Source organism: Dreissena polymorpha, chromosome 1, assembly GCF_020536995.1.
Source record: "Dreissena polymorpha isolate Duluth1 chromosome 1, UMN_Dpol_1.0, whole genome shotgun sequence".
Lineage (NCBI taxonomy): Eukaryota > Metazoa > Mollusca > Bivalvia > Myida > Dreissenidae > Dreissena > Dreissena polymorpha.
Genome location: NC_068355.1, coordinates 137865886 through 137931039, shown reverse-complemented (window position 1 = coordinate 137931039; position 65154 = coordinate 137865886). Strand labels below are relative to the sequence as shown.

Genomic DNA, 65154 nt, shown 5'->3' with positions numbered 1-65154 from the left:
TAGATATATATAGTATATATATATATATATATATATATATATATATATATATATATATATATATATATATATATATATATTAGTGGAGATATCTTGCGTGTTTAACGTGTTATACTTTATTAAAAATGCTTAGAAATCTAAATGTATATGAAACTCAGTTTTTCCTCTGTGTAACACAAAATGGCAACATATAACATGTGTTGCTGTTTAACTACGGATTGTTAGCATTATTCCGTTAGGATTGCGTGTCAGAACCAAAGGGCTGCTCTTGTATTATATAAAATTGTATTTATTAAATAACGATCAATTACCAGAGTCGGGTTTAATGCAAAGATGTGGTTCCAAACATCATGAAATGAGTCGTTTCCAGAGACGACACTTTCCGCTGTTATGATATTTTTAGTTTCAAGGTAGCCCCTCCTTACCGAAAATCAAGTTTAGTCGGAAAGTGTCGTCCCTGATTAGCCTGTGCGGACTGCACAGGCTTATATGGGACGACAATTTACGCACATGCATTAAGCCCAGCTTTCTCAGGACACGACTCATTTCATGATGTTTGAAACCACATCATTTCATAAAGCATGCGTTTTAGTGTTTCGAGAATTGTTTCAGAAGTGTATAAATCATATTTAAGCGTGCTGTTTTGCGGTAAATTTTCACTTAAAAACTTGTTTATAATTGTTTTGTTTATTTTTACTAAGACCAAATTTTGCAATCATTATTTTATCCGAATTTTTATTATAAAATAATGTTTTATTGCTCAACGTTTAAGTATGACATTCATGAAAATGTCATCTACCCGTGTTTATCCTCTGGTCTGCAACAGCAGCAACACATCATAAAGACGAGTATCTTGAAATTCTTTAAAATTAACCCCTTACTAATCAAAATAACAACTTCTTTAAACGAATGTTTATATTAAAGATAGTGTTGATATTTATCTTAGTGTTTATAAAATTGATAGAATGTTATAAATGCGGACAAAGTATACTTAGACACTTGGTTTCGTTCAAAGCGCGCGATTATATATACATACATTACATTCGTGACAAGGGAACATAATTATTTAAATGTAGTGTTTTGCAGACGTTAGTTGGTTGTTGGTTGGTAGTTTTACTTCTTGCGAACTGATATCCTTATAGAATGCATTGACGTAGTTTTGTTAGACAATCACTTTCAGACTATTGTTCCCTAGATTCTCGACAAACGGTTACTTTACATCAATGAAAAGCATAGTATTTTGGATGCGCTTATCGAATTTAACCCATTTATGCCTAATGGACTCTCCCCTCCTTCAAAATTGGATCAATTTATTTCCAAAATTATGGATGTCTAGTATATTTATTTCTTTTCTTACAGAAATTCCTTTAAGCAAACAGGGCAGACCCTGATGAGACGCCGCATCATGGCCTACGCTGTTTGCCAAGGCCTTTTTCTAGACGCTAGGTATAAATGGGTTAATATCAGAATTGAAATAAAGTTTATAACAACATTATCATATTATTGTTTTTTTTTTTTTAAAGTTTGCTTCTCATATCATGTGCTAAAGAATTCAAACTCGCAAAATCGATATTTCTCTTGTTGTAATTATATCATTGGTTATAAAATAAAATACAAAAATACAATACAATATAACGACACAAAGTGTTTCCCTAGCGATGGAGAGCTGTGTATGCATCTTTATGTTATTTCGAATGTGAGAACGAAACATCAACTTACAACTTTATTTGATAAGTAAAAACATGTTTCATATATGAACCAGGATTGTGGTGGGTTAAATATGGGAACGAATTCTTTGATTTAGCAGTGCTTGTTTTAATTAAATATGATTTGAGATTTTACGTGGATAAGTAGTGTGTACCCGTTTCGCTTCAGATTTAATGTTAGTCATTCAGATATCGAATTGTCAGCGTCGGAGGAATCGATATAGCGTGCCTTCATGGCGCATTAATTTTTAACTTCAAAGGCACTATATTCATTGACCCTCTTCTGAAGCAAACATGCATTAATCGAACCTCTAAATGTACCAAAATGGCGTGTCAACCCTCCCACATCGCTGTTACGTCTGCGACTCTGTACCGGTAGCTTTCCATTGACAGATACAGGATCCTTTATGTATGGCAGCGGCTTGTACAAACATCTATAGAGTCTAGCTCCATTAAGCTAACTGTTGACTGAGCTAGCTGTTATTTAAATGAAACCTCAGATTCTATTTAAGGAGAGATACGTATGTTTGCTTAACTCTTGAAATGTCTCATCAGGAATTGGAGGCCGTCGCGTTCAGAACCGTACTGCCATTGGAAGGTTATGGAACTCCTAGTTCGCGCTTACTGTTATATACGGTTTCAGTTTAAATTAACTAAGAGTCACCTGTTTTAACAGGTTGTTCGTGTAAAGACAATTTACTTACTTTATGTTGGTGGGTTTAACGTAGTTAAAATTAGATGGGAAATTGCGCAGGTAATAATTAGAAGTGGATGCATATTCGGAGAACGACATAAAGGTAACATTGCTACCAAAACTTTTTTATTATCAAGTTTTGTGTAATCTAATACATGTTCGGAAATGGCTTTTTTCCTAGCTTTGAGCACAGAGTTACTTTTAATTTTATTTGTAGTATAACTATTTTAAATTATTATTATTATTTTATTGATATATTTTTATTTGAAGTTTATTTATGTAAAATATCTAATTTTAAATAATTATTATAGTAATAATAATAATACATTTATTATTGCTTAAATAATTACTATTGTAACATTTTAAGAACATACGTATATATATATATATAAAATAAAACGCTTTTATTAAATTTGCCGTAGCTTTCGACCTCTCGGTCTTCTTTAGCGGCGTTTATTTGTGAATAAGTATATAATCTTCAGCGGAAGTGATGTTATATTATCGCATATTATATATATATATATATATATATATATATATATATATATATATATATATATATATATATATATATATATATATATATATATATTTATATGAACGCGAACGACAAGCAATGAGACTTTTGACAAAAGTTCAATAACAATTTAGTTACTTAAAGACTTAAAGTAATTCTAAACTTCATATTTGTGAACATGGTTGCGGTGTTGTTGTTGGTAATGATTATGATTATGATGATAATACTGATAGTGATAATTATGATGATGATGAGGAAGTGGAGGACGATATTAATGATGATGATGATGATGATGATGATGATGATGATGATGATGATGATGATGATGGTGGTGGTGGTGGAGATGATGATGATGATGCGGATGCTGCTGCTGCTGCTGATGATGATAATGATGATGATGATGATGATGATGATGATGATGATGATGATGATGATGATGATGATGGTGGTGTTGGTGGAAATGATGATGATGCGGATGCTGCTGCTGCTGCTGCTGATGATGATAATGATGATGATGATGATGATGATGATGATGATGATGATGATGATGATGATGATGATGATAGCGAAAGTGTTAAATGGTTATTTTTATTTTCTAACAAAGGACGATACGCAAAAATACATGCAAAACTGCGTATCATAAGTAATAATGCATTCAAATGTGAATGTTGTACGTGGAAATACGATATGTAGGAGAACATTTCCTGAAAATTTGCGGCGCAAGAACAGATTGACAGACACCCATGGCTATTTCAGTGTACAATATACAATATATTTATATATATATATATATATATATATATATATATATATATAGATATATATATATATATATATATATATATATATATATATATATATATATATATACAATGTTGTTAAAAGCAGTCTGCGCCAACGCAAATCCGGCCTTTAACTGGTTGGCAAGATTACATGTACCACCACCACCACCACCAACCACCACCACCACCACCACCACCACCACCACCACCACCACCACCACCACCACCACCACCACCACCACCACCACCACCAACACCACCACCACCACCCCACCACCACCACCACCACCCCCCCCCACACCACCACACCACTACCACTACGACTACTACTACTGCTACTACCACTACCACTACTACTTCTACTACTACTACTACTACTACTACTACTACTACTACTACTACTACTACTACTACTACTACTACTACTACTACTACTACTACGACTACTACTACTACTACTACTACTTCTTCTTCTTCTACTACTACTACTACTTCTACTACTACTACTACTACTACTACTACTACTACTACTACTACTACTACTACTACTACTGCTTCTACTACTACGTTTCCTATATCGTTACTCCGCCTCATCACCATGGCTTGCTATTAACGATGTATATGCGTATGGGGCGCAAGAATATCGATGTCTATATGTAGCGGTAAAATTAGAAATATTAATAATTGAGATCAGTCGCTCGTAGTTCTACACTCCCCTACAGGGTGTCAAGAGACCATCTGGAATCACTCGAACATTTGACAGTCTCAAAGGGACCAATTCGGAAGACATATTGGTCCTTATCAAACCCATATGTTGCGAGGAGTTTAGTTTGTTCCGTCCTTTGCCAATTATAGATGCTCTAGAATAGCCAATCAAGAACACTACATAGAAAGTGTTACCTAAGCAATGAGGCTTGTGTTGGTCTCTCAAAAATGTAGAGGATGACTGAAGAAATAGTGATTGTTTGAACGCTTTACATTGTACTTGGTTCTTGTGAATACCTCCAATTATTAAGAGGTATCGACTACCGCCTATCGGAACTATCTTCCAAGCGTGAGTAGTAAGGGATTCTTTTTTTGGATTGATTACAACTTACAGTGTTTAGTAATTGGTAATTACACACTTATCCTCATTAATAGCAATATGGTATGTAAAGACATATAGTTTATAATAAAACTGACATATATATATAGCTATTCTAGACAATAACCGTACAAAGTGATATCTTTATTGAACATAATGTTTGCATTAAGTGTAGGGTAGATTGTCACGAATGAAATGGTTGTCGTTTTAGTATCGTTGTAATTAGTTCCTTTAATTCGTCTCAAAGATCATGCCACAATGGTTATATTTATAGCCTGTTAAATGTGCGTCGAATCCCGTCATTTGAGTCGTGTTCTGAGAAAACTGGTCATAATGCATGTGCGTAAAGTGTCATCCCAGAGTAGCCTGTGCAGCCCTCACTGGCTTATCAGGGACGAAACTTTCCGCCTAAACTTGATTTTCGGTAAGGAGGAACTTCCTTGAAACTAAAACCATAAAAGCGCAAAGTGTCGTCCCTGATTAGCCTATGCGGAAAGTTATGTGTGTGGAGCAGAACAGATGCCATTAAGTGTTGGTAAACTACAAAAAAGCTACATTGCTTTGTAGAAATGATTTTTCTTGTCATCCAAATACAAAGTTAGCCTCTCTTGAGCATAGCTGATATCTTTGTTGCTGGAAAACTATTTAGGGGATCCGAAAATGGTTGTACGGGGATATAACAAAAAAACAACGCAGTCTGTCGAAAATAATTGTTATTGTCGTGGCTTCAACATTTTGTTATTATATATATATTAAAGTTATGGCTTTAACAGACATTAATAACGATGACAAAAGTTACAAAACAATCATTTAGTATCAAATATCTATAAATAAGTATCGATTTTATACGGATTAGAGTGCCAGGTTAATAATAATGCATTATACAGAAAACAAATATCCATTTATAATAAAGATTCCATTTTCATTTTGCGGGGACCGGCTTCTCAAATTTTGCTGTCAAAACTTTTGTTGATTTCAACAATTCTACGGTTAAAAATTGTAAATAAACATCACGCGCTATCTTGGAAAATTATCTTCGAGAAATTAATTACATGGTGACCTGTCCGTTGCATATTGAATACAACATTATTTTAACGCTTAAATACGAAGACTCACTGGGTTCCTGGAAAACATAAATAACCGTTTTTGCGTCAAATAAAGTTGGTTGCAACAGTACAATTCTTTACTCGGCAAAAAAGATTTTGTGCGAACGCACCCAACGCACCCCCTGGCTACGGGTATGCATTGTATCTTTGTGTCGTATGAACACATCGGCACAGAATAATGGAATTTCCCGTTTTGTAATTGAATAAGTTTTTAAGGGGCCTTTTCACGTCTTGGTATATTGACAAAATTAAAAAAGTTGTTTCAGATTCGCAAATTTTCGATTTAGTTATGATATTTGTGAGGAAATAGCAATACTGAAAAGTTGCCATGCTCTAACATATCCATTATATTCATCTTTTGACAATTTGAAAACCTGAAAATTATAGAGCGTTGCAACGCGAAACGATTGAATAATTTAGCAAATTCTGTTGTTGTCGTTATATTTTGTGAAACTACGAGAATTGCTTATATAAAGTAAAAAATACATTTCGTCACTGCATAAGTACGGATGGCCGAGTGGTCTAAGCGGAAGACTGTTTACTCCAGGACTCCATGAGTCAGTGGTTCGAGCACAGTTGAGAGTTACTTTTTTTTAATTGTATTCTAGTTTTTTTTACTGGAGATTTTTAGGTCCAATGTTTAAATTTATCAATTTAAAGCATTTAATAACAAACTTCAATACATGCCAAAAACTGTGAAAATGCCCCTTTAATGCACCATCGAAAATGACTTGTTTCACTGTATTAATCTGTAATTTTGTTATTGATACCATATTTGGTTATTCTAGTATTTCATTCATTACATGCTTATCTGTTTTGAATTATTTTAGTATGATCCTAAATACTTGCTTCAATCATTTCGTTTCAAAAATGTACTAACATATGCATGTAATTTACGCATGTTCAATAAGTCTACGTTTCAAAACCGAGCTCTTTTTATGTTTCATATTTAATTCAGCACCCGGACATCGATGATCGATTGTCGATGAGTACACGATAAGACAACGCTGCTTACTCATAGCATGAAATACACTTGGATTTGTCTATTACTTTCAGAGTTTGGCGTATAACGTCAACGTAGGAAGCTTTATGGTGCGACTTCATACGGTGATAAATACCGGTTAGAAAAGCACTCCAATATGTGAAGGAATCGAAGTGTCTTAAGGTAAAAACAAATTGAACGGTTAAATATCCGTTTAATAGACAAAATACATTTTGAGATAAACAGAACATTTAGTGCAATCAAATCCTACATGGCATATTAAATAGTGACATAAATTATGTCCACAGTGAATTAAAAAACAGAGCGAAGGAAAACGGCTATTCAGCAAATGTAACAACTCAGGCAAGGCGTTGACATTGACGATCGACTGCATGCGTCAGGAAATCCCAAGAGGACGAGAAAATTCACACCAAGCACGGCAAACCGTATGTGTTGCTTTTAGAAGATGATGCGTTGTCTGTTTTAGATACCAGAAATAACGGGTTACTCTTCGAGTCTATGCATTTATTTGACGTTAGTTAACAAGTGGTTACGTGAATAGATAACGCTTTGTCACTTCAGTGAAATACGTTTGTCTAGTAGTATTTATAGAATTCAGCATATGACCATAAACTGGACTTATTGAGTAAATTTGCAGTAAACTACAGCGAACTACTTACTTTTGTAAGGTGACGTTACAAAAGTGAAGACAGGATTTACACTTCAGTTCAATCGTGGGAAGTTTTCGGTTGTCGAAGTAAGACAAAAAATTCAAAATGAGGGACTTACAACGAAAGCTGGTCGAGTTAAAAGACGCCAAAGACGAAAAGATGCTGAAGCTGAAGGAATTGAAGATAAAGTAAGTGCCATATAACTTAATACAATCTTAAACGCCAGTATATGCATATTAATTTAATAGGATCATGATTTGTAGGCGATCGTCAATGGGAAAATGTTTATTTATACTAATACAAATCATACAAAAATTAACAATGAAATAGATAGATAGCAAGCATTTCAGGAACATATTTTTCCTTTAAACAACTTATTATTATTATAGGCAAAGTTTTCTCTATATTTTATTTATAGATTCATCTTAATCAGTACAATTTATGCTCAACAACGGACAGAATATTCCACACAATGTTCTTTTTTATTCACTTATTATTAAAATACTAAAAGTTTGCCCACATGTTAGTTTTAAGAGGCTTACTTCTGTTGCTGTTGTTGTTTGTTACTCTTGTTGTATTTGGGGTCCATCTTTGAATTCTAGAATGCAGTTAAAAATGATACAATAAATATTTGATATTCGGTAAGTAAATATATTAGATAAATTCACTTTAGATAAAAACACAAAATACTACATATATACATACTAAGATGAATATAGAAGGCAGTAGCTCTGACATAGTGCGTTTTTGTTAAATTATTTATTATGAAAACCCATCTGTATATAAATTCCACAACTTATTACTTTCATGTGACAAATCAGTAATTTACAATGTATGTAAATATATAAAAGAACCGCTTGTTATAAGAAATACGATTCTGAATAATACTGTTCCATAAGTTTCATTACCGCTTTGATAGTTGATTTGTATTTGTATTCCTAAATGTATATTTATGTTATGTAATGTTTATTTGTTATACCTAGTTACGTGACAGAAAATAATATGTAAACTTAAGTATGAAGACGATGTACTTGTGTATAAGTCTGAATAAACTGTCTGTTAAAAAACACGAGAATATGCATTTAAAATTTATTCATACGTTGCACATTTATATGTGTACTTGTACCAGCGTTACTTCATGGTATTATAATGAAGTAAATCTAATAATAAATGACAGCAATTTTGAATAATTTATAATCGTTTTAAGGGACTGTGGTTTATAGTTTTGTTGAAATGTATATGTGTTTTGTAAATGTTTGCCAAATTTATAAAATGCAATCAGTCATACTATATATTTTTTCACAAATTACCAGTTTGAAGCCCCCCCCCCCCCCTCACCCCTCTCCTCCACCCACAAAAAAGTAATAAAATAAATAATAAACTGCATGCTTTTACATGCGGCTATTTATTTGCTTTAGATGTTATCACAGTGAGTTATGTTTCTCAGTTAAGAGATAATATATATATGAGTCGCGTTCTGAGAAAACTGGACTGAATGAATGTGCGTAAAGTGTCATCCCAGATTAGCCTGTGTAGTCCGCACCGGCTAATCAGGGACGACACTTTCCTTTTTTATGGTATTTTTTGTTTTAAGGAAGTCCCTCCTTACCGAAAATCAAGTTAAGCCGGAAAGTGTCGTCCCTGATTAGCCTGTGCGGACTGCACAAGATAATCTGGGATGACTCTTTACGCACATGCATTAAGCCCAGTTTTCTCAGAACGCGGCTGATATATAAATATATATATATTACGAGTTCCTGCGTGAGTGAAAGTCTGCAAAATAACTCACTTTACTAAAAAAATAAAAGGAAACAAAGTGTTATTTTTGTTCATTCATTTTATTATAAATGTCATATAAGGTAATTTAATGATGTTTTACTCGTACTATTTTCTGAATGATGCGCAGTAATTGGGCTTATATATAAAAAGCGCCATGTTTGAAATTATGAGAGCGCCGTGGATTTCAAACAGTATTAGCAGTGGCTGCTACTGGCCCTATCTATAGTCAAAACTAGAGCCGACATACATTGAGTCGTCTTGATCCGAGCAGAAACAATGTCTAAATTAGCATGTATTCTGCAGTATATGCTTGAAAAAAGGTTTGCAAGGAACAGGCCCGGTCACATTACTTTCGCGCATCCAAAAAGTATAGTTTGAAAATTGCATCTTAATATGTTAAATTTTATATTAACATAACTGAATTGGAAATGTGGCCTTGTAACACAATAAGCAAACATTTGGATAGAAAATACACTCGATTAAAAAAACGCTTCCATCAAGAAAGGTTCCATCAGTACATCCAGACATATTCTGATCTTTGCTCGATAATCTTTGCTCAATAGACCTGAGGATACCATACGAGTGGATGCAAGAGGTAGATCATTTTAAAAGTAATTATATGAAACCTGCCCAATCAATTATTATAGGCAATCCTTTTTACCTACGCTAGTGAGAAATGATATTACGAGTTAGTTCTCTGATAATGATTACATGAGATCAATAATTCATCACTTCGCAGTCAATTAAGTGTTATATTGTTAAATCAGAAATAAAGAGTTCCGTGGGGTTTGAAAATCGGTTTGTTTGTCAATTTTGCTTACCACATCAACATATTGATATATTGTAGTTGTGGTCCATGTTTGATTGTTCGTTATTTAATCAAATTTGTGCGAATATTTGTGTATAGAACAGTATCCAACATGTTAAAAGGTAGAATTTAAGAACATATTTCGGTACATGTAAAAATAATCATTTATCCATATGAATGTTAAATCCTATGTCGTATTTGACGTATGCATTATTTGTAGACAAATTTGAATTATCAAATACCTTAATATGTAAGTGATGCGTTAGATTTTTAAAGTTCAGCACAATAGCCAAACTACGGGGTGATTTTTTGTAATACCATGCTTGTTGATCATGACATTAGGATTCATGACTAAGCTCAAAGCAAGTTTGTGTAAGCATCATACTAATTCAGTTCTCGACCAATTAAACACTATTCGATATATTTCTTTCAGAAATCATAACGCGTTAATATAATTAAGAGATGATTATTTATGTTTCCACACTTCGATTAAGAATAGTGTATGACATCGAAGGCTATGGACCGAATCGATTCGTATCAGAACGATCGATCAGAACGTAAAAAACGGAGTTTGTTTCGATTCTTATGTTTTATTTTTATTTTTTACGCATTCCTTTGTATTATAGACGACATATTCATTTACTTATTCGCAAAATTATGGATTCCCGTGCCTGAATGTTTTATCGCAATTGCTTTGCATTCGTTATTTAGACATATTTGCATTCAAAATAAGAACACTTCTATGAAAATAATACTTTTCAATCAAACGCATGATATTTACATGTTCGCACAGTGTGAAAGTAGTTCGCCGATCGCAGCGTTTTAATACCATTTAATAACGTCTAAGAAGCTTATGTCATTCTTATAGTGTCAGATATTTCTATATGTCAGATGTTCTTCGAGATCGGCGTCAAAATAAATGCATGATATTGCAGCATCCAAGGTTACTGACTTATACCGAGCGGCAATTTTTTTTTTTACTTTAAATAAGTATAATGACTTTAAAAACGATTCTCATACAAACCATCGTTTGTAATCCAAGTCTCACAACAGTTTATCAGAGACCAAACGGTACTATTTCAACCATCGGTAAGCATTTGGTTAGAACTAGCCTATTGCTTTATGACGCATAAATATGCTGAGCAATTGGTTATAAATAATGTGTGATTAGTGCCGTTAAGAAGAGGGAAGTTGCACACTCAACCAAATATTAATGTATCCCAGGACACATATTAATAGTGTACCTTACATAAATTGACCTTCTTTATCCTTATTACTGATTCATAAGCCACCATGTTCTTATATTGACCGCGCGTATGGGACTGTACGTGCCAAAATTTGACGAATACGTCATCGTGCGGGCTCCACTGTGACGTCGGGCGGTATACGCTGTTGATACTGGCGACTGTAACAAGCGGGGAAAAATAGTCAATAATATTTTAAATTGCAAATCTCACATTTTTAATGAAACAGATGTCAAATTGTGATGTCATCAATGAAAACTTAGTTTGAGAATTAAACGTCTTTTTCAAGTACTTTTCTGTAAGTATTGTTTTTTTTAAATTTAAGTTACACGAGTTGATACACAGGATGAAAGTGTTCGGTACAATGTTAGAAATAGAAAACCCCGCTTCGGGCCCAATGGTATAATACTGACCAGACGGTCATTCCTAAACCTTATATGATGCGTATTAATTATATATATGGGGCATGCTGTGCGAAAAGAAGGTTTACTGAATGTGCGTGAAGTGTCGTCCCAGATAAGCCTGTGCAGTCCGCCCAAGCTAATTAGGGACGACACTTTCCACCTTAAAAGTGAATTTTTGCTAAGAAGAGAATATATGTACACGAAAACTACAATATAAGCGGAAAGTGTCAGATTAGCATGTGCGGACTGCACGGGCTAATCTGGGACGACACTTAACGCACATGCATTAAACCTCTTTTTCGCAGAGCAAGGCTCAAGTATTCAACAATAGAGCGGCCTGGCTGATAATTATTATGCCGCTTGGCCCTCAAAGGGGTTTTCTATTTGTTTAATCTAAACTAAGTTTCGACTGACTTACTCTATCCCGGCTGTTTAGAGTTTGTGTCATAATAACTATGGTTAACCATTTTATCTTATAAGGTCTTTGTTGTTGTAGCCCGGATGTCGTGCGAGCGTATGTACCTTTACGCGCTTTATTATGTTGTTTCTATTTATAAAATACCCCTGCTCTCATTTTATCTATTGATCTATTATTATCTGCTAAAACTAAAATGCACGCGCTTCTCATGATGCTTCTTCTCTGATCTGCATGATAAAAATATAAAAATAATAAATCGAGTTATCAAAATAAACGTATGATAATTCGATGTATTATATGTAAATTGTGGAACGCGCTTTTTAAAATTATTAAATCTTAATCAGCAATAAAATGTATCTGCTTCATGAGATATCACTTTTTTTGTACAAATATAGATGCGATGAATGCATATCTGTCTGTTTACGTATCGAACCCATAACTGCATGCAATGCATCTATAATTGAGTCGCGTTTTTAGAAAACTGGTCATAATACATGTGCGTAAAGTGTCGTCCCAGATTAGCATGTGCAGTCCGCACAGGCTATCAGGGACGACACTTTCCGCTTTCAATGACATCTTTCGTTGAAATGAAGTCTCTTCTTAGCAAAAATCCAATTTAGGCGGAAAGTATCGTCCCTTATTAGCCTGTGCGGACTGCACAGGCTAATCTGGGACGACACTTTACGCACATGCATTATGCCCAGTTTTCTCAGAATACGACTCAATTGTCTTTTAGTAACGGCGTACAAATCGCATGCGAGTTATTAAATGCTGTTTATCGCTCACACTATTGAATTATTAGACTGGTGTTCCAATTCTTGTAAGTGCATGTATGTACCTGCAGCATTGCACTGGATAGATTTATCATGGTCTTAATAAACATACCCCTTCAAGCGTTTTATAAAAATAATTGTTAAATAATTTTAATAAGATGCACGTAATATATGGTATTGTTTGATCAGTTTATACGCACAACTAGTATCTGCATGCAATTTACAAAACTTTTTTCCACAATGTCTGAATTGAAATATGTCTGAAAATAATAATTTAATGTAAACGACATTACTTCACTCATCTACGCAATATTTCTTTGAAAAAAAATGACAGTGTATCAGTATACGATTAATTAAAACACTATAAACTGGACAAACTTTTGTTGTTCCCGAAAGAATACAATTCATAAAGTTTATATACCGGTAATCCCTGAAAGCTCTCTATTGCCGTAAAATATCGTGTTTAAACATTGCGCTAAATCCATAGAGGGAATAAACAAATATTAGTGCCCGACAGATAGACAGAGAACGTTGCGGATGCCTTTGGGAAAACACAAGAACCTTTTATAGGATTTGTTACAGGTCAGGATTCACTCTTGTCAATGATAAGAGTGGATTGTAGCCGAACAATCTGACTTATTGTATCGCTCCGCATTCTATTAAAATCTCTTCCATTCCAATCAATCATCGGATGAGCACTCGACATGACAAAATAGTTGTGGAAAAGCCTCTTCGGTGGAATTGATTTCGGATAATGTCTTGTAAGAAGATTTCAAAAGTAATTCGCTGCACTAGACTGATAGACCTCTTCGAATTATTAAATAGTCCCGCTTCTTGATAATATTTCAATCGTCTAGAATTTTCGTCACGTGGTTTGTTAGATACAAATACATTTTCAAATGAACCAAAACATAGATTCAAGAATTTATTACTTTTAAATAATTTGTTACATGCACAAGACAAACAATAGTGTGACTGTCATCTAATAGTAGTGAGTGAAATAGCAAGCATCATATATTATATACATAGTTATATATGAATTAGAAAAAAAACACATTTAATTATTTATGAATCACATGTTCAAATAGTTCCGGGTATCAAGTTAGCTTCAAACAAGAACATCTGTGCAGCTTTTCTGTTTTTAATGATACATAACTATGGGTATAAGAACACACTATTTGATGGAATTTGGAAACCAGATCCTTAGTTTAACCGATTAAACATTTTATTTATACATCGAACACGCATTCTTTGATTCATAAAAAGCAAACGGCAATTTGTCTGCCCATGAAAAAAAAATCATATTGTTTTCATTCACGCGCATCATGACTAGCATAACATAATCCAGTGAACGATACACACTGTATTTCATTTAATATAGAACGTATGCATGTGTACGACATTGATTTCAGTCCATTCCGAAAGGGGCCGGAGGAGAAGGGATTCGCCAAATATGACGAGCTTGACGAGGCTTATGGCGAACTGGACGAGGGCGAGATCAAAGAGGACCGTCCCAGTAGCAACTGTCCACGATGGTGTGCACGATGTCCCTTTGACAATGCAAGTACTACATATTGACCTGATGCATGTGCGTAAAGTGTCGTCCCAGATTAGCATGTGCATTCCACATAGGGTAATCAGGGACGACATTTTCCGTATGTAGTGAATGTTTTCGTTTAAAGGAAGTCTCTTTTAGTACGAGCCTATGCGAACTGCACAAGTTTATCTTCTATGACACTTTCATTAATAAATTATCAATCAGGTTGGGCGTTTATAAAATTGTACGTTAATCCGTGTTTCCTATTTATAAGTTTAAGTTATTTTAACGGTCAAGACGTTAGTAAGAAAAGATTGCATGAACAACTTGTTTTCGTGTCCTTGACGTTGTAAATGTGGATAATGTATTATTTTGCAATCGTTATATTTATCACATCGAGTTACATACTTCTGTTTAATATATCGTTATACTGAACTTAAAACATTTATGCCTAGCGTCTAGAAAAAAGCCTTGGCAAACAGCGTAGACCCAGATAAGACGCCGCATGATGCGGCATCTCATCTGGGTCTGCGCTGTTTGCTTTAAACAATTTATGTAAGACATATTCTAAATATAGAAATAAATATACTAGAAATCCCTATTTTAAAATAAATTGACCCAATTTAGAAGGATGGGAGAGTCCACTAGGCATTAATAGGTTAAACCACACAACAGCACAAATCGTAATGAGATATTTCTCTGCAGCAGTGAAACAATTCTTTATTGTCAGTCGCTTAATGCAATTAGTAATTCAAGCTAAATGTAGTTTTCGCCCTCCATTAATAACCGCGCCAGACTTTATTCGATTACTGTTTTGTTTCTGTTCTTCACATCTTATTTATTTACATTTCGCTGAAAGAGTTCTGACTTTATTCCAGCCCTTCATGATCGGTTGAGTTTTATTGTTTCCCAGCCAAAGCTTCGTTCGTGTCAGGCAGGAATTAATCGAGTTGTTTATGAACGTATTTATTTCACTTGAAATGAAACACTGTAAAGTTAAAAGCAATGTTTCCAACTCGTTTGAAGTCAGACTCTTTTATGGAAATGTCGTGTGTCATACCTTCCATTAAGCAGTTAAGTTCGCATTCTTGACGTATTTGTTGTACAAACTAAACTAACGAGTTGTTTTAAAGAAAAGTAAATTGTGATAATATACGTATAAATAGCTTATGTGTTTTTAACACGAGTGCGACATCAGGCAAATTCACTCGAAGTTATGGAAAACGTTAATAAAGTTAGAACGGTATTATACCTTCGAAATGCCTTTTTACTGTTCAAGAAGTCCATACGAATTGTTGCAATAATTGATTGAAAATCGTGTTACAAAGGAAGTCAACTGATGCAGACATCTTCATTATATTTAACACATTTATGCCTAGTGGACTCTCCCATCCTTAATTGTTTATTAAAATTAGGGATGTCTAGTATATTTATTTCTATATTTAGAATATGTCTTACAGAAATTCCTTTAAGCAAACAGCGTAGACCTAGATGAGACGCCGCATCATGCGGCGTCTCATCTGGGTCTACGCTGTTTACCAAGGCATTTTTTCTAGACGCTAGGACATAAATGGGTTAAGCAAACACATACGAAGAGTGTTATGGCGCCACACGATGGGAATCGATGTTTATTGTTTATTTAATTCTAAGTTGTTGCAAAAGTTAATACAAAGCTTATAATGAGTTCGTGTAAGTTTTGTAAAACTGTGTTCATAGTTTATTATAAAATATAATGTTCTAATACATTTTTTTCATTTACCTTTTAAACACTTGTTTATATGTAACATATATAATTTGTAGTTTTAAATGTAAAAAAATTCACATACTCACTCCAAATATCAAAATCTAACCATTCATTTTTTTTCAAATGCATGTGCACATATCATCATCATCATTGACATGTCCTGTTAAATTGATACTAGAATGCGTACACTTTTCGAAGAATTCGTGTTAATTAACATATCTTATTTCTTGTGAATAAATAATTGTATAAGTGTACACATTCATTTTACCCATTAATGAATGCCTAGCGTCTAGAAAAAAAGGCCTTGACAAACAGCGCAGACCAAGATGAGACGCCTCATGACAGCGTTGACCCAGGTGAGACGCCGCATGATGCGGTGTCTCATCTGGGTCTGCGCTGTTTGCTTAAATAATTATTTGTAAGTAATATTCTAAATATAGAAATATACATAATTTTGGAAATAAATTAATCCAATTTAGAAGGATGGGAGAGTACACTGGGCATAGATGGGTTAACGTACACATCGTAACCCACGTAAATGTGTGTACATGTATGCTTATTTTAGATTTTAATTTGTAACACATTTAACAAGCTTTAAAAGCTTTGTTTAATTGCTCAATACAAATTTATTATCAGTTATTTTGTGAAATTCCAGTGTTAAATATGCATCGAGTGAAATTCCTTTTTTCGCATGAGAAACGATTGCTAACTCATATGGTCCTTGGATTGACAGGTCAAGTGGTTCTGCCGCTGTGACTTTTGCGCGCGCAGATATCAGATGGCGCTTCTTAGCAGCATCGGGTTCTGTATCTCTTTTGGCATCCGTTGCAATATGGGCGTGGCCATAGTCAGCATGACGAGAAATGAGACGTTTGACGCAAATGGCGACGGTTTGTTAAATGTAAGTATGTTGTAAGATTAAATCTCACTTTTGAGGAAATCAAGACATGACGTTACGATCGTGGTCAAACAATCAGACGTTCGGATAAACAAGATGTTCTAGAGATTCGGTTTGAAACCTTTAAGAACACGTTCTTATGAGTTATTACATAGTGGTAGCGGCGTATTTCTCCTAAAAATTATGTTACAGACGCTTTTATGTCTGGGTGGTAGATGAGTGGGTGACATGGGAATACTTTACAAGCATTTGTCTTCATCTTATGTCAGCAAAAGGTGGAAAGAATTGCCTTTCTCGGAATGTAAGACATGAGATCAGCATGACAAAAGAAAACACGTTAAGAATAAGTCAAAATCGCATAATAATATGTTTGATTGATAAAATACTGCTTTAATAGCTATGGCCTTTATTTATTGACACATACATATTAATATACAATTTGTTACACTTATAGTTAGAATACCGACTATTACGCGTTTCTACCCGAACGTTGTTATAAAACTAAAGAGAACAGTCTCAAACTGACACTCTCATCAGCCTGTGTTGTTTTAGACGATTTATGTCTATTTTATTCCCAACGCCAAGATAAGGCTTTCTGATGTAAATACTGAATAAATTGTTGCTTAACAATTCCATGTGTACTTTTTCGTCGGTAAAACATCGATAAGAAATTTGGCTGGTCGTTTCTTACATTCTTACTTGCATCCATTCGTTTAGGTACTTTGATATCGTTTTGTGTACCATATTCCAATATCTGCGAAGACGCTTGTTATCGCAGATTGTGAAAAAGTGATCAAAGTCTGACATTGTGTTACATTTAATTGTGCGTGCTCCATTTCGTGCGGTTGCGATAGCAATTTATCGTCAGGGCACCTTAAAGTTATCGCAAGCGAACGTAATATATACCGCTATATTTTCAGCAACCCGAGTTCACCTGGACACCAGAGACGATCGGGGTTGTTGACAGTTCTTTCTTCTGGGGCTATATTCTTACCCAGGTTCCGGGTGGCTACCTGGCTTCGAGATACCCTGCGACAAAGTAAGTACAGCACATATGGCCGGTAATAGCAATCGGATAGGTCATGCAGGCAGTGATAACCTTCGTTTAGTACATCAACTAGGTAATTGCATTTGTATAAGACATATTCTAGGTGATGCATAAACTGCAGCACATGAACCCAGTAAAACAGTTGTATAGAAAATGTGCACGGTGATAATTTCCGTATATGATGAGGAGTTTTCTTCGTGTACGACATTAACTAGGTGATAACCTATGTATAACACTTTTTATAGGTGCCAACCGTTTGTATAGGGCATGTAGAAAGTAATAAATTAAGAATACCACATTTACCGATTATGACAGTTTTTGAACGTTTTTTGTCTGGAGATTTGTTTAGATGTGTGATGTTGTTGGTGCAAAGTAATGCAAATCTGAAATATTTCAGATAAACATCCAGAGTTCTGCGTTGTGGGCGTCCGACATTTAGACAAGCACATATGTTAACTTTTTAACGTTTTCAAAATGTAACAATCTTCTGCAAAAGACCATCCATTACATAATCCATTACATAAACATTCATGAAGACACTTACAAAATGGCAAACAAGTCCCCTGAATTCTGTTACAGTTCAGTTTCACCCGAATCCCTAGATCCCTCTTAAATAAAATATTTAAGCAAACTTAGGTTTTATATATGCTAATCTGCTCGACACTGCTACATTTGTCTCGAACAAACCAAAACACACGTGTGTTGTTCTTGATTATGAAATAACTTTCTAGACCTTGTTAAAAAATAAAGAACGTTAACCAGTTGTGTATGCTGTGACACGGAACACGGTAACATCTGTGGACTGATATTCTGTTTTACATTTCCTGTCTAAGGAGCGCTAATATAATTACAGCCGCGCCAAATTCGTAGCAACAATGACCTCTCTCACTAATTTAAGCATCACATCTCGTTGAAGATACTAATGTAATAATAGGAAAGTTTAATATTGAAATTGTATTGTACCTAACAGTGCAAAGTATTAACTTAAAACTACTTTTATTTGAAATTTATATTATCCATGAAATACTAAAAGCTTGTTGTAAAACAATTCTTACTAGTTCTTGTACAAATGAACGTAAGGATATTTTTAATTATAGACCATAGGATATTACTCACAAAGTCAGAGTTGATATAAAGTATTAACGTTCTGTCACGTATCGCATTCACGTCTATGACATTCTACGGTGTGAAATCAATTCCCATTCTTTGACTAATATCGGGGTTATATCTGCTGACATTCATAAATTTGTTATCATGTTGTCAATTCTAGTTTATTGATTGACGTCTAATATTTCACATACACTTGGTATATTCACGTACGGTTAGTTTTTTTGTACCCTTTCATGAAATTTAGAATTGAAAGTATCATATTTGTATAAGTCTTTTTTTTAATACAAAGATTACCACGTTTTACAGACGTTAACCCACAATAGCAACGGTTGACTGTGAAATGTAAGATTTATGTTTCCTGGAATTTGTAATGGTTCAGTACGTTCCTCAATAGGATTCGTTTGTTTGTCCGTTTCTTTGCTTTCGGCCTAGCTAGCGGGACATTTTTCGCTCTAAATCCAAAAACAACAATTGATTCTTTACCAAATTTCTCATTAGTATTTGCTTCCATGATTTTCATTCGTAATAAATTTTTCCTCCGTTTTTGTTTTATATTTAAATCCAAGGATATTAAGTTATGCTAACGTTCTGTGCCTGTTTCTTTCCAGGATTTTCGGCCTTGCAATCGGGATCTCGGCCTTCTTGAACATGTTCATACCCGGGGCTGCTCAGATCCACTTCGGGGTCGTCATGGCCGTCCGTATCCTGCAGGGAATCGTAGAGGTAAGAACAGATCTTCATTCTGGGAAAACAGGGTTTAATGCATTTAGCGTTAAGTGTCATCAAGATAGGGCGTCAGGTATCTTCCTAGATAAGCCCGTTTATTCTGCACATACTAGTACTTATTTGTGCGGACTTCACAGGCTTATCTGGGAATACTCTTACACACATTAAGCCTTGTTTTCTAAGAATGGGGCTCAAATAAATTGAAGATCATTGTAACAATCATATTTATGGCATCGATACATTGTTAATATGTATTGTTTGTTGCTGTGTTCTACGGTCAGTGTGCTTTTCAAGTTGTGTATCATTTTTAAAATATTTTAAAGATAATAAAAACGTTCATTTGTATTTGTGTGAATAAGACTAAACTGACGTGTAACGTGGTCATAATGACGTCACGAGCTGGTTCATTAATTATATGTTAAATCTTTTTCGATGTGTTTTTGTTTCTGTTTGCGTCTTAAATGAATCACATCTCAGAGTGATTTTTTGTTTGTTTTGAACCTCAATCATTTCTAAAAAAAATTACAAGGTCATGTATAAGTCCGACTAATATGACGTTCGTTCAAACATTTACTGATAAAAAGCTATGGATCTTGTATAGAAACTATATCAAGCATCTGTGTATCTGGACGATATAAACGTAATGGTATTATAAAATTCCCTAGATATTTGTGTACAATTTCTTATATTTTTTATATTTTACATGGACTGCCGTTTAAAGTATAACAATGTTGACTCTTATTCTTTCTAACCTAAAACATTTGGGCTGTGCTCTGTGAAAATGGGGTTAACTGCATGTGCGTAAATTGCCGCCCCATATTAGCCTGTGCAGTCCGAACAGGCTAACCAGGGACCACACTCTCCGCCTAAACTGGATGTTTGCTAGGAAAAATCCACACAGGCTAATCTGGGAAGACACTTAACGCACATGCATTAAACCTTTTTTTCGTATAGCACGGCCTATTCATATTTTAGTTTACTATTCATATTTAAGTATGTTTATATTTGTTTTACTTTAGGGTGTGACATACCCAGCCTGCCACGGCATCTGGAGCCACTGGGCACCGCCTTTGGAAAGATCCAAGTTGGCAACCATCTCCTTCTGTGGTAATCATTGTCATCTTGAACGATTTACTAACAGCTTCACCCATATTTATTGTAACTAAGAGGCACTATCTAGTCCGTCCATTAAGAAAACGGTGGGCGCTACAGCAGCGTAGCCTCCTTTTCTTGTCATACCTCCACATCTGTTCAAAGTCAATGCACAGAGAGATACATCATTAAACTACGCCTACTGTTAAAAGGTCCATTGTCTTTAAGCAAATATCACAAGTAAAACCCTCTCAATATTTACAGTGTGTATTTGTTTATGTCGTGAAACGTGTAATTGACATTTCGAAATGTGACAGCACATAACATTGACCGAAAAATGTATCGGATGATTTTGCCTGCGATCGCTTTATATGAAAACGTCATTTATATTTGCCATCGCATATTTAAATAAAACTTCTTTAGAGACATGAATTGATTAAAGATCTATATGTCTTGGAAAGGTTCTAAAACCCCATCTAAATCCGTTTATAACGTTTTTTATTATCGTTAAGTATATCGAATAATGACATTTGTACATGTAGTATTTAATGTTGCAAGAAGACTATGCTACAATTTACTAGTTTATTTATAAATCGCAGGTAGTTTCAGCGCATGCCTCTTATAACATGTAATTCATTTCGTAGTCATTACTTTCCAACGGTGCTATTGCGGCACATGTGTTTGATTAACACATAAGTGAATAAGTATAATTTGCCACCATACCGGACAGCTGTGGTTTCTTGATGCATCCGGGATCTACGGCTAGCCCCTTCACCCCCACCCCCACCCCGACACCACAAGCCAAACCCATGCACACTGCATACGATCACCTCAAAATTAATATTTATTCATATTTTTTAAACCTTAAAAATTTCGGTCCGTGTTCTGTGAAAAGGGGATTTAATGCATATGTGTAAAGCGTCGACCAAGATTAATTTGTGCAGTCCAGGGACGACACTTTCCGCTGTGATTGTAATTTCGTTTAAAGATAGCACAGTTAAGGCGGAAAGTGTCGTCCCTGATTAACCTGTACGAAGCACTTCGTTTACTTCGAAATACACAGGTGTCACCTAAAATGCGAAGGAAACCTAGTGCTACCAGCAGGAGGTCTTTCCTGATGACCCTACAGGGTTGGCACACTGTTCATAGATACTTAGCTAAGAATGACCAAACTTTGAAAACGTTAATGATTGCCCCCGTACACGCTGTTACTGAGTAGCGCACACAAAGTACCAAGAAACGAGAAACAACAACATGTAGCGCAAATTCTCTTTGAACGGGTATCAAATCCTGGACATATGCAAACATGTTTTCCATCTATGAATACTGGATTAACTCACTGAACTTAGTAATTAAAGAGCATTGTCAATGAAAGCGGAACCGAGGTCAAACGTGATTTACATTCAAAATTTAGTGAATCGAAAACTATAAAAAATATCATATTAGGATGACCACAAGTCCACCGTATGGCTAAAGCAATGTGTTTCACTAAAAACATGTTGTGTAAATGTACGTTACACTTTTTTTCAAATCGGGTAATATATGTATACGTTAACACAATTACAAAGTGTATAAATCTCGATTGCATTTTAAATCCATTAAGCATTATAATGGCAACTGCATCGTAACACATAGCTGAAGGAACAAATTCAAGGCCTCTTAAAAATATTCAATTACTTTTAGAACAGAATGTTAGATAAGTTCCTACAACGGCAAGAATTTAATTTAGAAATTTAAATCCGGGAATAAAATGTTATTAGAATTCACCAATCACATTAGGGGATGTTTCCACTCTTATTTCGCAATCATCCGTTGCTCTGTAGAAATGTTCCCATAGTGATAAAGCGTTAATCAATCAGAAAATGTCATGGATACTCATTCCTGCTCTGGCAGCATTATCATGTACTAATCTGCCAACGGGGTCTGGCGTTGCATATAGAGCAAGAAAATAAATACAATTTGGAAATGTTTTGCGGAAGATACTGGCAGACAATTCGGCTGGGTCGTCGCTGGATATGGCATGAGTCTTATCTAATCCACATTTAGGTTATAAGCAAACACAACCAGTTGCCAATTTGCATATTGGTGTCCGAAAACTCTTCAGTGATTCTGATAGAAAGTATGTTATACGTTAATATTACAACACACGCTATGACTAATGTATATTTAATTTATATATATATACACAAATGAAAACATAATTGGGTACAACATTAATAGCATATACAGTTTATATTTTGTGTGTTTCATTATGATTTACAATTGAATTGTTCTAAATACGATAAACTTATATTGCATTGCGAGAAAGTGAATAACATACATGTAGTATTCTTCAAATTAAAGAAATTTATCATCAAAGGGGCCGGAAAATTAAAAAGACATTATTATATAAATTTAATTTTATGATCTAAAAAATATTAACGCATCAACATCGACGTATTTTTCCTGTTTACCATTCTCCTTCCAAATAATATATTTTGGAAATTACTGTAAACTAATATTGTTAAGATATATTTCACCAAATCACTAACAATATTCAATCAGAATTATTTAATTAATGTACATTTTCGTATGCACATAACTGAGTAAAATACAATGTTTCTTGATTAATGTACCAACAACGGAATGAGAAGCATCGGAGCACAAAGAGCTCGTACGAAAAGACATCAATTACTAGCTAAAACAACGGCAATATTAAATTAATTTGTTTTTACGTAGTTCATAATTGATTTCTGTATTGATAAATAATAAATATGCACGCACGTGGATGAAACTCATCAGTTCGAAATGTTTTTCACGATGTCCCTTGAGGCAAGCCTTGGAACAACATCTTTTGATTCGTGGCATTGAATCCACTGGGAAAGCTTAATCAGAAGCAACAAGTCTCATTTGATTCACATTTTCTTCGATCGAAGTAAAGCTATGTTTTCTTGAAATCGAATTTTTGGCGCGATTTCGAATTAGTTTCTAATTTATGTCATCATTTTTTATTTTGCAATTTTGTACGTGATTAAAAACCTTGATATATGGACTGAATATCAAATAACAAAAAGATAGTCAGACATATGAGCAAAGAGAAATGTGTTGTTTTTTAAGAAAAAATATACTTTTTCAAAAAGTAAAAGGACTTGTTCATCCTCTGGCAAAGTTACATTTTTTTAATTGTCATGGATTTGAAAATGAATCCATTTTATTCAAACAGGTAAAACACGCTTCTAAACAAGAGCGCCGACGGCGTTTAAAGTCTATTATCAAGATACAGGCAAATTTCTGCTGAAGTAACCATTGCCTAACCAAAAATACTAAAAGGCTATCAAAAAGAAAAGTTTGTTTATAAATAGAACAAGTAAATGAAACAAGAAGTGGTGAAATATCGCAAACCATCCTTTATCATCGGAAAATTAGAAATATGTATGAAGGAAGCTTGTTAATTTGCGAGCAAGTAAATGTCAGGATGCAAAAGTTATTTCTGATACACGTTTATTCATGCTCTTGTTTTAATTAACGTTATCATTACATCATTACTATTAACGAGACCAAAAATCCGTTTTCATTCGGAAGGTAAGGTCAAAGTTATATTTGTCTTTGTATTGTTTTGTTTGTTACTTTTCATGATATTGTAACGATCGATCCATTTTTATTTAAACATATGTAGGCACAATTCGTTGTTGTTATATTCACCGACTTCGTTAAAAACGCACAATATTACATGCACGCGGTATTTTGGGGCACACGTTTGGAAAATTGAATCCTTATTCAAATTATTCAAATAATTTCACAATTGCAGATTGATATCAAAATTCTGTAAATTTACCCCTTCCTCTCCATTACCTCTCTCTAACCGTCCATAGCCGCAAGGTAAATGCTTGCCGCCACAAAGTTTAACTATATTACAGCCTTAAAAAAGTCGACAGTCCTCCGTAAGAAACAAAATAATTATTATCCGTTAATTAAAACTAGTAAAGTAACGTACCCAATTAATAAATACATTGAACAAATATGTTATCTCAAAATCAAATTGGAATAATGACATAATTGAAACAAGTTATGAAACTAGATGATTTAATAAAAGCAAATAGACTAAAATACGTGTTCATTTATTGATTGTAACAGAAAAAAGCGCATGTAACGCCTTTGGTCCATAATTTAAAAAAGTGAATTACCGACAAAGTGATTAAATTACAGTCTTATTTCAAACGCCTGCGTTGTTTAGTTGAAGCGGGTTAGCTGTTGATGCCAGAGTTCCCGTGTTCGATCCCTGGAGAGAAGCACATCGCTTAAAATGTTTTTACTTTTAATAACACATATTTCAAAATGTAAGAGACATATCAGTTCTGTAAGTAAATTGATTTAATAGAATATTTAAGAAATACGAAAATATGTCAAAAGGGCGCTTAAAGAACGTTTCTATATGTTGAAAACACAACAATGAACATAAGCGTGCCCATACGTCAAAATGTAATGTTTGATTCTTGGAATAGTTGGGAGCAATCATTTAATGAACATTGACCTTTAACACACTTTTTTAAAAGAATCTTTTACTGGTATGCACTCATTTACATCATTAATATGATACGATTATTTTCATATTTCCATTACTTTAAATGTGTTAATTATTGATCAATACGCAAGGAATCGTAATCTTTTTTGCTATAAGTATGCTTTCAGACGTCGATTAAAAGCTTACTATGCATGTGTCTCTGCTTTTGATGTGTCAACACACATCACAGCCAATGACTTATTAACATTGTACTTGTACAGTTAAAACAACTTTGGGTCGCAAAACTTTCACTGCATTTAATGCAGCGTAATATTAAAGTGTTTGTGCTTTTTCACTGTTTAAAATATACAGGCGACAAAATCAATGCTGGTCATGTTAAAATAACACACGAAAACGGATATCCGATAACAATTTCTAATGAACGAGTATATGGTCATTTTGTTTTCGGATAAACGTTGTTATATTATTTTATTGTTTTAAAAAATACTTCAGGTTCGTATGCTGGTGCGGTTATTGGAATGCCTCTGTCCGGAATTCTTACTAAGACATTCGGCTGGCAATCCGGTTTCTACGTATTCGGTAAGACTGTAAAAATACAAATTCGTCGTATTAAGTGCTCTGTCCGTGCAATTTATGCAATTTATGCGTACATGTACAGTTATTTAATTTTATCAATAACTTAAATTAATAGATGGGAAATGTTGATTATTATCAAGCAATCTCGACAACATATTCTTGTTATGCAATTTATAAATTGATAATATTATGTTAAATATTTATTCACATGTTTTTTCAATTGTTACTGCGATTATGTTTGCATGCTAAGCCCACATACTAGTATTCAATACGTTTTTACTTGAAGTGCTTATATCGTGAACTGCTTAGAGCCTACAAACATTCCTGAACAATACACAAACCAAACCCAACTTAAGCTTCGACTGAAATAATGTTTAAATGTACTTTGGCTTATGGGATTGTTTAGGAAGGACATCAACTTTTTCGAGTACTCGCATATTTTTGCTACATTGTTTTATTTTGCAACGGACTCATTCTTATAAGATTTGAATGACGCTGACGATTTACAGAGGCCCATCTCCTGGTTGAAATTGGTTGAGACTGTCATATTTGATATGAGCCTCCACATAAACACTTCCAAATGGGAGACTTATTATGTTTTCTCGGCCTCTTATCGAACTGTTGAAACTGTCTTGGGGCTAAGTTATGTTGACAATAGGCCGCTGTTTTATGTCTTGCAGAAATTTTATTACCCAATAACAATGCAAATGAAGCAGACAGAATGAGAATACTACTATAATCTATAATAGGGATGTAATATATGCACCGTGCACAAGTATATGTATACAGTTTGCCACATTTAAACTATTACGATCGTAACTTATTAAATATTGGAAAGTTCCGTACTTAAACAACATAATGAAAAAAATCAACATTAAGTAATACTTCATCGATCATAAAGACTTTCGTAAGGTTTTTTAGACAGTTGTAATAATGGATTGGTATTTTCATATAAATTCTTTATTTTGTTACAGGGGTCATGGGGATCACGTGGTGCGTGATTTGGTGGTTCTTAGCCTTCGACACACCCGCCAAGCATCCGTACATTAGCGAACACGAGCGCTTGTACATCGAGACCTGCATCGGGGAAAACACGAGCGTCTTGATAAAGGTAATTTACGTCGAATATGTAATTATAATTAAAATACTACCATGTGGTAAAGGCTGAAAAACACACACACAATGTTGCATTTATATGTGAATACAAGTAGATGCCCTTTATGGATTGAATTAAACGATAATACAAAGATTCAGTATGTTATAATTCAAAGTATGCCTTCTGGTAGCAAACACCGTGAATAGTAGTGGAAAACGAAAATTAATTTTTGAATACATATTTTTCTTTTAATGAAACAATATCACGCATAAACGCGTAATCGCGCCGTATTTACAGTGAACTTGTCCTCTCTGTATGACGTAAGTATGTTCACCTCGGCGTTCTTGTCTTTCCATGTTTTATTAAACAAGACTCCATTCCACATTTAGCAACTAACAACAATGTTAGGTATGCAAGCTTTATAATCTTGCAGTCTCATATTTGCAATATGTGTATAAATTCATCCAAAACTTTACTTGATTTAGAGACAACCATATTAATGAGTACCGGTACATATGAAAAAGCCGAATAGCACATTTCAGGAAGGGCGTGCTAATAAGTGGCCGAATACAGCCAGCAGTCGAACGCGAAATGTCCATAATATACACTAATGTTGATAATATAATCGCAAAAAAGCAATAATCCGCAATGTTCGCAGAAATCTGCTATATTCATGACATTATTCTACACATCATAATTCCTCATTTACTTCGCAATTCTTTCACATTTCGTATAACACAGTATTAACTGGTAAGTCCTTAACTTCTGCTTCTTTCAAGCTTATCAAATTAGACGCTAAATATCGCACTTTACATTAAATGTCGCAAGGGTGACGGTTACGGTCAGCACCAACGCTTAATGCCGCAAAACAACATTTTCACGCTTAACGTCGCATTCGGAAAGCTAAATCTTGCCTTAAGCTCTTACTCCACAATTCAGGACATGAAGACCCCGTGGCTTAAGTTTGCGACGTCCATGCCGGTCATTGCCATCATGGTGGCGAACTTCTGTCGCAGCTGGACATTCTACCTGCTCATCATCGAGCAGCCCAGCTACTTCAGCGAGGTCTTCAGCTTCGACCTGTCTAAGGTAAGATTGCGATGTCCACACTAACACGGACTTATTTTTTTTTTTCGTGGATTTGTACAAAATTGCAAATGGTAAAGCATTAAAGTACTCAAAACTAGGATTGTTGTAAATATGTTACATTAATTCTGATATGCATATTATTGTTAAATCTGTCAAACTACCATTGTTGTATTGTTGTCAATATTTTCTTTTAATTATTATATTCTGATATTGCTTTAGTTTGAAATTTAATAGTTTGCCTCGCAATTCAACGGTATTATGAAGTATATATACCCCAAATTAAGTTTATGAAAACTCTGCTTCCATCGCTTATGCCTTACCATATATGTTTATAATACACGTATAAATCATATTTACGTGATGTTAAGTCAAATTAATATGTTTCATTGATAAGGCCCGATATTTGGAGCTTGCTTGATCTGTTTGTGGAATAAACGCGTGAATATCGTTTTCACAAGACATTGCATGTAGCGACGAGCTGTCGTTTGTACGATCGGCACTCACAAATAAGTGATACAACTTTCAGAGCGGCTTCCTGTCAGCGCTGCCTCATCTCATCATGGCGATCATCGTGCCGATAGGTGGCCAGATCGCGGACTTCCTGCGCAGGCGCGGAATACTCTCCACCACCGTGGTGAGGAAGATCTTTAACTGCGGAGGTACAAAATGAATACGTTAACCGAATTGTAATGTTGTTAAATACTTTTTCATTAAAATCTAAGCCGGTTGCATCATTTCCATATTTGTGAATGGTGAACATACACGATATTATTACAGCGGTATAGAAAATAAATTAAAAATCAGATTGTGTTATACACGATTTCGTGTATGTATCTGTAAGCAATAGGTAAAATGCGTTATAAAGACTGTTACTTGTCTCAAGTTTATGATCATGTTCATTTAAATAATTGAAATATATTTCTTGTTGTTAAATATTTGTCATTAAACGTATATAAATGTTCAACTTTCTGATGATGAAGATAATGATGATAATGATGGTGATTGTGATGGCGGTGGTGGTGGTGATGATGATGATGATTAGGAGGAGTCGAAGGAGGAGGAGGAGGACGAGGAGGAGGAGGAGGACGTCGACGACGATGACGATGATGATGATGATGATGATGGTGATGATGATGATGATGATGATGATGATGATGATGATGATGATGATGGTGATGATGATGATGAGGAGGAGGAGGAGGAGGAGGAGGAGGAGGAGGAGGAGGAGGTGGAGGAGGAGGAGGAGGAGGAGGAAGAAGAGGAGGAGGAGGAGGAGGAGGATGGAGGAGGAGGAGGAGGAGGACGACGACGACGAGCATTATGCTTGAATCACATTTATAGTACCGTCTTTTCACAAGCATAGTGTCTTACATGCCGAATGTGTGCTGCAGGTTTTGGCATGGAGGCGATCTTTCTGCTCGGAGTCGGCTTCACTCGGAACACCACGACGGCAATCACGTGTCTCACTCTCGCCGTCGGCTTCAGCGGCTTCGCGATATCAGGTACGTGCGGACGGAAAAAGTTATGTTATATTTCCGTTTGACTTAAAAGTCGACAATATAGCCTCGCTCTGGGAAGAGTGGGCGTAATGCATGTGCGTAAAGTGTCATCCTAGATAAGCCTGTGTTATTCTTTTGTATTTATTTTTCGGTTAAATGAATTCTCTTCTTAGCGAAAATGTAGGTTAGGCGGAAATTGTCGTCCATACTTAATCTGTGCAGACTACACAGGCTTATCTGGGGTGACAAATTACACAAATGCATTTAGTCCCGGTTTCCTATGGCCAGGCTCAGATTACGGTGTGTGCATCTCGTCCATTGGTATACCCCCGCAAACAAAATGTTACATCGGCGTCATATGTTGTTCCGTCTGTCGGTGTTTTAGTAGGTCCGTTATTTATGGCATACGTTCGTGGGGCAAACTTCTTCCATATTTTTCAAGTTATCAAATTGCAACTTCAACTTAGTAATCGCCGTAAAATATCAATTGAATGCAGATAATTTCATTTAAAACAGATCTTATATTCTGTATAGGAATTAGTGAATAATTAACATTACCAGTAAGGGATAATGATTTCTTACCACCTTTTTGTTCGTTTCAGTGTGCACTTGCACCTTTTTTCCAATTCAGTGTTTTATTCTTGACATTTTATTGCAGTATCTAACTATCAGATTAGCGAAACAATCTAGGTCTTATGTGTAAACTTTGGTTGATATATAATTCTGTTTGTTTTATGTTTTGATATAACTTTTAAAAGAAAGGAGGATAACTAGGAAGTGCTTAATTACAAAGGATACAATATGAGCTTCCGAGTAAGCTCCCTTTTCAATAAGTTTTAAATAATTAATATGTCTGTGATGTCAAGATTAACTAGTCTCTTGTAACTCAAAATTGAGTGGCATCAATGATTGTGTTTTATGTTTTAAAGTATTGGTCTATCTGTGATTTTATGCAACCATGCTGATGAGACTATAATAAACTAATGATAATAGTAATAATAATAATATAATAATAATAATAATAATAATAATAATAATAATAATAATAATAATAATGTTCATCAAACAGGAAGTTTATTATGAGTCTCAGAATTGACACGACTAATCATACGTGTATTGCATGTCGAAGTACTAAATGTTTTAACAACCAATAAGTAGTAGTTATTCAATAATACTTATGATTGATATGTACGGTTGAAGAATGTATATGACCAACTTTCCTTGGTATGTAGGTTGTGGCGGCATTACACAAGAAAAAATTAGATGCATGTTTACATCTAAACACAAATTGTGCGTTAGCTCATGACACTCTTCAAAACGACCGAGCGTCGAGTGTTAAAGCCTCTATAACGCTCAAAATCAACGAAAATTGCGTTAAATATTTCGTAAAACAAGAAACCGTCGGAGACGGGTGATGCTCCCCAAAGTTTTTTTTGTCACAATATTGCACTATATATTCAGATAAAAGGAAACGTCTTGAGGGGCATTACTTTGGACAAAATAATACGATGGATGGTTTAGCAACTTAAAAATTTCAAAGGGCCATTACTCTCTAAATAAATCATCTAACCAGAACCCACAATTAACATGCACATCTCCTTAAGGTAGTTAAGCTTCCCATAAAGCTTCATTCCAGTCAGTAGTTGGGGGACAAGAATTGCACTATATGTACAGTTGATAGAACATTTCATAGGGTCATTACTCTGTGAAAAATTATCCGACCATAACCGGCTGATAATATGCACATCTCCTGTTGGTAGTGAAGCTTCCCATAAAGTTTCATTGAGTTCCGGCCATTAATTGTTGAGAAATAGCCCGGACAAAAATTTTGCACGGACGGACGGACACACGGACAGACGAAGCGGCGACTACTTGCTTCCCCCAAAAATTTTGGGGACGCATAATAAAGTTAACACCTAAACAATCAGTATTCCTTATAGCAAAAGCCACAAATTCTACGCTAGATGTGGTATGATTACATAGTTTTTTGTAGATACAAAATGCTCGTTTTTATTTATTTGTGACAATTAATTCCATTTTAATTTCCCGCGATTACATCTATTCATACGACACACGAACACCATGTTAGTGTTCATGTGTCGTATCAATAGATATCGTTGCGGGAAATTAAAATGGAGTTAAATACGCAAAATAGTAATACAAACGAGCATTTTGTATCTACAAACATCTATTTTACCAGACCACATCTGGCGTTGAAATTTTGGCAATTGCCATAAGGAACACTGATTATTCAAATTGGTTCAGCTTATTTCAGGAAAAAATGTACGAAATGTTCGTTGATTTTGAGTAGTAATTTTGCTTATACAGTGATCTCTCGATAATACACGATCTGACAAATAATTTCGTATTTGAAACGAGAATTAAGGTCTTAAATTGTGTTGATTTTTGCAACGATACCCTGAGTCAAAATAGAGTCTATTAGATAGTTTCATTGAATACTCTAGTTGTGTATATATGAAGTTTGTGATGATATAAAACAAATGAGCCATGCTCTGTGAAAAGGGGGTTTAATGCATGTGCGTAAGTGTCGTCCCAGATTAGCCTGTGTGGACTGCACATTTATGATATGTTTCTCTTAATAACGTCTCTTCTTAGCCAAAATCCAGTGTAGGCGGAAAGTGTCGTCCCTGATAAGCCTGTGCGAACTGCACAGGGTAATCAAGGACAACACTTTACGCACATACATTAAACCTTCTTTTCACAGAGCGCGACTCATTTGCATTCGCGGTTGCGTTATTCGTGACATATTGTTTCCTTTCATGCTTGTATTCGTAGAATAAATGAAATGCGCAGTATTTGCTTGAACGTCAAGAGATTTCGTAAGACATACAAAATGGCACTCACTACTCCAGTGTGTGATAAGTTCGGCATCGATGTCGTGTCATTGTATTGTGTGTTAAATTTGATGTCTTTTTTCAACATATGGAATTGGCCCCCGTTGAATAAAAGCCAATTTTGGTCACTTCAACGTATTCATTCAGATTCAAATTGAGATTCAGATTGGACGATGGGGGTATTTGCCTATAAATATACCACTTACTGTACAAAGTTACACACGCTTTGAACCCAGCTAGAATAAGTACATGTGAAGTCATCGGATTATCATTCAGTGGTGTTCTTCATTCATTCAAATCTGAAAATGGGACAATAGACTTGAATCTCGCTGTAGTGAAAAGGGGTTAAAGTCTCTATAACGCTCAAAATCAACGAAAATTTCGTAAAGTATTTCGTAAAATTAAGTTAACACCTAAACAATCAGTGTTCCTTATAGCAATAGCCACAATTTCAACGCTGGATGAGGTATTATAACATAGATTTGTGTAGATACAAAATGCTCGTTTTTATTTATTTGTGACCACAATTAATTCCATTTTAATTTCCCGCAAATATATCTATTCATACGACACACGCACCATGTTAGTGTTCATGTGTCGTATGAATAGATATCGTTGCGGCAAATTAAAATGAAAAAAACAACGAGCATTTGTATCTATAAACATCTATTTTACCAGACCACATCTGGCGTTGAAATTTCGGCAATTGCCATAAGGAACACTGATTTTTAATTGGTTAAGTTTATTTTACGAAATATTGTACGAAATTTTCGTTGAATTTGAGTAGTAATGTTACTTTAAGCGCATGTGCTTAAATTGTCGTCCCCGGTTATTATGTGCAGTTGACACAGGCTTACCTGTGATGACACTAATCGCTTTTACTGGACTAACGATAAAAAGATTTGCTCTTAAAACGAAAAATTGAACAAAAGTGCAAAGTTCCGTCCCTGACTAGCCTGTGCAAAGATCCGTCCCTGATTAGCCTGTGCGGACTGCATCTAGGGCGACACTAAACTCACACGAATTAAGCGCCTATTTCTCATAGCAAAGCTCACTTTCATTGCACCCTTTCGCTGCAGGGTTCAACGTGAACCACCTGGATATAGCGCCCCGGTACGCCAGCCTCCTGATGGGCTTCAGTAACGGGTTTGGAACGATCGCCGGCATGCTGTGTCCCATCGTCACCGAGTCACTCACCAGACACGAGGTATTGGGACGGCGTTCTATATGTGGCCCAACTTGTATTTTCATAATGTTAATCAGTATAAACAGATGTTTGATAATGCATTGTTGTGTTGTCAGATGTCATTGTTGAGCTGTCGTGTTTTTTTTTAAACGAATGCATAGATTCCTGGCTAACCCATTTATGCATAGCGTCTAGAAAAAGGCATGATGCGGCGTCTCATCAGGGTCTGTGCTGTTTGCTTTAAGGAGTTTCTGTAAGAAATTTTCGAAATATAGAAATAAATATACTAGACATCCCTAATTTTGGAAATAAATTGATTCAATTTAGAAGAATGGGAGAGTCCACTAGGCACAAATGGGTTAAAGTAACATTACTACTCAACCCCAACGAAAATTCGTACTATATTTCGTAAAATAAAGCTAAACAATTAAAAATCATTGTTCTTTATGGCCATTGTCGAAATTTCAACGCCAGATGTGGTCTGGTAAAATAGATGCTTCAGACGTTTCGCTAGAAAGAATGTAATTTAAATTGTTTAAGCTCGTGTACTACGCGAAAATCCATCTGTTTGGTTACTCGAAAACTGGAAAATGTATGGTCATATAGACTGTACTCATCAGACATATCGAATTATGTTCACATTTATACAAAATCATAATCATAATCCAAAGGGATAAGCAATATTTCGGTAATTCGTTTTAAATTTTCGCCAGTACATACATTTTTATTTATCGCCTGCTTATTATAACAGTATTCCACAGCGAATTCCGCATTTCTGATTCACTAAAAGAGTGTGTTATATCTGGTAAAAGGTGTCGAATAATCTGGAATAGAAGTGCCATTGTCATTGAGATGATCGGTAAAAGAAGTGTCTATGAAAATGTGGCATCCGACTCTTTAAACATTATAATTTCCTCAAATACGTTAGTAAACTAAAATGTAACAGGTTGTAACATTCATGGACATATTGATCTTTTATTTGGAATAGTTGGCACGTTCTTGATTTATTTCCAAGTATTTTTATTTTGTTGAAATGTACTGATCATCTAACTAATGATGATTATCTATGGAATTTTATCATTGTTTGTATAAAATCCACCTTTTTTCCACGAATTTCTTTCTTCGCAATTTGACGTACTATACCATTAATCGACCAAACAATGTTTCGTGTCTGAAAACCAAATGAACAAACCATAAATGCAAAAAAAAACTGAAGAACTCGCCGCTCGCGCGTGGCTTTTGTTGTTCTCTGTTATTAAAGTGCCATGTGTTATCAAAGTATCCGCATACCCTGCGTGATTCTGAGGTTGGTTTAAAACAAAAAACTTTGCTGTTATTGTGTAGGGCAATTAAAAAAAACGCGAAAATAGCTTTAATTGGAAACTGATAAAAAAGTTCATATTTCGCAGAATAAACATTCATAAATCACAGACTGTTTAGCGGGATGTGGCAGTTATCAAGCATGTGTCGATTTTAAGAATATAAGTGAATTGCCTGTGTTTGTGTTTCAGTCTGCAGATGACTGGGAGAGAGTCTTTATCATCGCCAGTAGCGTACATTTCGCTGGTGTAGTCTTCTACGGAATATTCGCTTCCGGTGAGAAACAACCTTGGGCAGATCCACCGGAGGAAAACACGTGGAAACCGGAAGACACGTTGAAACCAGACGATAAGTCTAATTCTTACGGCAGTTTGAGTAAGGAAATCTTGTCAAAGCCAAACGGAACTATAATCGGAAGTGAAGGATACGGCTACAACGATTACGACCAAAAATACACTTACACCGGTCAAAATGGCGGCTTGAAGCAAAACGGAAGCGTCATTGCCGAAGAGGGTTACGGTTATGAAGGACCCGTCAATATCAACACCGACTATTTCTCGCAATACGGTGCACCGGTTTACGAAACAAAGGAAGAGCTGGTTCAAAAGCGCGCGCATGAGCACGTGTACTACTCCGACGATGAAAATGATATATGAGACATTTATATACAAATATATAAGTATATATTCTATTTAGATTTTAAATTGTGTTTCCCTTTATCGCTTTTAAAAGGTCATTAACTTAATAGTTGAGACAAAAATTATACACAAAAACATGCATGTGCAATATTTTTTCTATAATGTATGTAGGACAGTGGGTATTGCGCGTATTATATACCAGATAATCTCAGATGTGAACCGCCCTTACAAGAACCAGATTTATCCTATGCTATTAACCCATTTATGCCTAGCGTCTAGAAAAAAGGCCTTGGCAAACAGCGTAAACCCAGATGAGACGCCGCATAATGCGGCGTCTCATCAGGGTCTGCGCTGTTTGCTTAAAGGAATTTCTGTAAGAAATATTCTTAATATAGAAATAAGTAAACTAGACATCCCTGATTTTGGAAATAAATTGATCCAATTTAGAAGGATGAGGGAGACCATTTGGCATAAATGGGTTAAACAAATTGCTGGTAACGTGACTTTGTACGGATAGACACATGGCTAAAAGGAAATGAACACCTTATGTTCTTACAATGCCCTTATGAGTGTAACCACATTTATTGCGTTGAACCTATTGAATATAATAAAGGTCGTTGTGTATTGTAATTGTATAAAATGTGTTTTGGCATAGTCACTGTCATGTTCGCCAGTGTGTCGGTTCGTCTGTCACGTTTATTATAAACGGACAATCATTTGGAAAGTAAATGCATACATGTTGGATAAACGACACTTAACATCACGCACTAACAAATAAAAATGCTGAGAAATAGCAATTTCTCTGTCATTGATGTACATGATTTTTCTTCTTTTTAAATTGTGTGAAAAAAACAATCAGCTTAAAAACAAGAAGCTTAACTATTTCGCTACCTACGTACATTTGACATCTCAAAAAGAAAGGTAGAGAGTTCGAGTCTAAGTAGGGTGCATTGTGTTAAGAAAGGTAGCCTATATAATGGCTATATAAGGGCATATCGGACTGGTATCGAGAGTAAAAATGCTTATCAAGAAAGGCGTGTAATTAAAGTCAAAGTGGGTGTCTTTTTATCGTTTCACGAGCTAAATTTAGTTGTCAATTATAACTCATTCGGCGAGGGTGACGTACTTACTCCTGTGGCATTGCATTTTTCTCGCGCATAAAATGTAATGCTTAATTTAAACTGAACATGTATTGTGTGGTTTATGTTACTTGCAGTGACGAGCCGTGTTTGGCAGGTGTATTTGTTCGATACATCTTTGTTATTCAAGATGGTTGTGCACAAAAAGAGTGCTCAAAATGTATGAAAATGTAGTGATTGTAATAATTTACGCATACCAAGCGCTAAATATAGCTCTATAACAGCAAGGTAATGTGTAGATTGCTAGATTTCTTTAAATACAATGACCTGCATCATAAGAAAATGGGTGTTATTGTCATATGCTACCATTGTGTAGTTCTAGAACAGCCTGCGAATTCGTAAACGCTGATCAGAAATTACCAAGTCCGCCAATGAGCCTTCAATAAAACCACGAAACATTGCGTGACTAAATAGCGGGCAACGTAAAACCTGAAAAGACTGCGCTTGTAAGACCCATTTTCGCATGACGCGGTTTCAATTATGTGTGTTAACATCCAGTTTGTAAATGAGTCTTCTACGTGTAAATGACAATTTGCAGATTGTTCACTTAATGCATGTGAATAAAAAAATAATGATTATTCATGCAAACGAAGTTTTTCTAACATTAACCCATTTATGCCAAGTGGACTTTCCCATCCTTCTAAATTGGATTAATTTATTTCCAAAATTAGGGATGTCCAGTATATTTATTTCTATATTTAAAATATGTCTTATAGAAATTCCTTTCAGCTAACAGCGCCGACCCAGATGCATCTGGGTCTGCGCTGTTTGCCAAGGCCTTTTTTCTAGACGCTAGGCATAAATGGGTTAATGCAAAATGCCGATATAAAAGTAGAAAGAATATCCATTCATACCTACAGCTAAGTGTGATGTTTTTTTCTCGACTAATTTTATAATTACAGAGTTTTGATAAATAAAATAAATATGGTACTTTTGCCATTTAATTATTTAGATACCGATCACGTACCAATAACCGTGAAAGGACGACGGTAAATATAATGCATTTGTTTGAATTGTGTTGCAAGACAGAACCATTTCGTTGTTTTGTTCAATGAGCAGCGGAGAGGAATAAATACGGAACTTCAGTTATGTTCAAGTAATAAGTTAGTTGCAATCGATTGTTTAGTTTGTTTACTTTTTTAAATAGTGTTCTCATTTATGAAAGGCTACTTGTAAAATGTATATCCCTTTCGTAGTACACATGTATGTATGTAATATTTTAGAAGGTCTAGAATTCTTTCAACGTGTATAATCATTCATATTATTTTGAACTTCTTAAAACGTTTATTTATTAGAAGGAATCAAAACATGGTTATTTTAGACAAATTCACACTAATTCGCTTAGAATAACCTTTGATTAAAGGGGAGTAACTGATATAACATTATTCGCATGCAGAATGGAAGTGTTATTTCCCCTTTGAATATTTAAATTGCTGTTCGATTAAAGCGGCCTTTTCACAGTTTGTGGCATGTTTTGAAATAAGTCATTAAATGCTTTATATTGATAAATGTAAACATAGAATCTTAAAAGCCCCAGTAAAAAATCAAGAATAAAATTTAAAATAGGAAAAAAAAGTAGCCGCAGCTGGACTCGAACCAGTGTACCCCGGAGTCCAGCAGTAACCTGGAGTAAAACCGTTTAAGCCCACTCGGCTATTCTGCCAAGCATTCCAGGTTAAAGAATTTTATGCGTTATATGAGCAATCTTCTTAGTTTCACAAAATTTAACGACAACAACAGAACACTCCATATTATTCAATCGTTTCGCGTTGCAACGCTTTATAATTTTTAGGTTTTTAAATCGTCAAAAGATGCATATATTGGCTAAATTAGACCATGGTAAATGTTCAGTAATACTGTTTCCTCACAAATATCATAACTAAAACGAAAATTTGCGAATCTGAAACAACTTTTTTTCAATTCTGTCAATTTATCAAACCGTGAAAAGATCCCTTTAAAGGTACCTTTGCACATTTTGGTTAATTGCCAAAATAAAAAATAAAATGTTTCAGATTTGCAAATTTTCGTTGTAGTTATGATATATGTGTGGAAACAGTAGTACTGAACATTTACAATGTTCTAAAATTTCTATATTTGCATCTTTTGACGATTTAAAAATCTGTAAATTATAAAGCGTTGCAGCGCGAAACATTTGAATAATTTGGAAAGTCGTGTTGTTGACGTTATATTTTTTGACACTACGAGGATTGCTTATATAAAAAGAATAAAATACAGTGCTATTTGCATGAGCACGGTAGGCCGAGTGGTGAAAGCGTTAGACTTTTACTCCTGGGATCAGTGGTTCGAGCACAGTTGATGGTTACTTTTTTTTCTTTAACTTTATTCTTGTATTTACTGGCGATTTTTAGATCCAATGTTTACAATTATCAATATAAAGCATTTATTTCATGACAAACTTCAATGAATGCCAAAATCTGAGAAAAGATCCCTTTAATATTCCGTGTTGTGATGTGAGATGTAATGTATGTGTGTATGTAATATATTTCGATGTCAATCAAAATATGCAAGCACCGAATGTGGATTTGAATGAATCGATATAACATGCATGACATGCGCAACGAATGTGTTAGTTTTCCTTTCTCACGAGGATTACACATAGAAGAGGTTACTTCTATTACACTGCGTGTAGCGTGATTTCTGCCTTCCGCCACGCATCACCATAATTCAGCCCAGCGTGACACACCACTATAGTCACGGCGATACCACGGGGAACACCGTGAAACGCGGTGTTGTCTATGGCGTACCTTTTGGGTCGAAAGTCTATGTAGCCTTCTAGGTAAACATACATTTGTACTTCGAAGTACATATTGTACTTCGAAGTACAAATATGAAATACACTTTGAAGTATATATTTGTACCCTAAAGTACAATTTGTACTTCGACGTACACATTTTCTGAACAGCCAAGCAAAACGTCCTTTGAGCCGCTTTTCCTTCAGATTTATTCATAATAAATGTTTAAAATCTCTTATTTAATTGAGGACAAAAATGAATAAAAGTATCAAATTAAAAAAAAAAGTTCCGAAAAATATGGCGGACGTCGAAGGTTTTCGAGAAGAAGCAAATCGCATTATTCACTCTTTATGTAGAAATTTAAAGGGGCATTTTGACGTTTGGATAAATTGAAAAAATTGAAAAAAAGTTGTTTCAGATTCGCAAATTTTCGTTTAAGATATATTTCTGAGGAAACAGTATAACTGAACATTTACCATGCTCTAAAATAGCCATTATATGCATCTTTTGACGATTTAAAAACCTGAAAGTTATAAAGCGTTGCAACGCGAAACGAATTAACAATTTGGAGAGTTCTGTTGTTTATGACCAGCAATATGTAATAATGTTAAATAAGCCGCGAAAACTCCGCGTTACATCCCGTACTACATTGAACTCTTTACCTTTCACCAACTCCAACCACAATCAACGCCGTATATATTTTTTTTTAAAGATATTTATTGTTTCAAGTAATTCCTTGTCGTACAATGTACAACCGTCCCATACAGTACACGTGTATTCTATTAATGGCCGCAAATGTGTGAAATATATTTGATTTAGACATTTTCTTGACAGTTTGTACTTAACGCTACTCGTAACGCCGATGATTTTCGACGCGGATGTCAGAATATTATTTATGTGGTTGTACCATTTTCCATCGCTTTAAACGTAAGACCGAGATGCTTGTGTTCATCAACAAATGTTACGGGTGCATTGCCAAACATTAACTTTGGAAAAGGAATTTTCTTTTGTGTTTTGAATAGAATAGCTTCAGTTTTTGGGGGTTAAAATCAACAAGCCAACGCTTTGCCCATACGTTAATTAGGCATATATCATGATTTAAAATATCCTAGAGATCAGCTAATACAGACGTGGTACATGATAATGAAGTATCATTAGCAAACAGTCGGGTAATACTTAAAAGGTTTACTACAATATCATTAATGTAAATCAGGAAAAACAACTGTCCTAATACTGAGCTCTGTGTGACACCGGCATTTACTTCTAATGACTGCGACTTTGCTGAGACGACAAATATTTTTTGGGTACGGTTAGACAAGTAACTCTCTGTCCAATGAAGTATATTTCCACTTTTGCCATTTTGTTTAAGTTTGAATAAAAGACCTCGATGCCAAACGCGGTCGTAGGCTTTGGATATATCGCAGAATATCATACAATTAAGTTTCTTGTCGTCAATAGATCGAGTTATTTGATCAAATATATCAATAAGTTGATAGACTGTTGAGTGTCCACTTAGAAATCCTGATTGTTTGCACTAAATTAAATTGTGTGCAATAAAATGGTTATACAAGTGTTTATATACAGCATGCTCCACACGTTTTCCTATGCAGCTCAAAAGAGAGATTGTGAGATAGTTTGAAGGTATGTTCGAAACACCCGTTTTTAAAAAGGGCATCACAATTGCATTTTTCCATAATAAAGGAAATGTGCATTCTTGTAATGATTAATTAAACAAAAGGCATAACGGTTTTGAAATATACTCGCTAGAACGCTAAAAGGAGCTGACAACCAGATTGACGAAGAAAAGAACAGTTCTAAAATAACGTATTTTTTTTACAATTATTAGTTTACATTGATTAAAATATCACGACTGGCATATAACATTACTTGCAAAAAGTTGTTAAGTTTTTATTTTTTCAGTATATGTTTGAAATAAGGCTATTTTTAAGATGAATTTTAATGATTACATTTTTTTTATTAATGTTATATAACAAGTATAACCTTTCTGAAGTATAAAGCTTTAAACCACAGGTGGTTAGCGTGTGGTTATGATATTAATTAGTGAAAACATCATTTTGAATGATAAATAATCATATTATAACGAAAAATTAAATTTTATGAAAAAAATCACTATCAAATATATATATAACAAGGTATGCAACTCAAAATCACCCCAAAACGTGGTGTATCGCTTTAAACAGCCATATCTTCATCAATTGTGCAGCGATTTTCATGATCTCGGCCTTATTCAACGAAGAAATGAATTTCCTTTCTGGAAATGTATATGTCTTGCAATATTTAAAAAATTTCGGCGTAAGCTGAATAAGCCAGCTTTTCACCCTGACTTGACCTTTGTAAGTGTCCAATAATACTCAAATAAAATTTCCCGCGGCTAGGTACGAATGAATACACTTCATTTATTCCATTGGCTGATTTGAGTATAACACCAGAACATTGGAAACATATCCGCGTCTTTGTAACACTGTTTTACTGCATGAAACAATTTTATCTCTAATGAAAAGGCCCAATAGATAGAACAGTTTTACAATCAATTTTCGACATAAATACAGTTTGTGCGTTCACCTTTTATTTTCAGAGAATTACCAGCGCAAAAGCGTTTAACTAAAGGCTATGTTGTCATATTTAGTACTTACTTGCATTGCATTTCAACCCGCGAGGTTTCGGGTCAATACGCGGTCATTGTGTGAAAGTCAGAGTTTATATACAGTTCATCACCGGAGTTCGCAAAAGGGGTTGCGATCATTGTGTCTTACTGACAATAACGTAGTGACTGTAATGCATTGCATTCCAATCCGCAAGGTATCAAGGTCAGTTTGCGGTCAGTTGCAGAAATCTTTATATAAACGCCGTCTCGTAAACTTTGTGCACTTGAAGTCTGTTTTGATCAGAAAGATACTAAATAAAGATATTCGGCGATATTATTGTGGTATGTCAATCATCTATTTTTAATATGGTTTCAAAATTTGCATGATAAGGACCAATTTTGATAAAATTAATTAGAAATATTTATCCATTTAGACCAGTTTATTAAGCATGACCACAATAATTCGCTATACTATAATTATGCAATTAAATAATATTCGAGTATTGCCGGCTGACCTATATGCACTCGTTTATTTTCATGTTTCTTGTGTTTTTCTATTCTGTAAATATAGATATCTGAGTAATAATATCACATAAAGCAAAATAAGCCACGAAATCTGGCGCAACACCCCGTAATTGATTTGCTTATGATGTAGCTAACAACTGCGCAGAAAAAAGGCATCCGCTACTTTTTATCTCATAGAGATAACTTTTGATCGTTCATAAACATCGACCACAATCAACGCCGTATATCTTTTTTAAAGATATTTCTTGTTTCATTTAGGGAAAGTGTACTATGGGACCTTTCACGAGAGAAAAACTTGCAGTAGGACCATTATTAAAAAAAATCATAACTCAAAAGCCAGCTTGGGGGCCCATGGCCCAGGGCTTGGGTAGGGACCTGAAAACATACACACAGAAACCACTGGGCTGTCAACAGTGTACCAGTTAATGCATACCATGTGATTTAAGTGTGGTCAATTAAAACTTCGGCTACCAGTGTTCAGATACGAGCTAAGCTAGGCACAATTGTCCGGTCCCAGTGATAAAACATAACAATAACATCGCGTAGACACAGGTTCGCTCCCTTGCTATGTTTTGCCTACTAATCGTTGTGTGCATGAGAACTTTTATTACCAAAAATACATATACATATATACACAATTGAAATAGATTAAACAACATTTAAACGATACGTTTGATTAGGTAAGAATTTAAAACTGTATGTTTCATGCTAACAATTAATGTAAGCCACGAGCAACGAATCTTTCTCCGAGTTCATTTACATATCTGCATGATATTCATAGGTCATAAAATAAGTTTGAATGAAAATCAAAATATCAAGCGGCAATCATGCATTAACAACTATGCGGTTATTCAGATATTCTAACTTTTTTGCAGACGCAATAATAATTATAAAGCAGTTTATTGTATAGTGAATAAGTCAGGTTTGTTTTTAACAAATATATAAGCAAAATTTATAAACTTTGATAATTTTACTATTTAAATCTGAATTATTATGATGATGGAGGTGCTGGTGTGGATTATGATGATTTCGGAGGTGGTATTAATGGTTAAAATGTGAAAATTTATATAAATAGACATGTGCAGATGAGGATGTAAAAAACTTTATGAAAATGCGTTCCGTTTCACAAATTGTATATACCATTTCACTGCACTTTGGTGTTGCACAAAAACGAACATTAAAGAGCTGTACTACAAAGCTATCTGCTGTTGTTTACCACAAGAAATTTAAATGATTGGTTTGTCAACTCACGTGTGATTGATTTTCAACCACCTACTTGTTGAATGACGAACTTATATAAGTTATTTAGTTATTTCAGAAATGATACTACATGATTGACAACGCATCCAAATCGTGAATTGACGAGTCTGACACTGTCACCGAATGCTTTGACGTTTCCAGGCTATATAGGCTATGTATTTTTCTACAAATCGAACTGATCGATTTCCGCAATTTTGACATTCTCTTGGATTTATTTGCTTGGGACTCTGAACGTTTCTTTGCAACTTTAGTATCACTTAAGTCTACATGTTTACCGTAAAGTTCAGGAAAAGTGTTTAAAACGTCAGTGAAGACTTCGCAGACTGAATCATAACTTCGTGCCGTGACGTCGTGGTATCTACACGACCAATCAATGCATACAACTGCGTCAGCGACCTCTGGCGAAATTTCCCGATTTGACGATAAGTCAGATTTATTTCCCACCACAATAATTGGCACGTTATTGTCCCTCAGTTCACAGATTTGCTTTCTTATTAAGGCTACTCGGTCAAAAGTTGACCAATCGGTGACACTTAACACTAAAACAAACATGTCCGCTTCTAAGATTGCCATTCGTATCATTTCGGGAAAATGATGTGAACCGGAAGTATCCGTTATTTCAAGTATATAGCCGTTACCATTATAGTAAAATTGTTCTTCAATTGTTTCTTTGTATTCCTCTAGAAACTGCCGACGAAGTGCCTGTTGGATGATCGCCGTTTTGCCAACACCAGCCGCCCCCATCACCACCACGTGCACGTGATTGTGCTCATGATGATACTCGCCACGTGCAGCAAACCTTTAAAGTATATAAAAATTTATAAAGAACGAGTGCATGCTACTGAAATACATATTTGTAATGAGTTCGCAAAACTTGTATTACAATTTAAATAAAATAAATCGTATTTACAAGCACTTGTGTGGTGATATGTGTAATTTAAACTACTAGAACATGCCTGTTTATTCATTAAGACTGTGGGTAAAAACACATTGAATGGGATTCAAATTAATTTGAACGAATTTATTTAAGCCAATAATCACGCTCTACTTAAACCCGCATACACAAGGTCCACATTGTATTATACAGAGGTTATAGCTATGGAAAGTTGTTCTTCTCCGAGAAGAGGAAAGTGTATACGCACTGGGGTAACGGGTCTTAATGCATTTGCGTGAAGTGTCCGCACAAGCTTAAGTCTGCTGTTAGCGAATCTCCAGTTCAGACCGAAAGTGCCATTGCTGATTAGCCTGTGCAGACTGCACATGGTAAAGTGAGACAACACTTATAGCAAATGTATTTAGGCTGGTTACCCAACAGCGAGGCTTATATATAAGCGGTTTACTTACAAATGCATTGTCTAGCAGCTTATCCGTTGATTTGATCTGATGTTTGTATCTTTCGTTAATTACAGTTGTTTTAGCTAAAAATGAAAAACACACTCACATGTTGACACACACACATTACAGAAAAACATTATAGTTAATATATTATTCACATATGTTTTATTGTGCGAAAAAGCTATTGCTGAAAAAGTGATCAAACTATTTTTAGACATTTATGTTGAAGGATTTGTCAATTTTTGTTAACTTTCAAATTCATTTAAGAAAAACACGTATAGACATCATGTATAAGTAAACAAATTATACTTACGAATTTACTGTTCGATAGTTTGTCTAATGGTTGCACTCGTTGATTAAAGTATGGTTGTTTTCACTTCAACCCTGTCAGCTTATATAGCGAGCTTATTTGTTTACACACCCGTATGAGAACAGCAGCAAACGTCAGCGACATGATTCACTCAAAGTTGAACAGCCGCCTGATACCTCAAACCTTTTCAATTGTGGTAATTTTGTTCATACACGTTCTGCGTTCAACCTTCATTAGAGGTCATTGACCATTGGTTTTCAACGATATATAATTAAGAAATTGCATTACGTGCGTTTTGTCAACCGTAAAGTATTTCGACCGATTTACGATGATCCTATTGTTTTCTTAGTGCTTTCAAATTAAATTAGCAGTATATATAAATAAGTGAATAAATATTACGGATAAAGCGATATACTATAAGCACTATGTTTATGAATGAGTATAACCATAAACCGCGTGAAATGCGAAATAATAAAATAATTTGGCATATTTCATTTTTCGCTACAATTGCTCACCATGGGGGTCACTTATGTACATTAATTAAATATAACAAGGTTGAATAGTACCTTTAGGCCAGCATTTTTTAAAATTTGTTTTACGGGAAATTAAAAAAAAAATATTTATATGTAAAAGCACCTTTCGCATGTATTATACTATATTGCTTCAATAGAGACCATTAACCACGCCAGGTGTGTAGTGCATTATAGTGATCGTTAAACTTTTGTTGAGTGTTAATCATATGTATGTTTATAACAAATATATCATGCATTTGACTTAAATAAAAAAGAATTAAAAACTTTTTAAATTGTTTAATAGCTTTAAATAACAACCAACTTTGTAACTTTCATCCATGGGTGGAATATGCACACTAAAAATACTATTTAATATACAACAGACTTGCTTTATATCATGATAATTTGTATCAATCATGAGAAAAAATGAGCCACATAACAGGAAATTGGACCTTAGGGCGATTGCGACCATTTTGGTTCCAAAAGAGCAGTCTGATCAGGATCCAAACTGTTCAACATAATTGTCATTCAGTCAGTACTTCTAAAGATGTAAAGCGTACACTTTGGATCCTGATCAGACTGCGCTTGAATTGATCTTGATCCAAACTTTGTGTTGTGAAAGTTCTTGTACATAAAATGTGAATGTTTTATTTAAGAAACCGTGAGTTATAGACTTATAAACACATGTGCTGCATTTCATTTTATATTCAGAGAGAGTTATAGTGGATATATATATAAAGTGAACACAAGAGGCATGACTACAATATTTGGTGTGTAACATCGTTATGAGGTTCTCTTTGACGTTTGTTCAAATCATGCAGAAAATTTGCGCTCCCTAGTGGTTACTGTTTTGCTTATAAAAATAAATAATATAATCATTCTCTGAAACCGCATGGCCCTTTGGTTTGTTGCGTTGCATGCCAACCATATAGTGGTTCTTTGCTAAGTTTCCTCAAAGCATGTCTTCGTGGTCAAAACTGTTTGCGCTTCAGGGATCAACTGTTTAATATAGATTAATGTCTTTGATAATCCCTAACAACACGGACACCGCAAGGGTCAGGGGTTCAATATTTGGTGTGTAGCATGTTAGTGTTTTCTTCTTCCAGGTGTGATCGAATCATATATTTGGAGTTAAAAATAACCCGTCCTTGTTTCACTTGCTTAATATTTACTTATATAATAAATAATTAAACAATATTATTCTCTCAAAACGCATGGGTAAGGTGATAATTATTTTGTATGTGACATTTTACGGCGGTAATCTTCGTAGGTTTTGTATCATGTCCGTTGGCTTCACATTAGCAACAACAAAACATTGAGGTAAAAGACACAATATACATAGAAACCTAGATTTATTTCATTGAACATTTTCTTAAGTGAAAGCCGTATAAAGAATTAAATAGCACATGTAGCAAGGATTTAAATTGTTCTAGTAGAATTACTCTGCTGACTGTATATAACTTACTCGCAAGATTAATTATATATAGAACACAACTTTTGAACTATGTAGTTGTATATTTTAAAATAGTATTTTATTTTAAAGAATTCGTTAAAGGGATCTTTTCACGCTTTTGTAAATTGACAAAATTGAAAAAACTTGTTTCAGATTCGTAAGTTTTCGTTTTAGTTATGATATTTGTGAGGAAACAGTAATACTGAACATTAACCATGCTTTAATATAGCAATTATATGCATCTTTTGGCGATTTTAAAACCTAAAAATTATAAAGCGTTGCAATGCGAAACGATTGAATAATTTGGAGAGTTTTGTTTTTGTCGTAAAATTTTGTGAAACTACGAAGATTGCTTATATAAGGTATAAAATACGTCAAGAATGTGTACTCGGCGGAATAGCTCAGTAGGCTAAAGCGTTTTTACTTCAGGACTCTGGCAGGACTCCAGGGGTCACTGGTTCGAAACCTGCTCCGGGCAATGTTCTTTTCCTTTTTTAAATTTTTTTCTTGATTTTTTACTGGAGCTTTTATGATCCAATGTTTACATTTATCAATATAAAGCATTTAATGAATAAGTTAAAAAAAATGCCAAAATCTGTGAAAAGGCCCCTTTAAAGACTCACAGCATTGTCAAAATTAAATGGTGTAAACTTTTGCACATATTATTTTGTTCCTCTCTTATTCACAGTTTAAGTTCAAACGAAAATTTCTATGGAATGTGTTGTCTGTATTATTTTAAGGAGAAACAACAATAACATGTTTTGGATATATAATAAACAGAGAGAGCTATATAAATGTGAAGATAATAATAACCCTTGGAACAAATACATAGAGCCGATTGAGCACCAGGGCCCTTGCTACACTTTGGGGGATTGGGACCGGGGCCTTAGAGTGGGGAATTTCACGTCGCTTTCGGCGAAAAGGGGAATTTTACAAGATCTTTTCACCAATCATTCAACACTTAATATTGCTCTTTTTTAATGTAATTTACATAAATATACATTTAATCAAAGGTTTATAGCAAGATACCTGCTGGCAACATAGGTATACAAGTATAAAAAAATGTTTTGGAGGGTGGAATTTTTAGGTGAAATAGGGGAAAAAAGTATACTATTTTAAAGTGAGAATGGGGCCGAATTTCGAGGCCAAACGAGGGCCCTGAGCACATTTATCAACAGAGCCTGAGGTGTGATTAATTAATTTGCATTCCTTGCAGTACAAATCTTGCAGTATGAAAACAGTATTTACAGTTGAAAAAACATCATATTTCGGCTAAATAATAACTCATTTTTGAAAAATAATGACAAGAAAAATAAATTAAACTTTCTTGTGACTTTGACGGACAAACGTACATCGGGACCCAATGCTATTTTCGTCAGCATCAATAATAAAAACAATATCAAATGTTTTTCAATCCTAGTGACATTAAAACAAATAGAAGGTGAAAAAAAGTGTTTGTTGTCATTTATTTTTATTAAACTTCTAGTATAAGGTAAATTTAACACTATGTTTCAAATAGGTTCTGTTGTTGTTTTTCCCCTTTGACGGAGTCAGTTCCAGTTACTCCGCTTTGACTACAGAACAAAATCGTGTGCGAAATTGTAAACCCCTCAAAATGTCTGACGAATTTGACAAATCAATTTCTAATTAACTTGGGAGGAATTAAATAATGAACATGAGCAACAAGCAACTGAAATGGAATGAACACTAAGCCAGTTCAAGGAACAATATGGGTTTGATCCATTTATTTTGTTCACAAATGAAATTGAATTGACCATTGAGAATGAATCCAGCTCCAGTAGTAACGCACCATCCAGTAGCAATGTCATCCCCCCCCCCCCAAACTTTAGATCTGCATGAGAATAAAGAGTTCTTAGATGTTAACCTCACTGATGTTGGTGATTTCATTTCAAAACAAAAAAGTTTTAAAACAAAAAACCCTTAAAAGTGTTCAGAAAGAATACAAATGTGGTTTTATCTAGAAATGCTAATTACGTAAACCAACACTACGGGTACCCGCTTTTCAATTATCTTCGCGTGTGTGCGGCGTTCGCACCAAAGATGGTCTGCGTGTGGCTATGATAGTAGTTAGTGAAAACATCATTTTGAATGATACATTATCATATTATAACGAAAAATCAACTTTTCTGAAATAAATATTTCACTATCAAATATATATATATAACATGGTATCCAACTCGAAATCACCCAAAAACGGGGTGCATCGCTTTGAACAGCCATTAATTCATCAATTTTGCAGCGATTTTCATGAACCCTGTCTTATTCAACGCAAAAATAATTTCCTTTCTGGAAATGTATATATCTTGCAATATTTTTATACATGCTGGGTCAAATTTTAAGAAAAAACACGATACACAATTAGCTTGACCTACTTGACAATGATCAGACCGTATTTATGAATGAAATCTCCAGTTGTAAAGACACACCTTCGCATACAAATCAATCGTGTGTTTAAAATGTCAGTTAGTTGAAATGTATGTAAACACAGGTTTCAAACGGCGCTGGACAGTTAGTTTTGATGCATAATGCGACGGCAAGCACGGTAAAAATGTTTTTTCATACGTTTTATTGAAGTATGGTTTCGAGGTCCGTGAACTTTGCAGGGAAAATTCCCTTTACTCCGTGAAGATTTCAGTCATGAATACGGTCTGATCGATGTTAACTGGGTGACGCGTGTTGTGTATCGTGTTATTTCTTAAAAGTTGACCAAGTATTTGTAAGAATATTGCAATATATTCGGGTGATTTCGAGTTGGATACCTTGTTATAAATATATTTGATAGTGAATTGATTTTTTAAGCTGATTTTTCGTTATAATATGATAATTTATCATTCAAAATGATGTTTTCACTAATTAATATCATAGCCACACGCTAACCACCTTCGGTTCGCACATCGTCTTTACGATTTGAGTTCAATTAAAGAGCAAAATATTAGCGCTCATGTTGCGACCATCATCTAACAGCGTACACACTAAGTTCTTGGCGTGAATTATACGATTTTTTAATAAAGCGACTGCAATACAACCACACAGCGTTTGTCTTGAATGGATAACACATTGAATCATGTTTTGAGAAATGTTCATTTATATTTAATCTTCGAAGTATAAAGAAATAATTCGATTCTAACTACTGTCACTAGCTCAGCGGAATGCCGACGTGGCTCAGTGCTTGTTCGCTGTCGGAAAAAAGGAAAGATGTTCAGGAGCTACCTGGATGACCAAGAAGATAAAACTACATGTATGGTGGTGAAGCTGAGAACACATCCAAACCTCATTATAAACTAATATCCCAGTGTAAGGAAAAGTAGAAAGAGAGATGTCCTCTGCACTGATCAGGCCCACGTTTTTGTCAACGTGTCCTAATTCTAGGTAATCGGAATCATTAGATCCGTACAAGCTATATGAGGTCGGACGTTCGATCATCGGCGACGTCGCCCCTGCCACGTTCCACGACCCTACAGGCTACAAGCATCCATTGTCTTTTTAACTGCTATTTTTCGACGTTTATAACGTCCTTAGACCGATTCACTGCAAGGTCGCTACCATTGGCGGCCTATGCGTTTGGAAACCGTCTTCATGCGTTCTCCCGACATCCAAAAATCGAACCTAGCGATCAGAACGCGCCCTGAGTCGCCATACGAACGCAGTGATACCTAAATTCGATTTAACTGGGTTATTATGTTTGCAGCATATATTGCAGAAACATGTTTACAAGCATATTCTTTACTCCCGACTTTTATTGCGATGCAGTAATACATTAACTTTTGGGAAATTTTAAACAAATTAGCATTAAACTAGAGGCTAGTTTCGATAAAATACACCTATAGACCACACGTAGCGCTTTAAAATGCGTACGTGTATTGCTAATGGCGTAAACCCGTTGTTATTATATTTTTCAGTATTTACTTTCAGCTGAGTCACCGTTCGTGTGAATTGCGGGTGTAAATGTCCGATTTAATGTTTCATTTTAGTAAACACATGTCTACTTGAAATGTAAGAAAAGGTTATTAACCTGGGCGACACGCTCATGCCACTACAACACACAATTTAAAAGTAGTGATCCGATTCTAAGCGCGGAGAATGGAGGTGATTGTACTTTTACCTATTTATCATAATTATAATACTCAAAGCAATGTAAAACGAAAGCAGAAACTACCAAACTAAACAACACAACAAGAAGTCAAAAACCTTAGCATAACAATAACAATTTAGTTCTCATTTCGACAGTACGAAAATACATCAGCAATTGATATAATTCGAATCATATCGCATTATCGTGATCTGATGCTAAGATATTAAACAACTCGAGTCAACGTGGATTTTTCTCAAAGTGAAAAAACATAATTTAATAAAACCAAAATACTTAAAATCTATAGGATTGTGTTTTTATTAATTTGTTTTGATTATAGCCCTTATTTAACAGGATTTCAGTCACATACATTCCAACCTGCCAATAAAGACCACTCGAGGGATTTGGTCGTTGTGGTCTTTGTTCACAAGTGGTCTTTATTGGCAAGGTCAATTGATACTTTGCAAAATATGTTAGTAGGCTTTTAACAGGTACCTTATCTATGTGTGTGCTCTATTGTTTAATTGTGTGAATACTTATGTATGTATAATGTAATAAAGGATTGAACAGACCGTTTTGTTTTTATATTTTCATATATTATTTCGTACTGGTGAACAGTCAATTAACTCACACTTGTCCTAGATAAACCGGATTATCTGATGAAACATTGCACAAACTGAGTGGAAAATAACATATTTTGGAAAAAGTAATGAGAGAAGTGTACGCCAAAGCTGAATCCGACGTCTATCATTACGAGAGACGTACCTTGACAAGTGTATTTGGTATGGAAGCTGATTTCTGACATATCGTTCTGGCGTGTTTGAAGAGGATCGCCCATACGCCAACACACAAGAACGACACATATTCTTGTTACAACAACAACGAAGGCGTCGTTATGACTATGTGTGTCGTTCAGTCGGTTACATCTGTCGTCATGGAGACAGCAAGTCAACAAAAAGAATGACTATTAAACCAGATAGACCGATAAAGATGTAGCCGCGTCGAAAAAAATGTTTATCTCTGTGTCGTGTTGACGAGTGTTAAACACTCCGGAACTATTCGGCATAATCAGCCGCAGAAGTATATAGAATAGATGGAAGTGATACGATAAGCATTGTGAAATAGTGGGGAGAGGAGTGGAAACAACATGATACATATTAAATATGAGTCGGTTACGATGGTGAACATATATGTTAAATTTGACTGATTGATAAGGACACTGCGAAAAAAAAACACGATGATGTGATAAGTATTTAGCAACATACTATTTGGATGCCTTGAAAGGAATATCGCTTTCACGAATATCTATCTCTTATTCTTAAAAAAACGAACTCATCGATAAAATTATCATAACTTATTTTGTGGCAAATGCTTATGTAAATTAAATGTCACCGTAAAAATAGCACCTACACTATTTTGAAAAAAGTATTACCAGGAAATGTCATGTAGTGGTAACGGATTAAATATGGAAATATGCGCAAATGATTTTTATTATTTTGTTCAGTATAAACAGTAGGGCGATTTTTTTTTTATTTAAAAATATTGCAAATCTAGATTATATTTATTTTATGTCTCTTTGATAGTAAATCCTCAGAACGAAGGAAATATTAAAAAGCAGTTAAAAATCATTGACACTTACAAGTTACACTATAGTCCTTAAATAACTCACTATATTACAGTAACAAATCATAATATGCATTTTTAATGATCTTCTCTGTTATTGATATTTTTGAATTTCTGTTGAGTGTCACTTGGTTTATTAGTTTCCACACATTTTATTCAAAATACGTAAATAGTTTAAACAGGCGTACACAACAATGGTGATGTCAACAAAATGTTGCTTAGTTTTCTCGGTCCAGCCGGGGCAGTTTGTTTTATAATCATGCATGTTATTTCTGTGAAAGTAACATATTTTATTTCATCATTAACTAAAAAAATCATTAACTTGTTTGAAAAGAGTTTAAATCATTACAAAAATGCGTCAAGATAAAACACTTTGGGCGCTACAGATTTCGATTTGAACCCACAGTTATACGAAAAAATCGTGAACCATCGGAACGTGTTGTTAGTCCGAAACAATGACAAGTGTTGCTGTTTGCTGCTTACGTATGGTGTTAGTACATTTCAGATACAAGGTGTCACTTTTGTTAACTCAATTAAGCAAGATGTTGTTCATGTAAGTTTCAATAAAGAATGAAATAGTCTGTATAAAGCTTGTTAAGCTTAAGACACATTCATAATGATGTTTGCGTTTCCTTGCAGATGATAAGTAAGATTGATATAAGAAACTTACACTTACGTGGAACAAACGTTTGTAGTCGGCAAGTAACAACACAGTGTTTTACATTTAAACATTCTTCACATTGAACAGATTTTCATTTTTTTTTGTCAATATGGGTTTATTTTAATTATCAATCGAGCACACACTTGAATCAGTTTAAATGGTCAGTTAATATAGAGCAGTTGTATAAACAAAACAAAAATATTGTCTATATAAATTTTGCCAAAAGGTTATACAGCCTACAATTTCATGGAATGTTACATTAAATAGCATAGATCATTTTAATTATATAAAGCAACACACATGTTATTTATTTATGAAACATTTATTATTTGATAACTGTTAAATACAAAATGGTTTGCTTTGGATGTAGCGTATCAAACAACGGTTAAAAAAGAGTAAGTGTTGAGTCGACCTTTAGATCACCTTTGACCTATTTTCTTCCGATCATGTTGGCAGCACGGACACTAAACGCTGAATGAAGTGGGCATTTTTCTTAATTTTTACACAGCATTAGTATTTATTGTTTCATGAAAATCATTACACTTTACATTCTCTTTAGGAATTGACCAGGCCGAAAATATATCCTGCATTTTATTAATTTTTAGGTTAGCAATTTATCAACTAAGCTTCCATATTTCGGAGAAAATTCCATTTCACATATTTATAAGCAAAGTTACAACATATACAAACAAGCAACTGTGCATGCAACCGAGTTTCAAAGAGTTGGATCTTAAGATTGCGTTGACAAAAATCGAATGTAGCCGCCTTTAATGTAATATATTGGTGTAAATATACACAAATTTTATTGTATTGCCCCTGTGTATATGCTCTTCTTGTTAGTTATGTGCGTATGTTCTATATAAACTGAAGTCTTGCCAACAATGTTAACATATTTGTCCGATCGTGGCAACAACCATTTCCTGCATGTCACCAACAAACAACCTTGGATTTTTCATATTGACAAATGCGCTTTGGGGGAAAGGGCATGGTTTTTGCGACATGCGTTTTTAGACACAATAATAAATGTATGTTTATTTTTAACAAACTGAGCTTTACAACATGCATGTTTTATAAATGCATCAGTTAACCGTTCAGGTCGACAAACTAAACAAACACGATAACTAATAAAGAGCGTGTCCTTTCGGTTGTGGGAGAATGACAAGTTTAATATATGGACTGGTTTACAAATGTTGTTGTTTTTTACAATGTCATGTCACAATGTTGTATCCTAGAAACACATCTTGATATATGTTTGATAGAAAAAACAAAGATTTACCACGCAATTCACTTGACGTTCATTATGAACTGTTAGCTCTGTATTCGTCTTTCATATTCGATTTGATACTGGGTTTGAAAATTAAAAAATATTAAATTTAAAATCCACAAGGATTTTATTTATTTCTCAAGAAAACCATATAAAAATATGTATTGTTGTTTCGCCAGAAATTAAATGCTTCATTTGATGTATTTCCATTTCATTATCTACTTTTCATATGTATTCGTCAAGTTCCGTATTTTTCTAAAGTTTCAATGTGTCTATACTGTCATCGTGTGTATACATTCACATTTATATTTTTGATCATAAAATACTTTATGTTCTGCGTTGCAAGTATATATTTGGATATAGCAGATAGACCAAGTGTACACGCACGCTTTTCATGCGTGAAACTTGATTGACGGCAGCAACAATTTCGCGCTCTTATTAACAAAAAGGATTTTTCATGTCGCACATGTATAGTGAAATGATGTACCCCGTAGTGGCGTACGAAGGTACTTGAAGCAACACATATAATTTCGTTGCTATAAGAAAGGTGTGTAACAGTTTTGTAAATGTACATGTACTGGTATTCAATAGCTACCGCGCATTTTTTTAAAGGTTATTTTTTCACAACTTACTCGCCATAAGGATTGAATTGCTCACCCTTTTCTTTTAACTGTTTATAAGTAACTATTGCTCCCCCACCAGTGGCTGAGGGATAAAGAATTGGTGTTTGCCGTCCGTCAGTATGTCCGTCCGCCCGTCCGTCTGTCACAAAGCTGTGTAGGGCAATATCTCAGAAACTTTATAAGATATCAACATGGAACTTCACGGGTGCATATATTATCGGTGCGGATGCGGATTGAGTGTGATTTGGTAAATCGTGGTACCCTGCAAACCGATTTTCAAAACACCAATAGTAATCTTAGTTGTTCATGCGAACAACTAAACACACCAAAAGTAGTAGTAAATATTGTTTTCTTGAAGAAATACAAATACCGTTAACCAGCACAACGGGTATCCGCATATCAATTTTAATTGCATGTATGCGGCCTTGGCGCCTCGACCTTAGCGACTTAACCCGTTGCATGCTGGGAAATTTGTCGTCTTCTAAGTAGTCGTCTGCTGAATTTCTCAAATTAGCATTTTCTTCGAATTTTTCAAAGAATTCTATCAGAATAGCAAACAGTTTGGATCCTGATGAGACGCCACGTTCTGTTATGGGTTAAAGGTAGCGCATTAGACTCTGTTGCACTTGAACTAAAAACGAGGTTATTCAAGTTAAGACATTTGATATTTCATCACGCTTTATGCGGACCAAATATTGTAGTCGTTTATAATATAGCTCATTTGTTTAAGGAAGACTCTTCGCACTTGAAACAAGAACGAGGTTGTACAAGTAAAGGCATTTTATATTCCGTTACGCTCTATGTTGTTAGAATTTGATGGCGTTGCCGTACAAACATCAAATGCAGTTGTTGGAAATTTCAATGTTTTACGCATGCCAAATAGTTAACCTCCGTATTAGATTGTTTATTAGTGTACATTTCGAAATATGCCCATGTTTGACTATGCAAAGTATTTTTAGCGGATGAATAATATTATCTTTATTTTAAGACTCCGCTGAATATTTATGCGAAAAGTCAAGCATTGCATTCAATTTACATGTGTCTGATGTACCAAAATAAATTCTCCAGATTGTACGATGTGACACGCTCATTTATTACAACTATTTCCTCAAACAGGCGTATGCTAAAGTTGAAGTGTCATGCGTTTAAGTCCATGTGCTTGTGAAATCATACACCCCCAGGTACAAATGGGTTTTATGCGACCAGTGTTGCGAATGAATGCGCCGTGTGTTAGGGAGCTAATAAGGATACCACGTAATGTTGCGGGATTACTGTTGGCAATCATATACATGTCGCTCCTTCACTATATAATGAATATGTAAACGTGTACTGTTGAAGACATAATGAACATGTAAAATTCCGTTTATTCACCGGAAAGTAGTCCAGTAAACATGTGCATTGCAACGAATACTTGATTTTTCATGGTGGAATACATATTCAAAGTTTCAGACGATATTTTTATTGGCATACTATATTTGTTGAGGTTGAGGGATGTGTTAGCATTTCCATGTAATATGACGTACTTAACCCATTTATGCCTAGTGGACTCTCTCATTCTTCTAAATTGGATCAATATATTTCCAAAAATAGGGATGTTTAGTATATTTATTTCTATATTTAGAATATTTCTTACAGAAATTCCTTTAAGCAAACAGCGCAAACGCAGATGAGACGCCGCATCATACACCCCAGGAAACCCGAAACCTTGTGAGCAGCATAATACCATCCGAGCAGCTTTGTATATTTGAGCGTGAACTTACATAGGGTAAGTAAATTGGAAAAAAATAATAAATTCAAAGTCCAATTTCGAACTATTGCGTATTAACATTGATAACAAAGGTATTGGCCTACATGTAGAAAAAATCCTGACAACTGTTCTTAAAAAATGAGCGAAATGTGGCTCCCTGAAGTAGAAGATATGGCAAAATGGGCCATGTTCAGGTATTTAGGGGAAAAAAAACTGCTTTCATTTGCAAGCCACTACAATAATTAAAGGATGTATACAAACTTACACATGTCTGCCATAACCTCTCAGCAGGGTTTCTCAAGAAAACTATTTTTTGTGGAGAAATTTGCGTTTTTAATAACAATGTTGGGAAAACATGGATACCATCTGGAGAAGAATAGGAAATCTTATGAGAGCAGCAACTTAAATTTATTAATTTGTTAGGTACATAGAATGATGTTTTAATAAGTGTATGTGAGGGTTGTATGTATAATATTTAATTGTGGCGTGTTCTGAGACTTTTGATACTAATTCGGCAGGCGTCATAATAAGAAAAACTCATTTAAAATGTCAGGAAAAAAAAGCCCACATGGGGGCTATTTTTATGTTGTTGGTATCATTATTCAACCAGCGTTTTGCGACGATGTTTATTATGTTTATTAAGTGGGTAAGGAAATGTAAAGACAATATTAGACGTTCTTACATAATTGATGGACATAAGGACTGGTTTGAATGGGTTTAATCTGGGCCGGCTAGCTCCTTTGGTAGAGCTCTGTACTCTTAATCATGACTTAAGAGATCGAAAAAAAGTTTAATTAACAACTGTTTTATGGCTTTTTAAACTTAATTTCACGACGAAATTTTAATAGAGTTGTGTTGATTTACATCCAAACTATTATTTGATGTTTATGTGCATATGCATCGGTTCGTTAGTAATCTTTGCATGTTCTCGAAATACTTGGGTCTCTTATGTAAACATTTGTCTGATGAGGGCAACAGCCTTTTGAGCATGTCTCCATCAATAACCGTGTTTTCATGAAGACAATTGTGTAAATGTAAAAGTGCACGATGTTTGCGTCATACGTTTTCAGACACGAGAATGAATGTTTGTTTACGTTTTACAAACTAACCTAATAACATGCATGACGTATATGTGCGTTCGGCTAGGTTACAAATTGACAAAACAAATAAGCATGATACACAAAAATGTGTACATTCTGTTTAGGGAATAGGACGTGTTTAATATATGGACGTGTTTAAAAAGTTTTAAGTAAAAGGTCATTTTTTTAAATGTTGTACTAGTATCCGAGAGACACATCTTGATAAATGTTTGATATAGAACAATTCAGTAACCACGCTTCGAAAGCAGCTGAAATTACGTCGTACATATTTGATTGAAACTGTGCTAAGAATGTTTAGAAATAATTCAGGTTATAATAATGAAGAAATTATAGTATAAGTTTACAAACAATACACCGTGTTACTGTTTTGTCGCACCATTTACGTGTAAGAAACGCAATGCAGCATTTCCGTAACGCCATTCGCCATTCACAAGGGATAAGCGTCCTTTCTATGTCATTTTTTAAACGCCGACAGTCGTTATTAACTAGCAAACATGTTTTCTGGTAGAAATGATAATGCCGCGTACCATCAGATCCTTGTTCCTGTTATATGTTTTCTTCACACGTACACGCCGTACGCTTCTCGTCCGTAGCGATTGCACTGATTGTATGATGCGGTTCCTCTGCGTTCACCTTGCGATCATCGTCGACTTCATAGCGACCCCTTCGGTATTTGCGTGTCTAACGTTAGCATGTTGTACGGCGACTGCACTACGAACAGAGAGCGTTTGACTAGTTAGTAATAACAAACGTTAGTTTTTTTTATTGAAGAAATGTTCATTAATGGAAATTCTTTAGCTTGTAAAGCAATCTTTACATACAAATTATTGTTATCAGATCAGCGTTCTGTCCAAGAGGCTTAGGGTCGTACTCGCAGTCTTATAACAGTGCCACACGTATAGATGGCTCAGCCGCCAGGGCAAATAAGGAAAGGCGATCAGGAGCGACCTGGACGAACTAGACGAAGAAATTATGGTGAGAAAATAAGATACTCAGATATGCCCTCTGAACTGAGCATGCACGAGTTTGGACAATAGATTGTATCATGATGCTACCGCATGGGTATTATTCGATCCGTACAAGGTAAAGGATGTAGGCCAATCGATCATCGGCGATGTCACTCCGCACATTGTATGGCGGTGCTATATATATTTTAGACTTGAGGGGAGAATAGTGGTACAAACTTACAAAATATAACTTTGAGGTGCTTACGAGGGTAAGAATATATTGCACACTGGACCAATTGATCAAGGACAATGCCACACACTGACGATATGCTCGCTATTGTGAGAAACAGACAATTTAATATCATTGAGCAACGATTCGCGTTCAAGAACATATAATTGATTCTTTACCGATAACAAACAATCATTTCATAGCAAAAATGATCAAAACTTATGACTATTCCAATGATTATATAAATTAAATGTCGCCGTGTAAATGAGCTACACTATTTCGAAAAAAAACACACACGTTTTCACAGGAAATGTCATGCTTTTACATATTAATAACTGATGAAAAACGGATCATTAGTGCGGAAATAATTATATAAGTTTTCTCTGTAGGAAGTTCTAGGAACAGAAGGGACAACTTTTTTTAATTTAAATAAGATTAAATATAATTGTGTGTTATGCAACACACTGTCAAAGTAAATCATCAACAATAAGTCAATATAAAAAATGAGTACATTTTAATCGAACAATTACAAGTAACACATATTTATTTATACCAAATACGCAATTTGAAAGTACCATAATCATAAAAGACATTTTTAATTACTTTTGTTTTTTTACTGTCGTAATTGACACATGTGACAATTAATGTGTAAAGGGTCATGATTCACCCTACACTATGTTGAAGCTGTTCATTAAGTAACAAACATAATTTTGAAATTTATAAAAACGTTAATAAGGTTTTGTGATCAGCGTTCCATTATCCCCAGTCCTGTTTGCATGGTCTTTTTTCTTCATTTATTGCACGGAACTTTTAAATAAAACCAAAAGACATAGAGAATACAAGGTTAGCGTTGAATAGACAGAAGTTAATGTTGCGAGGCTTAGAACACCGGGAGCGCGAGCCAAGGCTTATCCTAGTATTCTATTTATCCCATTCAGCTATAACATTAGAATTAAAACTCTGCGAAACAACCCATGGTAAAGGACTCTGGAAATTCAATAACTCTCTGTTACATGATCAAGAATATCTCGATTGCATAAAAATAAAAATTGGAGACAACAAAAACATAATATTGTCTGCCTGTATATAATATTGACCCTTTAAACACGATTGATGATAGTGAGATTCAGTTTACCATAAATGACCAGCTATTTTTAGAAACCTTGTTAATGGAAATCAGGGGCAAAACTCATTTTCATCATACAGATCTAAACAGAGGAAAGACAGGGAATTTTTTATTATAAAAAAAGAAATTCTAGAAACAAATATCACTGAAAACAATTGTGAAGAACTTCATTTGTTGCAGCAGGAACTTTCTGATATCCGTGATATCAAAATGAAAGGATCATTCATAAGATCCAAAGCAAAATGGATTGATGAAGGCGAAAAACCCACTAAATACTTTTGCAATTTGGAATAACAGCACTCATCTAGTAAATCAATACCTTAAATTATAAACAATAATGACCAAAATATACATGATCAAAATAAAATTTTAGTAGAAGCTGCCACATATTATAAGACTTTATACTCAAAAGGTGAAACAAAAGAAAGTGATAACGCTATATTTGATGAACTTAATTTGATACACGGTGCACAATTGAATAACGATGAAGCTCAAGCATTAAAAGGCATATTGGCAATGGAAGAAATCTCGACTACCCTTAAAAATATGAAACATTTTAAAAGTCTTGGTTCAGATGGCTTCACAACATATTTTTTTTTAAGTTTACATTCTAAGGTTTCTTAATTATGCTTTTTATTCTGGAGCTATGTCAATCACTCAAAAACAAGGTATAATCACCTGTATACCAATTACTTAATTGCAAACAGGCTTAAACAATACTTGACAAATTAATTTCAAAAGATCAGACTGGATTTATAAAATATAAAGAAGCTGCTGGAGCAGTAATGAATTTTCATTAAAAACAATTAGTTGGTCCTTTATTTAAGGCAAGTGACCGATTGCCCAAACAGTACAAAACAGCACAATACAAACCAACATAAACACAAAATATGAACAAAGCTGGAGTCACCGCCTTGGGACGGTCAATGCAAAGCATTGGAGGTTTAAACCTGGTTATAGAGCGCTCAACCTCACACTTGGCCCAGCAATATTCATAAAACATAGCATTGTAACTCAAATTAAACAATAATAAAGGGGAATTAAAACAAAAAATTCAATTTAAATACTATTTAATTACTATACTATACTATACTTTACTATAAAATATAAATAAAATGGAACGTTATAAACCCAATGACCTATGCATGTAGATTACAACTGTGAAAGTCGGTCGTATGACGTCACAAAAATCCATAATGGCATAATGCCGTGAACAAATTCCAGGGGCAGTACTAAATAAAAATATTAATGGGGCTGTGCTTCTAATAAAACAAGTTGGGTGATTTAATATTAAGAAGCAAATGAATAAAAATGGTAATTCCATTAAAGCGACATTATTGGAATCAAACAGTATATAGGTGTTTTGACAACTGAAGACAGAAATGCTTTGATGTACGATTTGAGTCCAAATGTAGTTTTCATGCAGATTTGCTCATACGACACAATGACACAATTTTATTAACCAGTGAAAAATGCCTATAATGTAGTTTTCATGCAGATTTGTTCATACGACACAATGACATACTTTTATTCAACAGTGAAAAATGCCTATAATATCACTAATGATTCCAAATTTTAAGGGAAGAAAGATATAGTGAATCGAAAAACCATCAAACACGTGTTTTTAAGTACATAAGCATCGTATCCTTTTGATAAAAACAAGTTAAATAAATTGAAAAGTTTAATATGAACATTTGGTTTAACATATTTTAATTTGCGGACACGCTTCAAAACATCTCCGTAAAATGATGGATGGGAGATTCCATTATTTAAATGCCATTTTAAAGAAACATTATATTTTGAAATTAAATTACCATACTTAGAGTAAAATCTAGCAAATGTATTTCTTAGGTTATGATATAAAAAGCCTTGTTTTAGCAAGTCTTTAGTTAATATTAGATTACGATCATGAAAATCTTAAATACACGAACATGCTCTGGTATAACGTACCAACTGTGAAATGTAAATACCATAGGAAGGTCCTTTAGGGATGTTGCCATCTAGAAACGGAAAATTCACAATTTCAAAGTTAAAATCGTCCCGTTTGTCGTATAAACTAGTTTTGATCAAATTATTATTAATAGTTAAATGTAAGTCTAAATACGCAGCGTCTGTATTGGATATACACGATCTATTCTAGTTCTTTTGGGTAGATTTTGTGAATATATTGTTCAAATAATGGATTATCTAAATTAAGTATGTCATCAATGTACCTACTAGTAAGGTTAAATCAATTAATCAAATCTACTTGCTTAGTTTTAGATAATTCTAACATAAATTCGCTTTCATAACAATAAAAAAAAAGGTCAGCTATAAGTGGCGCACAATTAGTACCCATAGGAACGCCAATAATTTGTTTAAATATTTTACCATAAAATTCAACAAACAAGTTATCCAAAAAGAAAAGTAAGTGCTGCACAAAAGTCAAGACCAGTCCAAATGATGTAATTATCTAATATCTGATTAGTAAAAAAAGCTGTTTTAGTGTTTAAAGCTAGATACAAACACTTCTCTCTAGCAAAAGTTTTTTCAATTAAAGAAACAAGTTTGGATTTTATTTAAGCGCGAGGAAGCGTTGTATATAGTGTAGAAAAATCATAAGTACTTACCTGTGACACCTTACATTTTTTATTTTCAATTTTATCAATAACTTCTAAGGTGTTTTTTATTGACCAAAATAGGTTAATATTACTATTTTCATAAACTTTTTTTACAAAATTAAGCTATATGATATCTAATAGCACTCAATGCAGATGTAAGATACACTGATAATTATAAAAGGAATATATATGTGTGAAAATACAAGACTATTGTATAATATCCTAAAGTATACAGAAGATAACAAACTAATTGGCATTCAATTTCATTGAAAAAAACTTTAATTCATTTTTCATTTTGGTCCAATGTTCAGAAAATGGATTTCTCTTTTTTATACAACACTATGTCAGCCGTTCAGATCAATGAATATCTGTCAGAACCATTCAAAATTGAAAAAGGCTGCCGTCAGGGCGATCCGATCAGTTTTTCTATTTGTATACTATGTGCCGAAATATTGGCAATCAAAATACGAAACTCAAAACAAATTAAAGGAATAACAATTGAAAACATTGAATATAAAATTTCCAAATTTGCAGGCGACACATCATTTTTATGAGACGGCTCTGAACGTTCTCTTAATCCAGCACTTGACTTACTGCATACCTTTGCCCTGGAATCTGGACTAAAAATTAAATATGACAAAACAAAACTCATAGGCTCCAAGAAATATAGTACACACTCAATAAAAACTAAATACAAACTAATGTGGGGTTCAACCAATTTCAAAGTACTAGGTATCATATTTGATGTCAACCTTAGCTAGAGAAAATGATCGATTATAATTATTCTTACAAATTGACAATGTTTCAAAATATCATAAATCTTTGGAAAAAGAGAAATATCTCACCACTAGGGAAGATAACTGTAGTTAAATCCATGTTACTACCCATTTTTACTCATTTATTTATTTTTCTACCCAGCCCAGGATTACACGTATTAAATCAATTACACAATTGTTTTTACAACTTCATTTGGGACGGTCCATTAAAAATCAAACACAATGTTCTTATCAATCCTTATCAAGAGGGAGGACTAATATGATAGATATATTCTCATTTGAAAAAAGTATGAAGCTAACATGGATAAAGAAACTTGCACTGGGTAAATGCTTTGAATTAGTCTATTCATTGTTTGATGTTGAAAAATGTTAAATATGGGTAATGCATATGTGCAAAAAATTAAGTAACACATTTTGGAAAGATGTTCTTAATTATAGCTTATATGTTGATTAATTTAAGATTTGTACATTTGATGATGTATTAAATATGCCATTATTTTGCAATGACAACTTTAAAATTGGTCTGAATTGCATTTATGAAAAGAACATGTATGCAAGAGGAATTAGACTTGTAAGAGACATATTATGTACCT

General features: G+C 34.4%; 1 protein-coding gene across 1 annotated transcript; it reads left to right on the top strand.

Moving 5' to 3' along the window:
* The first annotated feature begins 6977 nt into the window (after positions 1–6977).
* LOC127854286 (vesicular glutamate transporter 1-like) lies at positions 6978–37600 on the top strand. The gene is made up of 13 exons (XM_052389395.1): positions 6978–7730; positions 14381–14528; positions 16983–17150; positions 18068–18186; positions 19914–20028; positions 21051–21138; positions 26117–26203; positions 27175–27311; positions 28236–28385; positions 28912–29044; positions 29777–29887; positions 33819–33946; positions 35437–37600. The coding sequence occupies exons 1-13, from the start codon at positions 7648–7650 to the stop codon at positions 35899–35901; spliced, it is 1932 nt and encodes a 643-aa protein (XP_052245355.1). The 5' UTR covers positions 6978–7647; the 3' UTR covers positions 35902–37600.
* Positions 37601–65154: the final 27554 nt, after the last annotated feature.

Coding starts and splice junctions, on each gene's coding strand:
- LOC127854286 (XM_052389395.1), top strand. CDS start 7,648: ATGAGGGACTTACAACGAAAGCTGGTCGAGTTAAAAGACGCCAAAGAC. Junction 29,888..33,818: donor CAGCGGCTTCGCGATATCAG/GTACGTGCGGAC, acceptor CTTTCGCTGCAG/GGTTCAACGTGAACCACCTG. Junction 33,947..35,436: donor AGTCACTCACCAGACACGAG/GTATTGGGACGG, acceptor TTTGTGTTTCAG/TCTGCAGATGACTGGGAGAG.